This window comes from Amblyomma americanum, chromosome 2, assembly GCF_052857255.1.
Source record: "Amblyomma americanum isolate KBUSLIRL-KWMA chromosome 2, ASM5285725v1, whole genome shotgun sequence".
Taxonomy (NCBI): Eukaryota; Metazoa; Arthropoda; class Arachnida; order Ixodida; family Ixodidae; genus Amblyomma; species Amblyomma americanum.
Genome location: NC_135498.1, coordinates 91,514,411 through 91,586,499, shown reverse-complemented (window position 1 = coordinate 91,586,499; position 72,089 = coordinate 91,514,411). Strand labels below are relative to the sequence as shown.

Here is a 72,089-nt window from a genome sequence, read left to right as displayed (position 1 = left end):
GCGGCGCGCGGCGCATCGCAAGTCTTTTGCGCAGCTTCACGGCCCTACACCACAATGGCGCTCTTGCAGGTGTCGTTCGCGGCAGAGGATTTCAAGGTAGTGGGCATCTCCTAGCACGCACTCTGCATCCCTCAGCGCTTCCGACGACTGTGGCGTGTTGTTGGTGGCAGCGTGGCCGTCCACTGCGGTCATAGGCGGGATAGATCTTCGGAAGCCCACCAGACTCTTACTGCGAGTGCCCATGGATTAACCTGCTCTACCTACATTGCCGTCCTGTCGCAGCGGTATAGTTTGTGTTGTGTTCGCGTCGCTGACTCCCAACCTACCCCCACCGGATTACTTGTACCTTGATCACCTTGATGTCGCCTCCCACGCCGTATTGTGCCGCACGCGTTGTCTGCTGTACCTTGGGTGCGGCGAGCCAGGGCTCCTACCTCAAGACGTCCCTCCTTTCCATCCGGCTCCAAGCCGTCTTATCTCCACACTTAGTCACAAAAAAATAAAACGGGGGTGTAACGAGGATGTAAGGCGTATGTTTGAGCGTTCACTGTGCCGTGAGAAGGCGCAGGACAGAAGGCTGCGTTGAATTCATGTATATAGTTGCAGCATTTTATTTCATCCCCGGGTTTCCGTTGGCAACGTCGTCAAGGTGTGTTGGTTTATGCTCGTTTTTTATTTTAGCCTCGTAGAAGTAATTTCTTTCCTATTTTGACAATACGCTCAAGCTTACTCCGAAGCTCGTGCGAGACGCAAAGCGAGAGGGAGGTTTCACCCTGCAGAATATCAGTGATCTGAAACCGCGTATCTGTATCGTACGCCCATATCGTCTTTTTTTTTGCCACCTAGGTTGCTCTTTACATGCGTTTGCTTTTGCGTGTACATATATGCTTTTGTACCCTTCAGAATGTTTGCTTGAGGTGCATCAACTTTCAGCCTGTATTATGTATTTATTGCTTTATTTTTCAGATTTCTCAGAGTTAGAGAAAAATTTGGCCATTATTATATGATGTTGCCGTAGTGCTCCGCACATTGTGTGTTAAATGGTGCATACATATGCGTCTCCTGTTTGTATTCATTTAAATGCAAAGAGCACATCTAATAAATTGAAATTACGTCTGTATTGCGCTGCTATTTCCTGTTATATGGGCGGGATTGGGCGACTTTTTGAATTCATATTTCCTTTGTGTGTAAAATTTTGGCACATTTAATGTTCTTGTGGCGGGAGCAGCGCAGCACGAAACAAAGAATAGAGAGGTGGGAATCAACGCTGACTAACAACCAGATTTTTAATCCACGTTCGATCGAATATATACATCTTGCTCGTGCAATAAGAAAAGAACAGAAGCATGACAAACGCATAAGATGTACACGTGGTAAAAGATTAGGACAACGCACCCAGATAATCAATTTCGCTGTCACAAAACGCTATCGAAAGTATGCTGACGCATATATGTCGCTCTTTTGTCAATTGTTGAAGGCTTCTTCAATCTCCATGGTCCGTTGATCAAAATATGACGTGATGGCCATTGTGTTGCTAAGCTGCAGGACACATTCATGCTTCCTGCAATGTTTTGCTCATTCACTGCTGATGGCGCCCTTTAGGAATCTTTTGTGCTCTCGAAACCGTCCATTCAAACAGCGCCCTGTTTGACTAATGTAGGTGCGTCCGCTTGACAGAGGTATTATACAAACCCTCTTTTCACACATTTCACATGTTTTTTTTGGTGCTTTTTTCTTTCATTGATTTTTCTTTGCTCCCTGTTGACTTTGGCCCACATTTCTTAATTGGTTGGGTGCTGACATGAGCACTTTTACACCAGCTCTTGCGCCTACCTTTTTGAGACTGAGGGAAATGTCATTAATGTAAGGAATGTCCGCGTGCTGCTTCCTTTCTTCTGATGTGGTTGTGAAATATTTTCTGACTCGAAGTTCTTGCAGAATCCCTTCTGCGACACTGGATAGCAGTCTCGTCGGGTAACCTGCTGCTTTCAGCCGACTGTTCTGGGCGTCAAAACTGCCTTGAACTTCATGATGAGAGGTTCTCGTCAATGCGGCTCTCATTGCTACTTTTGCTAAGGACTAGAAGAACTAGGACTAGAAATAACAAGTGAACGCCCAGAAAACAACGTTATGCAATTTCTTGACTTAACGCTAGCCTTTCTAGGCGCTCACATATGCTGGCGGTACGGACCATGGAACTAGAAGGAACTGCTCCCCTACACATCTGCGCACTCCAAGATCACCAAGCGGAGGTAGAAAAAACAGCAGTGAGAGCCGCATTGACGACATCCTGTCATCATGAAGTTCAAGGCAGTTTTGACACCCAGAACCGTCGGCTGAAAGCAGCAGGTTGCCCGACGAGACTTCTATCCAGTGTCGCAGAAGGGAGTCTGCAAGAACCTAGAGGCAGAAAATATGTCACAACCACATCAGAATAAAGAAAGCCGTACGCGGTCATTCCTTGCATTAATGGCGTTTCTCACAGGCTCAAATGGGTAGGAGCAAGAGCTGGTGTAAATGTGCTTATATCAGCACCCAACAAGTTTAGAAGCCTGTGCGCCAGTCAACAGCGAGCAAAGGAAAAAATCAATGCAAGAAAAAACACCGGAAAAAAATATGTGAAATGTGTGAAAAGCGGGGTTTATGAAATACCTCTGTCATGCGGACGCACCTACTTTGGTCATACAGGGCGCTGTTTGAATAAACGGCTTCGAGAGCACAAAATATCCGTAAAGGGCGCCATCAGCAGTGAATTAGCAAAACATTGTATAGAGCATGAATGCGCTCCGCAGCTTATCAACACAATGGTCATCCCTTCATATTTTGATCAATGAATCAGGGAGATTGAAGAAGCCTTCAACATCCGACCAAAGAGCGACATATGCGTCTGCATACCTTCAATAGCGCTTCGTGACAGATAAATTGATTAACTGCATGCGATGTCTTAATATTTCACCACGTGTACATCTTGTGCTTTTTTCATGCTTTTTTCTTTTCCTTCTTATACGAGCGAGATGTATATATTCGACGAACGTGCATTAAAAATATGGTTGTTATTCAGCGTCGTGTCCCGCCTCTTTCTTTTTTGTTTCGTGCTGCGCTACTCCCGTCACAAGATCATGTACCAACCAGCCCAAATTTTCACCTTGTCAAAGCACATTTCATGTATACAGGTAAGTCTGACTGGCCTAGCCATCAAAGATTCACGCGAGTGGACAGATGTATTACACCACCTGTAACGTAACCATGTGCCTGAAATTTGGCACATATGTGCGCTTAGATGCCTGAAGTCTGCATGAAAAATAAGAAATAATTTTATTGAGCCAGAGCCGAGAAATTTAGCATTAACATTTTGGGGCCGTCCTTGGGACGCACAACTTTTTGGACACGGCTAGTTATGGAGACGTTTTTGGCTGTCTTCGGGAAAGTTGAGGACCCCCTCGGGACATTTCAAATGTCCTGATGGGGTATTTCTGGGAGATTTTGAGGAGGTTTTGTGTTTGTTGGGCTTCCTTTACTCCGTGGTTCAGGTGTCCACTGAGATATGTGAGACTGGCGCAATTTCCTTTCATTAAAACTAATTTTCATTTCATTTTCCTTCTAGTACGGACGCCGTTCGGGTGTCACCGAGATATGTGAGACCGGCGTCATATCCTTGTTTGACCTCTAGCTACATTCAAGGTCAAAATTGCGGCCCCGCTGATGGCTCGAAAAGCTGGCGTAGAGAAGCTTTTCTTTTCAAAAGAGCAGTTAGTTTTGTTCACAATAGGTATGAACGTACATCAGTGACTAATCTTTTGCATAAGGCTGGTTTGATACCATTACTGAAAGGAATCGCGTCTGTCGTCTCAAATTTTTGTACCAACATGTAAACGGTCATTTCAAGCCTAACCTTGGTGAAATAATATCTTTCTCTTCAGGTTACAACACCAGACAGCGGCACAATCTCACAATTACCTCTTTTAGTCCTCGTAACAACTGCTTCAAATATTTTTTTCCAAAGAACAGTGCCGGACTGGAATCGGCTTACCAACTACGAAATTTTACAGCAATCTGTAGCATCATTTACTAGATCTAAGTATTCCCCTATTTTATGCTATGTTGTTGCATTTCGTAGTACTTCCTCATTAGGGTGAAATATTTTGGTTACTGACTGGTTGTAATAGTTACACTACGCATTATTTTCTCTTTTTACTGCCGATGAGCGGTTTTTTAATACTGTTACTTTTATGCCTGAGATTTTTGCCTGAATTTTTGACACTTGCAATTTTCCTTTCTTGTATCATGTATCCACCCTGCTAAAATTCGTTGTGGGATTGCAGTATTCGGTACAGCGAGAGATCGTCGGCATCGCGGGAAAGTGGAGCACATCCCTCTGTGCTGTGCAGCAGCTGGCCAGAGCCGTCATACACGAGTAGCTCCAGGACCATCTTGCGTACACCGACTGTTCAGTGGACCCCGACAGCAGCTCCCTTGCAGCGGCGGCTACCATCCCCGCCTTGCGACTGCAGAGCCAGCAATACGGAACCTTCCTGGGCTCCTCTACCACGGAGGAGTTTATGGGGATCCGGCTCGCGAGCTGGACCTGCTGCTCATCTTCTGCCCTCCGCCGCCTAAGAGTGCTCAGCTGTGCGACTCCCGCGCCGCCCTCAGCCGCCTGCAATCCAACGGCCGCGGCACCCCACTAGTCGCGGAAATTCGCTCGCGCTTCGAGCTCCTCGCGCAGAGAGGATGTGCCGTGCGTGCACAGTGGGTGCCCGGTCACTGCGGCATCACCGGCAACGAAGGAGCTGACGACCTCGAGACCGCCGCACATCAAGTATCTGCCAACGGTCTGTCCCTTGCGCTGGAGGACGTGCGTGTGGTCATCCACGACCATCTCCGAAAGCAGCACCCCGACTCACGCATCGCAGGAGGTGAGCGCATCGACAGCATCACCGGCGGTCGCGCACTTACGCGGCCACAACGTGCAATGATCCTCCGCGTGCGCATTGGCTGCGTGTGACCCGGCGAACGACGGGAGCGTCACGGAATCGCGATGAGGGACGTGTGTGACGGATGCAGTGCAGTAAAACGATAGAACACCTGCTTCTTCACTGTGACGCGTTCGCCGATGCTCGTCGCGATATGCTTGCGGCCTATAGGGTGCTGGGCATAGTACCAGACTCCCTCAAGACACTATTGTGGCCGCAGGGCAGTGCGCGCACTCGTGAGCGAACCTTGGTGAGTCTCTGTGCATTCCTCGAATACACGGGCTTGACGTCCCGTCTGTTCTCCGACAGGTAGTTACACGCCGTGACCGAACGCTCCGCGAGTTCTACCTTGGACGATTAACAACTGTACGCCCTACTCCAGTTGTAGTCGACATAGTGCTGTGTGCGTGTTTTTATTGCTCCATCATGAACTAATCACGCGCACAACCTGGGCACATTTCTTTTTGTGTAAATAGTTCCTTTATATTAACTCTCCTCCTATGCTCTCTTCCTGCCCCCTCACCTCTTTCATTTCATTTCTCCATTTTACCTGCTATCCTTTATTTCCGCTGCTCCAGGTGAGGTGCTTCAGTATCGATGGTAGATGCTGGAGCAAGCAAAAATCTTTTCCTGCCTTGTTATTATTATTTTATTTAAAAACTTACCTTGCAGTATTCATAAATAAAACTAAATGAATTGTCTTGTGTGCATAACAAAAAATATGGCTGTGGTTTAGCTCTGAATAACGCTAGTTTAATTGCTAAAGCTTCGTTTCCTCGGCACGTCGTCTACGCAGCGTCTCATTCTGACGCTGTCGAGAACTCAAACCGGTCCCTTCCGCACTTGAAGAGTCACTCCGGGACGTGGCACGACTTCTAGCGGCATCTTCGTTGCGACGCTTCTCGAGTCGAGCGGCGCGTTCTTCTGGCGTCTCTTGAGCGCGTTGTCTCTTCCTCGCTTCGTTCTGTCGTTGTTGCGTCTCTTTCGCGCTCTCCATAACGACTACAATGCAGTGAGGATAACGTTTTTAGATAAGGACAGTTGGAAAACTTGCTCTCGGGAATCGGCCCCACTTCCGTTGGCGCTTTCATCTCAGTGACGCGAGCGCCAGCTCTAAGGTTTTGACAGTACCATGTTAGTTTTCTCTTCGCCGCCGCTACAGCCATTGGCTGCTTTTGATTACGTGGACGTTTGCTGCGTAACTGGTCTACGCAGGCTCGCGCCTCGCCTCGTTTGCGTCGGACGCGGCTGCTTTACGTGCTCGTCTATGTACTGCAAAGTTCGCGTGCGTTCTACGTCTGCGCTACTAGAGGCCACGATGCTCGGGGTTGAGGTTTTGTCTGTAGATACCGGCCGAAATTTAAAGCCCTTCGTTCCGCGGTCCCACGCGGCAAGATCAGAGAAACACGACATGCCGCTTACCCCCTCGTAGTTTGGGTTCCTCGCGTGTGTAACATGCGGCTGTGCAAAGTAGACTGTAAACTTTCCTCTATTGATTAGATCACCAAAAGTTGAGTGTCTGCAAATAAAACCTCGCCCAAGCTTACAAATTAATACACTAAATGCTTTCTATTTCTTTTTTTGCGGCATAGGCACATTTAATTTTTTCTTCAGCCACTTTGTTTTAATGCGTCGACATGAAAATATATTCGTCATGGTGGCTCAGGCATTTTCTATAAGTTATCGATATTGGGAGCACGGTAGCTTTACTTCTTGAATGCGTGTCTAATACGCATGTGATAAGCTGTTCGTCAACGCGTCTTCAACGCACCCGGCTATGGTTATGGCTATAATGCTACTAAGCCGTCTTGTTTCATTGATACAAAAGAGACGAAGGCGCAACTTATCAATACTTTTGTATACACACGCGAGCCACCGTCTGCTGACGCTCCTCAAGCTGGAAGTATCAGACGACGCGCCCATCCCAAAGCGACCGCAGCGCCACTGACTAGGCGGCAACCGTTTTCGGTCCGCTCTGCCCTTATCTGAAAACGTTGAGCAACGTTTTTAGAAAACGTTGGATAAAACAAAGAAAACATACATGGCACTGTCAAAACCCTAGAGATGGCGCTCGCATCTCCATGAGAAGAAAGCGGCAATGGAAGTGGGGCCGATTCCCGGGGGCAAGTTATAGGGAACTTTTCCAACTGTCCTTATCTAAAAAAGATAGCTGCGGTTCAAGTACTGCTGAATCTAGTTATACAGCAAAAGCTGCAGTGTATCGGGTAAGTAGACGCGGCTTGGCCTCTAACGGTGAGGGCGTTCCGCACACTGGATAGGCAACGCGCCTACACTGGCAGGGTGCGGTTAAATTATGGTATTTCGCGAGAGGTTGGTTACCCAATGAACGCTGCGTCTTAGTGGCTTAGCTCGACTATGCCAGGATATATGTAGCGAAAGCTAATGCATAGCATGGTTAGCCTTTGTTAATCTTGATTGCAAATCCAGCTTAGTCTGGCTGTTAGCTATGTTGTCGCATTAAAGACGACACAACTATGGTTGCGGCCCACGCGAGCTCTCCTTTTCAATCCTCCGACATGTTATCTGGCATGCGACGCAGCTGGAGAAGCGAGCAGAGGCTAGGGCAACGACGAGGAAAACGTGGTGTGACGTCATACCAAACAGCGGCAGCGGCGAGCCGCGCGCTGTGACGTCATGCCAGATGGCGCGGCGAGCGCACAAAGCACAGCAACCGTCTCACATATCTAGGTGGACACTCGAACCGCTCCGTAAAGGAAGGGAGGGAAGGAAAAACTGAAAATTGAAAATTGCATTTTGAGGAAATGTGTGGCGCTGCGCAGCAACGGAACACCTGAGGCTCGATGCTACTAGTGGCGCATGCGCAGTTGTGACTAGAGAGTGAGAGAGGGACATGCGCCGTGTGTCGTCACTGCTCGTCGCGCATGCGCAGCACGGCTCTCCAGGCGTCACGCGAAACTGCTCAACCTGTGGCCACCAAAGCTTTCGCTTTGAAACGTACACTGACTGCTGTTGCTGATATGAAGAAGGCGAAGCGCATCTATATATATATATATATATATATATATATATATATATATATATATATATATATATATATATATATATATATATATATGCCCCCGCGAGGCGACACCTTCGCTCCCTCTACTCCAGCATAGCATACCTGGTGGAGCGAGCGTCGACGGCGGCGCCATCTGTTGGAGCGCGGCGGCGGCGGCGTTGCTAGGCAACCGCGGCTCAAGGTCGTTCGTCGGCCACGGCATACGGCATAGGGCTGAATTCCGCGACGAGCCGAAATCGCTCGCTGGGAGGCGTAGCAAAGCTTTGGCTTTAAAAAAATGGCAGTGGCTTAGCTCCGCTATGCCAGGATATACTTAGCTGGAGGTAAGTTTCCCTAGCTGAGCTTGTTGGCACTGTATGTTTGTTGTTGGTGCTGTATGTCCGCTTGAAATGTCCGGGTCGCAGATGCACTTTCGGAAACTCGAATGGTGTGATCAGTCACACGACGGGCCTTCACACCCTCTTCGGTTGGTTGCCGTTGACTGACGCCTTCCATAAGCTCCATCTCTGCGGTTATGCGGCGCCTCTTACCCTCGGCAGTCTGGCGTCTCCGTTTGGCAAGAAGTACTTCTCTCTGTTGGGGCGTCTCCGCTGCTCCCTTCACCGTTGACGCTCATTCTCTTTCTTGAGCAGCAAACTGCAAGGCGACAACCTAAGGATCAGAAGAGTCAATGTTCTCTAGTCTATGCCACCGTTTAGCGGCGGCTGTAATCTAGTTCTGTGCATCCATATCAAGCGTTGCGATTAAGCCGCCGGTTCGATCTCCGCATTTTATGCGCAATGCTGCGCATGCGACGACGCGCGGTTCGGATACAGTGGTTCGGATGATGAACGCGGTGTGACGTCGTACCAACCAGCGGCGGCGACGAGCCGTGCGGTGTGACGTCATGCCAGATGGCGCCGCGAGCGCGCGAAGCCCAGTACCCGGCTCAGATATCTTGGTGGACACCCGAACCGCGGCGTAAACGAAAGGATAAAGGAGGGAGGGAAACGACGAAGCGCGCGGCGCACCGATTCCTCCTCCCCGGTTACCATGGTGACGGCGCATGCGCAAAACTGGCCTCCCGCATGTACCATGGTAGCGCATGCCCATAACTGGCGTCTTGCCTGTACCGCGAAATGCTCGACTGGTAGCCTAGTGTAGCTCCCGCTACAAAAGATGACAAAGTGGGATTCGAACCGACGCCCGGAAGGCCGGACTGCGACCTGAACGCAGCACCGCCTTGGACAGCTCGACCATCCTGACAGAATAAAAGGAAAATTAGTTTTTAGGGAAAGGAAATGGCGCAGTATCTGTCTCGCATTTCGGCGGACACCTGAACCGCTCCGTAAAGGAAGGGATAAAGGAGGGAGTGAAAGAAGAAAGAAGTACCGTAGTGGAGGTATCCGGAATAATTTCGACCACCTGGAGATTTTTAACCTGCAGTGACATCGCACACACACAAACGCATTTGCGTTTCGCCTCCATCGAAACGCTGCTGCCGCGGTCGGGTTCGTACCCGGGTACTCCGGATCGGTATCCGAGCGCCCTAACAACTGAGGCACCGCGGCGGGTGTACAAAACATTCCTTTCTGTTCTTGTGCGCATAAAGTTCCAAAGTTTATTTCAAGCAGCACTTTGGTTACTGAGGGGGCTGCATAAAGGCGAACAAAGTTGCTTGATGAAGTGTCACCGCCTTTTCACTCTTCCACTCAATAATAATTGATTTTGGGGGAAAAGAAATGGCGCAGTATCTGTCTCATATATCGGCGGACACCTGAACCGCGCCGTAAGAGAAGGGATTAAAAAGAGAGGTAAAGAAGAAAGGAAGACAGAGGTGCCGTAGTGCAGGGCTCCGGAATAATTTCGACCGCCAGGGGATCTTTGACGTTCACTGACATCGCACAGCACACGGGCGCCTTAGCGTTTTGCCTTCATAAAAACGCAGCCGCCGCGGTTGGGTTCGAACTCGACTGCGGCGGCTGCAATTTTTACACAAGTCATAATACTCATTCATCCATAAGAATAGTACACAGAAAGCAAAATACATTCATAAGCACATATTCACATAACAAAGGTGAGTGAAAAAAACAACTGAAAATTTAAGAATCTAACATGAAGAACCGATATGGATGAAAGGAATTCTACATATATGCACAATATTTAGGACAATATGATGAGAAAAAAACAGCATCCGTATGCTTAACCGAAGAGATAAACGAAAAAGTGCATTTCTATTACAAAAAGGCAGCAAGATGAAAAATATGGGAGAGGTTTTGTTTGTAGGAAACGGCCTCTTCTAGGCCAACGAAAACAACCCGAAAATCCTTTTCTAAACGCCCGCATGAAAGCACTATCCTCAATTGTTCCCTAATATGAGAGTATTTATTGAGCAGACCAGCTATTCGATGGTTCAGTGTTTGTGTTGAAGAGTGGATTTGCTGATTAATCACGGAGACCAACGCTGGCAGCATTCTGATAGCAGCTGGACAAGAGAGCCGGAGTCAGCAGCTTCAGACCGAGACTCGCGCTCTAGCCTCCAGCGATGACGACGAAGTGCGGTAATAATGAGTCGTCCTCGTCTTCTTCTAACAGCGTTTTTTTTTCTGTTGGAGCTTTCGAACCGTGTCACTCTGCAAAAAAAATGAGACCATTTTTGTTTATAAGTTGACTTTCAACTCAGCAAGGGTTCCCTTTTCGCTTAATTTTTGTCTCAAATTTCCTGGAAAAGGAAAATTACCTGAATGGCTCATCGTTGTAATGCGGCGTACTCGGCAGAGTAGACGGGCTCGCAGTGATTGTTCTACCCATGCAAGGCGATCAGTCGGTGATGGGGGGAATGGCAGCTCTTAGGGACAAACGCTGTCAGCGCGATGAGGCACATGTGATGTCATGCAGACACACTTCATTCCTTAATTCCGTCACGTCATGCTTGGAGTTTCAGCGCTTTGAAAAGCTCCAGAAAGCCGTCCTCGCGAGTAAAGGCAACCTGACACGCCCTAAATCACCGAGGGAAAAGGCACTTTAGAGCAGGGGGACCCTATCGGTTAGGGGGGTAGGGAATAGTGGGGAGCCAGTGCTCATGCGCAGGACAAGAACTGCAGGGTTGTTATTGCTCTGAGCATGCGCACTGGCACTCCGCTACTCCCATATCCTCCTAATCAGTAGGGTCCTCCTATTCCAAAGCTCCCCAAAGTCGCGCTGCGGAGAATTCGAGCGGGCGCTGTTCTGGCTCCTGCGGTCAGGGCGTCCAGGTCATTCAGGTCGCATATCCCTTCGCTGAAAAGTCTCTTCTGCCCCACTCCCGCCGAGGAGGCAACGCTGAATCACTTTTCGGGTACTTGCCCCTGACTTAGAGCTGCGAGCGAACATCTGCGCAGCCAGGGCCACCATCCAAGACACCCACCAGCCAGACACGCGCATGTGGACACGAACTGGCCTCAGCATCGAGCCCTGTTGACATTCAACAACGAATTCAGCCTTTACCATTTCATTTAACCTATGTCAAAGGGCAAATTTGCACAATAAGAAGAAAAATAGCAGCGAGCAAATGAATTGACGCCGTGGAAATGCGATTCTCTTCCAGTTCCGATTCCTTATCTTTCACCCACCAATCTATTCCAGTTCTGGTTCTTTTCTATTTGCCATTCTATTCTGCTTCTATTTTTACATTTTTGTTCCTAATCACTGTTTTTATTCGTCTTTGCTGAGTCACTCTTAGTCATTTTCATTCCTGGTGAGTCATTCTTACTCCGGCCTCTCCCTACTCTCCTCTACAAGTGGCGTGGAGGGGGACTCCCTTCTCTCCACCTGCCACTGTTTTCACGTGCAGGCTTCACACAGACGGCGGTGCCGAGAAGTTTTCGCCTTTATGGCCCTCCTTACGCTGTAGTATTAAAGCCGTACTCAGTGTTGCCAGGCAGAGTCACTGTGAAAGTGGACTGAAATTTCTAGAGCGAAAGTTCTACTCGATGCAAAACTTGGATCTCCGATTTCGTGTCTCCTGATGACATTGAAATAACTTTGTGATGCCTACTACAGCAACAGCGTTGCTGTAAACTACATAAGGTGTGCTATCTCTGCAAAGTTCACCATGACCAGACTGGTCCACCATAGTGGCATGTCCTTTGACCTCGGGCCACCCCCCCCCCCCCCTAAAGAATGATCTTGTCAGATTTCGACCTACCTATATGAGAGATTATTACCACGCCATTCCCGATCCAACAAAAAAAAACAATTTTTCATTTAGAAGAAAATTGATATTTAGCCATAATTGATCGCACCCAACACGATGGTGATATCAGAACCGGATTTCCTGCCGGACAACCCGATCTCACATATTGCTTGGACGCAGGGCCACATCACCGCTCCCTCCACGTCTTAATAATATACGCCCACTTTTTCTCTTTCATTTAACACCCACCCACTCTTTTCTTTCTCTTTCTACCTTCCCAACTCCCATTATGCCCTGAGGCAGCAAATGACGTTATAAAAAATATTAATATTTGGCCCAGGATAGCCCCAGAATATTACCTACCCGCCCCCCCCCCCCCCGAAAACTGACATTGGCAGATATGGACCAAACGATAATTGAGCGTGTCCGACACGGGGGCGAACTCTAGATTTGGCCCTGGCCATTGCCGAAATTCGGCCTTGGAAATGATTTCAAACTATAATAGGTCTAACCAAGTTTAAACGCTGGCATTTTTTTTCTGCGCGTGGGAAGGAGCGGTGCGGGGCGGTCCACCCTTTGACACGTGTATAGCTCTATTCACGCACTCAGCGGACAACGCGAATCATTTGCGGACATGTAATGCTTCTCATCGGGTGACTCTTGATCTGAGCACTGGAAGCGTCGTCAAGCGTCGGTTACACAATCGTGGTTCAGCACAGTTCCGACCAAGGCGGCGCAGAAGTTGCCATATCGACATCAAGATTTAGCGCAGAGAAATGGTCGGGAAGATTCGAGGGCAAATGTCGCAGAACTGCGGAGCGAAGGGAACCTTAGCCGAAGCCTGAAGGGAGTTACGTCAGATGACAAAAGGAACTCTGCTGGCCTTGCGTAGGCATAGCTGACGCGGCTTAACTGATTAGAATTTGTGAAGCAGGTCCTCGGTATGTAGTGGACGTGGCCAGGAACGATGATGATTTTTATGATTACTGCTGTGACCTGCAACCAATTTGTCCTATGCGATTGCGCAACACCTCGAAATTGGCATGCAAAAAGGCAGCTAACTTGTTCTCACCGAGAACTACCGTGACATTGGCTTTCAAAACGGAAATTAGAGGACGCTTAAGGTTCGCCTTTATGAGCAGGACGCGACAGCGTGTTCCAGCATTGACAAGGAATCCACGGAACGCCATCGTCTTTCGGTGCGGTGCTTTGCCCGGACAATTTAAGGAAACGAGACATATCTCGGTGGACACCCGAGCAGGGTCGTAAGGGAAGGAAATGGAAATAGGTTTTAAGGAAAGGAAATGACGCCTGTCTCACAATTCTCGCTGGACACACCGCGCCGTAAGGGAAGGAAAATCCTTTTCCTTACGGCGCTGTTCAAGTGTCCACCGAGATGCGCCATTCTTCGCTCACGGCCAAAGACGCCGACGATACCGGCTTTTCTGCGACACAAGCTCCTTAACGCTGTCGCATTAAGAAATACGGCATGCGTTGAACCATCCACCACTCCGTGGCGGCCAGGATGTTCACACCCTCACCCTCGGAGTCCATCCACGAGCAGCCATCAAGTGAAAGATCGTGCGCTGAGAATTCTGAGAGCAGGCCACTCTTAGAGGAGAGTAGAGAGGGCAACAAAAGTTTCCAATTCTCTCCACAGTGTAGACAACGCCGCTGCCTCCTAGTTACAAACGTCTCAGAGGGGAAGTGGTAGCCCCGGATCCTCGGCCCGTCCGCCCATGCAGCCACGTCCGACAAGCCGAGAAGGCGTATACCAGCGCCTTCCCGATTGCAGTCTTTCGGCTGGTGGAGCACCACACGCACCACACGGATGATGCACCACACGCGAACCGGACTCATTGTGCGCCATGGTGGGCAGAACTCACTTCATTCCCCCTCATCCCTTTCCTCCGCAGTGTGAGGAAGGAGAGCCCGAACTCTCACAACACAACGACCAATCTGGGTCGCAATGATGCCATGAAAGAACAGCACGCGGTAAATCTGTACATTTTCTTTATTTGCAACGTCATTATAGGTGCTCTGCGCTTTCTTTTTCTAAAAAAGGGGCGGAGGGTGCGCGCTCGCTTGCGTCCTAACTCATCGGCCTGCATAACACTTCAAGCTGGCCTCGCTCCCTGAGTCTTTTGTGACGGCGAGGTATCGCGGTCGAGCTCTCTTGACCTCCGGCAAAAAGATCTCTGAGAAATATCTGACCCACTGCGATTTTCTTGTGGGCTTCCGTTAGTGTTACCTTGCGCCCGATGAAAGTCAAGCGGCCTGCCTAGGCGGCTGGAAAGCCGATGCCTGAGGTCCTCGCAGGATGCTCGTTCATCCGGAAACACTGGCGGCGTAGGCGGTGGGGGCCAGCATAAACGAACACCCGGTGATGGCGTTGGCGAACTGCGTCCCGGCCGCGGAGACCGGCCAGATGCCCTCCAAGTGCGTCCGTCACGGACAAGTGGCTCGCCGCGTTCAGAGCTCATTCTTGGAGAAGGCGATCCCGTGGATACCTCAAAGAGCGTCTGCGGCGGTCCCCAGCTGAAGGATGCGGGAGTGCTGCGGTCGAAGCTGAGGCCCGGGTTGCCGCGGTCGCTGTCGATGCCGGTGTGGGGGTGCAGCTCACGCTGCAGACAAAAGGTGTATACTCCAGGAAGCTGGCGACCTTCGCAGACCGATTGAACCGATATGTTGAGGTCCAGTCCAGTGTTATCCATCTTCGGCATCCTACAGCTCGCTTCTTCTTCTTCTTCTTCTTCACCCCAGGTATATGGCACATACCCACGCGGGGGGATTGGCCAAGGTGTAGTTGAATAAACAAAAGTTTCCATGGAAGATGATGACAAAAATGTAGCACCAATCGTGAATTTTGAAAAATCAATGAATAAAAACAAGAGAACAATATTGACAGTTAAATAACAGACAGCATTTTGGTGAAAAAGAAGAGCTCGTAGAACTTTAAAAGAATTAGCACATCAACCTACCAGTTACAATTATGTAATCGTGAAGAAACCCACAAATAGAACCCATTGCAAATCCCTTGGCGTTCGCACCAAACGATAATAATACTGGCAAAGATAAAGGAAGCCCTAACCTGGAGAGAGGGACCTCCGGGTAAATCTTTCTCTGAAGTGCGAACTTTGGGCAGTAGAGGAGAAAATGGTCTTAAGATTCAACTTTCCCACATGCGTCACATAGGTTCGTCGGTGTCAACCCACACCTGCATAGGTATAAATTCAAACTTGGAATCCTGCACCGCAACCGCGTCATTGTTACCTCACACAGCCTGGATATACACGAATGGACGTTCCAATTATATGCTAAGTGCTGATAGTCAGTGGTATTTAGTAAGGAATCTCGTAACCTGGCTGATATATGTAGGAACCGCTGAAACCTGGAAATCGCCAGCAGGCTGAAATTCGGGACGGGATGTGTCGCTGACCCGTCAAGAGCCGACCTTGCTAAGTAATCAGCCACCTCATTTGAATGAATACCTGCATGGCCAGGGACCTAGACAAAACGGACCACCTTCAAAGTGCATGGGACAAAAAATCGCAGGATACGGCTCAAAAAGTCTTCCTGTGAAGTGTCAAGGGAGACTAACACTGACAAACAATCAGCGCGAATAATAACATGACACATGGCATAGAATTTTGTGAATGGCCATTCCAAGAGCCAAAAATTCCGCAAAGAATATAGGAATATAATCTGGGATGCGGACGGAATAGCTCCATGCCAAATCCTGCGAAAAGATGCCAACTGCAGCTTTTTGGCAGTTGACGGAGGCATCGGTAGCAAGCACCGTATGATGGGGGTATTTCTCTATGTGATCCGAGAGAATACCGTTTAAAATGTTCGCTGGCATGTGTTTCGCATGAGATGGGAAGATGTGGTCAAAATGGAATTCCACTGCTGCCGGCGTGTCATCAACCCACTGCAAAGAACTGAGATCAACACCAAGCGGTGTTAAAAGGTTCTGCGTTAACATAATTTGTGGCATTTGATACCGTGGCCAATGATGAGAAAAGAATAAGACCAGCTGAGACACAAAAATAGGAGTACTGACATCAGTCACTGGGTCCATCGACCTGAGGAAAGTTCGCACCGTGAGTATTTGAAAACGGGAAGTTAGATCAGGGATACGGGCTTCCAGATAAAGCAGGGCGTTTGAAACTGATTTTGGGAGACCAAGGCAGAGGCGGAGAGCGCGCCTTTCCAGTAAGATTAAGGGTTGAATCTTGTAGCTTGCGCTACCAGAGAACAGAATGCAACCAAATTCAAGTATAGGTCTTACGTAGGCTTTGTATAGTAACAATAACGTGTCGCGGCGCATCCCAAACTTTTTATTGGCGATTGTTGTCAGCCGGCCTAGAGCGCGTTCTCCTTGAAACGCATTGTTCTTTATATGAAGGCTCCAATCTAATGCTGGGTGATAAGTAACACCCAGATATTTTACGGATTCCACTTGTGGAATCTGGAGAGAGCGATGGACTAATGAAATGTGCAAAGGCCTGTCTGGAGGAAATACCAAAATTCCGCATTTGTCTACATTCACGGATAAATTATTACCCTGCAACCATACTCCAAGAGCATCCAAATATCCCTGCAGAATGTGGTAAAGGGAGTGGATATCCCTGGCCGAGGCGAAAAAAGCTATGTCATCTGCATACACACAAACTGTTATATCAGGACGAATGGCGATGCCACTGACCACAATATTAAAAAGCAGAGGGGATAGCACCGATCCTTGCGGCACACCTCTTGATTGATAACATGTATTTGAACATAGGGTTCCCTCAGCGCAGTAAAAGAATCTGTCCTTCAGAAATTCAGATATCCACGCATAAATGTAGGTTGGAGGATGTAACTGAGCAAGTCTGTTAAGTAAAATAGTATGCTCTACACTGTCATAGGCCTTTGCTACATCAAGAGTGACCAAAGCTGAAACTTCTCTTCTGCGTAGCGAGAGCCGGATTCTGCTCTCTAGATCCACATGCGCGGACCATATAGATCATCCACGACGAAAGCCAATCTGGGCGGAGCTGAGACCGTTGATGTCATGAACATGTTTTGTGAGGCGACTGTGCACTATTCTTTCTATTAATTTGACTAAATTTGAAGTCAGCGCAATTGGCCAAATATTATCTAAGACGTATCCTTTTCCTACGTCTTTCATTAAAAAAATAATTTTCGCCGTCTTCCAAATGCTTGGAATCCATGCATTTCCCAGAGAAGCATTCACCATATCTAAGAGGGCGCTTGTAAACTCCTGGGCTAAAATTTTAATCTTACCAACAGTGACACCATCTGGTCCAGGAGCTGCAGGATGCAACATTGCCAGGACTGAGAGGAGCTCTGATGCGTCAACCTCGGTATAATCTGAAGAGGGTGAAATTGTGCTCAAAGGGACGTTGCTCTGCGTCTGGAAGCGTAACGCCAATCCCTGAGCAATACACTCCAGGCTCTCTTGAGCCTTTTGTGGTGATAACACTGTTGAACTAGTGAGAAGAGGTACGACAGAACTCTTGTTACGTTCCATGAATCTATACAGGGCTTTCCGATGACGCGGATTTGAAAGATTTGTGTTTAAATTTTGGTTGTACTCCTCCTTGGCTTTTGCAACTGTTCTTTTGAAAGATGCAGAGACGAATATGTAATTTAACCAATTAGCCGGACTCTGGTTGCAGGACAGCCTCTTCCAGGCCGCTTTTCTGCAACGATAGGCTTTCTCACATTCTGTCCACCAAGGAGACGGCTGTTTAGTAGAGGCTGCTGCGGGCACAGCGAATATTGAGTGGTCTATTGCATTTTGCAAAAATGAAACCGTCTGCTGAGCTCTGTCATCCCGGCTTGTATTAACTATAGAGGCAAGTGAGGCGGACATCAGATTTTTATGAATTTTGTGGTTGACAAAATTATGGGTTACACAACTAGCTTTAAGAGGAGATAACCGGATACTGAAAGTTATAGGAAAGTGATCACTAGACGTGATCACTCGCTTCTGAACGAACGCTTTCTTCTTCTTCTTCTTTGCCTCAGTAAATATGGCACATGCCCACACGGGGGGATTGGCCGAACGAACGCTCTCTCCTGTTCTATTCGTTTTCTTTCTCTTCACCTTACCTTGGTCTTCTTCGTCTTCTAGCGCCGAATTGGAAGGAGTACACGGACACGGTTATTCTGTGAATATTTTTTAATGATATGCGCAAGACATTAGTAAACATGAATCGTCACGAGTAATTAGCTTTCGCTCGGTAAATAATTTATAATTGAATATCGTCCCTCAGGTTTCTGCTTCGGTTTAAGCCATTGAAGGGCAGCTATGCCATCGTGAGCGAGGTTGAAGTCAGGTGAGGTGCGGGCAAAATGAAATATGACCGCTGATTGATTGTTTTAATTACAGAGAAACGCTCTTATGGTATGTAGATCCTGGTTAGCGTTTCGTCACGCTTCCGAGGGCCTACTGAGCACCTAACAGTCTACTGGGCGGCTATTATCTAGCTGTCTCGGTAAGATAAGATTCTCATTACTGCTGTGACCTGCAACAAATTTGTCCCACGAGATTTCGCAGCACCATGAAATTGGCATGCAAAAGGGCAGCCAATTTGTTCTCGCCGAGCACTACCGTGACATTGGCTATCAAAAACAAAAAATACGGCATGCGTCGAACCATCCACCAATCCGTGGCGGCCAGGATGTTCTCACCCTCACACTCGCAGTCCATCCGTGAGCAGCCGTCAAGGGAGAGATCGTGCGCTGAGAATTCTGAGATCAGGCCACTCTTAGAGGAGAGTAGAGAGGACAACAGTAGTTTACAATTATCTCCACAAAGGTGACAGCGCCGCTGCCTCCTAGTTACAAACGTCACAGAGGCGGAGTGGCAGCCCCAGATCCTCTGCCCGTCCGCACAGGCAGCCCCGTCGGAGAGGTGGAGAAGGCCACTACCAGCGCCTTCCCGATTGCAGTCTTTCGGCTGGTGGAGCACCACACACACCACACGCATGATGCACCGCACGCGAACCGGACGCATCGTGCGGTCCGGTTCGACTTTCTCCAGCGAGTTCGGCTTCGCCGTTGAGGACACCTTTCAGTCCTGCCGCTACATTTCCAGATCACGCCCTGCTGCGTTCTTTGTCAGTTTGCTTTTCACCTTTCTTAAGGCGGATAAGCTCTGGCGAGTGGAAACATTGCGTTCCCGATTTCGGTCAATTAGTTACAGTTTACAGCACGGTCCAAGCGTAGCGGGTCGATTTAAACCTGCCGCACGACTTCCGCGACTCGCGAGTGCGAATCGACTGATACTGGCCATATCATTTACTGGCTCTGTTATTGCTCCTGCGCACCTCGTCATGTTTCACTCATCGGAAATATGCACCTGGTTGATTTCTCCCTCTCTTAAATTTCGGTGTCTGGTTGGTGTTATCATTCAGACACTTCTGCCCTGTTCCAAGGCTTGCTCTGACCACTACCCCTTTTCGGAGATTTACATCCTCCCCTTTATCTCTATCACTTCCTGACTTCCTAGCTACCACATGGAAATAACTGTTGCAGTTCAAGTGTTCATGAGCTACTTCCATGTCTTCGCTCCCCATGTCAGTCGAGCTCTCATCTGTGTAACCTGCGCTCGTACGTCCATCATTGTCGTCTACAATGGCTGTGGTAACCATTTATCCCTCCATTTCTGCCAACCTTTCCGGAGTTTCCGATTTCCTGCAGTAACTCCACCTCGATCTTTCCTTCCGGGTCATTTACTCGTGACGCTGCTGCGTGGCGTTTTCTCTGTAAACCATGTCCAGTCGTGCACTTATACACATCAGCTGCACATAAAATCATCACCTTCCGCCGCCGCTACTGACTCAAATTGCGTTTCCTTTATATTTATTAACCAGCTCATAATCCCAGTGTCTAATACTAGTTTCCTTGACCGTCATATGTCACCACTTTATTCTTAACACGGCCAAAATAATCAAAATGTGAACAGGCTCAAACACCGCGTGCAAACACGTCTCAGAAGAATTCAGTTTACGGCAAAAGCCGGCCACCAGGAAAAAGAATCTTTCAGTAACGATATTCATTTCTTTTCCAATTGAACGGCACACGAATAAGGGCTCAAAATAATAACTGTCTGTTCGAATACCCTGGATGCTAGATCCATAAACTAAATCATTTTCCCTATAGCATTCACCTAACCTAATTAGCCTACAACTAGTACACCTAAAAAAAAACATCGGAGAAAAAGAACTCATCTCTTGTCTTCAGTCTGTCTGGTCCCGCTCACTACTTGCAATGCTAAGAGCGCCTAAACTTGCTTCTGCACTGCGCGGCTGTCAGCTGTTGTGCACAGAACAAACAAAGCATATAATAAAAAAACTAAAAGGCATAAAAGTAAGCAGCAGCACAAAAATAAATTCAACACAGAATCACGGCACTTAAGCCAGGAAATGCGGTAGTGGTGACTACTCGTTAAATAAAAAAAAATTATTGCTATTTTGCCGTGTTAAAAGTTTCCAGGACATGCCGTCAATGAAATCCATGTGTATTAGGATAAGGGTGGTAATTAAGTCAGTTGAATATTTTTCATCTGAATGAAAATTTATACGTGATGAAAAAATGTGTCCACAGAAAGCAATGAGCCTCAAGTTTAAAAGATACCGCGCATTATTTTTATTCATATATTACAATACAAGGAAAACGTCTCTGTGCTTCCGAAAAATTGCAAGTTTGGATACGCGAACAGACAAAGCGTGTAATTTTGTGGGTTCAAAATCTTCTCCTGGCAATTATATCGACATTCTTCTGTTTGAAGCAGATCGAAATGACTTTTTGCCTCCTGTAATTTCGCACAAAAGAAACAGTAAATCGCAAACGTTGCTGAAAAATTTACGCAATCGAAAGGCAAGTTACACTGTCAATAATCGAACACGAAGTAACATGCACTTGACGGCAAAACTTCTATCTAGTATTTGTCGCTTCCTTCTACGACTGCGAGGAAACATTTTTACATATGGTATGGCTAAGCCTTCTTTAGTTGCTTGTTGAAGCTTGATGAAATTTGCAAAATAGTCAGAAGTGTTCGTCATTTTTTTCAGATAAAAAAAACAGTCGACGTCAATTAAAATTTCCCTGAAAGATCTTTAGCTACTCTTAAATCTAGCGTCACGATAAAGTGTTAAATTTTTATTTCAGCTGTATAAAAATAAAGGCCTGAAGTCAGATGCAAGTCAACAATGAAGTGTATATGCCCCTCAATGGACGCACTCATGTAACTGGCGTTGACCGGTTCTCATGACATCACGGCTGATGCCATGACCTTGCATCCGTAAAATGAAATTAAGCGCGACATCATAATAATCGGTAGACGCCATTCTGTTTTTTGGCGAGTATTTGCAGCTGTGCTGTGAGTTGTATTCGACTATAAAGCAGATGATATTTCGTTTAATACCAGTTGCAATTACTGTTAACAGCAACGGTCACTAAATCGACTTCGAAGCAAGCGGCTGAAGATGAAAGAGCTGCAGTGGCCAAAAGGACGCGCCATCCAAACCGCAATACGACAGCAAGACTAAGACAGCAGAAAGCTATAGCAAAGCATGCAATGCATTGCTGCAGCTTTGCCTAAAATTCAGAAATGCAGAGAAATTCATGGAACGAAGGTTGCAAGAAGACTGGGGGAATCGGGGCACAACAGTTTTCTACAAATGGCAGCTACAGGTCCGGTTCGGGTGAAAGGAGGAGATAAGATAACTGGGAATGCTTCAGAGTTCAAAGGGAGGTGCGTTTCATCTCCTATCCCATTCTTGTCGCTGATTGGCTGCGAAGGTCACGTGGGAACCCTTGCTCTACGTGCACACCAAGTCCGGCGGCTCATACTTCTGTCGTCTCTGTGAAGGTGTGTTCGTGTCGTCGCGGGCGCTGCAGCTGCTGTCTTGCCTTCGTGGCTTCGTCATGGTGCTGAACGTCAACGAGGCTGAGGCGTTGGCCGTCCTCAGGATCCAGGAGCTGCGTCATCGAGGGGACCTCCGCAAGTGGCTGTTGCTCGTGAAGCTGCTCAGGTTCACCAGCACCGGCACAACTGGCAAGTGGACTGACTCTTTCCTGCTTTCCATATAGTCAGCAAGGAGACTTAGAATAAGGGGACCTATCGGTTATAGGGCGATACGGGAATAGCGAGCAGCATGTGCAGAATAGAAACACGATGTGCGGTATTGTCCTGCACATCCTCACTGGCGCCCCATTATTTGCCTATAGCCGATCGTGACCCCCTATACTGAATCTCTCCTATTTACCTATAGGTTTACCGATCGACGTGCGTATTGTAGTCATGTAAAGCAAGAGCTACACTGTAGCTCTTACCTCGCAGCAAGAAATATGCTTAGTTATTTCAGTATCAACGAAAAAGTTTAAATTTTGTGACCTAAATGTTCAGGCCCACTGATGGGTATTTCAATTTTATGTAGATTATACTTTATTTCACGCTTCATTCTCTGGTGTGGGGGTGATGGACGCTCAAATTAGAAAATTTTTCTTGAGAATGAAAGGAGTCACTACCTTGATATTAGTTTTATCAAGCATGGATTTGTTGGTTACGTGCAAACATGAGCCCGTGGTTCCGGGTTTCTGTTGCATTGTTGATATTTAGTTCAGTTTGTGGGATTTAACATGCAAAATAGGCTCAGGCTATGAGTGCCGCCGCAGAGGAGGGCAATACTACCATACGCTTAAACAACTTGCCAGGCAAAGGCAGTTCCTTACATTAGAAGGGGGTGGCAGTTTAACGTCCACATTGGCCAGGGCCAAATCTCACTGTCTCAGAGGTTTCAGGAATTTCGCATTCATTTTGTTCCCGCGCACCACCGATTTAATAATTACGCAATGCATTTCCTGCACTGATCATGTGTTCTTCGATCTCATCGCCTTTCCGCCAATACCCGCTGGATAGTCGGATAACGCTGAACCCTTAAAATCAGGCTTTGGTTCACGCCACATAGCCTTGGCTCGTGAAATTTCACTTTTGTCCGAATTTTAGCCACCAATCAGATAACCTTCGCTTGGTTACTTCTGCCAACTTAAAATCCATTTTACCTTCATTGCGCGTAAACCCCAATGCTTTGAATCAGCCCTGCTTCTTTGAACTGTAGCGTGAAACCATTTACAAAAAGTATCAAGTGTTCAGCCGTTTCCTCCTATTCGAGTACGCGCTGTTGACGTGGATGCGTTTGGATATCGAGTAGCAACGCGGGAGTCCGCTGGGTCCGAATGCCATTCGACCGAGGTGTCATTCGGACATGCCCCTGTAGCACAGATATCAGTGACCAGTGACAGAGGACCAAATGAATGGGAAATGGACAGCTTATAGAATGCGTACGGCCCCTCGTTTCATCTGTCGATGCGACTATCTCGCTTTTTTTTTGAAACAGTGCTGAGTGTACTCGACTTTGTCAAGCCTTTACAGGATTGCTGAAAGCAGAATTTTTTTTTTTGCCTTTCACAGTGTAAGACGTTCCTATGGCGCATTGCAGTCGGCGATTCGGAGCATCTCTCCGAATTGCCGACTGGAATACGCCATAAGATCAAACCATCCCGAATCCGCAAAGGAGCAAGATGTCTATGGGGCCTAGGGACTATACCGTCGCAGTCCAATCAGAACTGAGAATCTGAATCCAAATTGCCCATCGAAACACACTCTTTATTTGTTACCGAGGAGCAAGAAAACTTGCTCTGAATCGCCATTTGGAATACGCCATTAGCTCTTCTTCCGGTCTTGCGGCGACGTCGCGGGCGTCCGCAAGACAGGCGCGGCTCCGCCGGCGATTTTGGCAGCGCACCAAGTTTGTGCCGCGCCAATGGCGTCATGGCGTGTTTTTTTGCTTAGTGCTCGGAAGTGTTGGTTCGCTGGGCGAACTTGGCAGCGCGCCAAGACGCTGCGGTACTACGCAAAATAAGGAAAACCTTTTGCTTTGATTTCGAACTGCAGCCAACTCTGAAACACAAACACTTTCGTAACTGTTCTCTGAGTTTTGTCTTCGCTGATAACGACTTCGCAGCGCCGCATTTTCGAGGGAAAAGTGGTACCCGTACAATTGGGGATAGCTCTTCTTTTAATACCGGCTATGGTTATATACAGCAAAACGCACTTCTGTCTATGAGCTAAACTGTCTCGCTGTTTTAGTTCATCCTGAAATGCAACATAATTAGGAAAAACATTTCGCTCTCTGGCTCGAACGAAGAGATCGATTTCCACTAATGTGTGCTCAGTGCGACACTGCCGTCAACTGTGCACATTTTTCGTTGTCTTTAAAATTGATTTAGTGACATTTGCTGCTTGCCCAGCACCAGAATGCGCATCCATTGTTGAGAACATTATATTTCAAAAGACGCCGCGGTGGCTCTGTTTTTATGGTGCTCGGCTGCTGACCCGAAAGACGCGGGTTCGATACGGGCCGCGGCGATCGCAATTCGATGGAGGCGAAATGCTAGAGGCTGGTGTACTGTGCGATGTCAGTGCACGTTAAAGAACCCCATCGGATCGAAATTTCCAGAGCCCTTCACTACGGCGTCCTCATAGCCTGAGTCGCTTTGGGAAGTTAAATGCCCACAAAACCATTATATTTCAAAATTTTCCCGTCATCTGAAATAATCCTGGGAGGTCAAGATTGAAAAGCTTCACGACCACCCTTTTCAAGTGTATGGTGGTGTAGCTTAGCTTCGGCAATATTTAAATAAACTGTCACGATATCACCACATTTTCTCTGCGGAAATGGCTGGGGCTGGTAACACCTGTATTTCATTTTATCACCTTTTCTAATATATAAAAGCTCAATTTTCAGCGAAAGTGACCTTTTAATGATTAAGACGGGGTAACCCAACGATACAGGCCAACTTCGAATTGTTGTCAGTGTCGCTTTAATTATGGTGTTAGTCATCATCAGCCTGACTACGTCCACTGCAGGAGAAAGTATTCTCTCATATCTCGCTAATCAACCATGTCCTGTGCCAGCTGCGGCCACCCTATGCCCGCAAACATGTTCATTTCTTCCGCCAACCCAACTTTCTGCCCCCCCCCCCCTCCCCCTGCTATGCTTGCCTTCTCTTGGAATTCATTCCGTTCGATTATCTTTCCTTCGCATTACATGCCCTGCCCAAACCCATTTTTTCCCCTTGATTTCGACTAAGACGGCTGGTAACCGATAAAGCCAATCGATAAACCAGTAATGTTCGTTATTATGTGGTAGCATAAGGTCATGAGGCCGATATGGCCGATATGGTAAAGGAGGGCAATACAACGTGCGCGGGGATAAGGATGTGGGAAGAAGTTCCGAACCAGCCCGTTATAACGGTGACAGGCATGAAATTCGACCGCGCATGGTTCATTGCGGCCACTTGAACGGGTGCTGAAAAGTTATCAAAGAAATTTGAGTTAAAACTGACATTCGAGGTATTTATTTACCTTCGAAAAAGAATAGGGTACAGAACCACGCCAAAACTGAGCCCAAACACCTTTAATTATCGAAAAAAGCGCACCCACAGCCCCGAACCAAACAGTGGCTCCGGCTGCCGCCTGTGATTAGCCACAACAGACGTGACGTTAGAACTGGTGCCTGCTGCAGCCCTGCTGCGACTATCAACGGCATGCGCTCTGCTGCGTTGTAGTCGCAGCCCAACAAACTCTGTGGTTATGGACCACTTCTGACGCCCCGAGGCCACCGTTTTCAAGTGAATGATGGGGTAGCTTAGCTTCAGGATTATTGGATTAAATCTCACGATATCACCACATTTTCCCTGCGGAAACGGCTGGGGCTGGTAATACCTGTATTTCATTTTATCAGCTTTTCTAATCTATCAAAGCTCACTTTTCATTGAAAGAGTCCTTTTAATGATTGGGACGGGGTAACCGATCGATACAGGCCGACTTCAGATCGTTTTCAGTGTCGCTTTATTTAAGGTGTTGATCATCATCAGGCTGACTACGCCTACTGCAGGCGAAATTATTCTCTCATATCTCTTTAATGAACCCTGTCCAGTGCCAGCTGCGGCCACCCTATCCCCGCAATTTCTTAATCTTATCTGCCCATGCACCTAACTTTCTGTAGCCCCCTGCTATGCTTGCCTTCTCTAGAAATCCATTCTGTTCGGTTATCTCGCCTTCGCACTGCATGACCCACCCACACCTATTTTTTTCTTTTTATTTCGACTATGATGGCAGGTAACCGATAAGGACAAGCGATAACCGATAAGCCTGTCCTGTTCTTTATTATGTGACAGCATTAGCTCGTCCACTCGTTTGGCGGCGTCTGCTGTCACACTTGGGCATCGGATGCTATACGCTGTATGCCTGTGTCGGAGTGAATATTGTCACATGACCAGCCATATAACACGGTGATGCGGAGTCACGGTCATGACCCAGCAAAATGATTGTGTGAGCATGACGCGACATACATCGTGACATCCCAAACCGCAAGGGGCTACGGGAAGTGGCGTTATCAAACGGGAATTGATGTGACCGAACCGAAGTATTCCGATGTGTCATTGCGGCTGGCCGGATGTCTACGCAACGCAATGTAAACAGAAAGTAGGGCTAACCGGGCTCGGCATCGCCTAAGCCTCCGCTATGTTTTTTTTTTTTACTTAAGGTGACGGTTCAAGCAGGGTTGCCAAAAGGAAAATCTGAAATTACGCCTTTTTGCGACTGCGCGCCCTTCTTTTTTCAATTAGTTTTGAGGAAAGGAACAGCCGCAGTAACTATTTCACATATTTCGGTGGACACCCGAACCGCGCCGCGAGGGAAGGAAGGAAAATGGGAGTGAAAGAAGGAAGAAAGAAAGAAGGCCTTAGTGGAGGGCTCCGGAATAATTTTGACCACCTGGGGTCTTCAACGTGCACTGACATCGTGCAGCACACGGGCGCGTTAGCGTTTCGCCTCCATCGAAACACGGCCGCCGCGGTCGGGTTTGAACCCGGGTACTCCGGATAAGTAGCCGAGCACCCTAACCACTGAGCATCCTCATTTGATTTGCGCTACGACGTGTACTGTTAGCGGAAACAATCAGTTTTCGGGAACTGTGCAACATTCGTTAAAACCTGGACAATTATCAACTCTAGAAAATTCATTCTACCCTATGGTCAGTAGTCATATAATGCGCCCGTTTAGAAAAGTCTTTGCCGAGCATCTCAATCGGCTGACGCAAATATCACGATACAAGGTATATATAGAGTGCTTACATTTCCCCGATTTCGACTACTGTCTCTTGTCTAAAAATAAAAAATAAAAGCTCATAGTGTGCTTCAAAGGGACAAAGAACAAAACTCCATCCAGGCATTGTTTTCAGAAAAACAATAATTACCTCTTTCTGAGGATGATGCAATTCGTCCAGTAGCAAAAGTCAAATTTATAGCAAAAAAAATCGAAGCTTTTTCCGCCACTCGATCCAAACTGTTGAAGTCTACACCGCGGAGGTCTCAGTGATCACTGTTTTGAAGTGAACGATGGCGTTACCTAGGCTCAGGGATCCGCGAGTAATGGCCCTCGACGCATGCAGAAATAGATCCATATGGCGACGTCTGTGTTTTGTACCAGGGCTTAAAAAACCTCCGCGCTCTACCCTTTTGACACTGGCCAACGATCTTTGACTTCTTAGAGGTTAGACTTCGCTCTAGTTCTTAGGCATTAGTAAAAGGCACCCAGCAGAACGGCGACAGCTTTCGTCGAGTTTAGCACATTACGCAGGACAGCCTAAGCACTACGCAATTTTTTTCTTAAACCGGAAACACGGCGAACCATGTTTATGTTCAAGCTGAAAAATGTATCAGTTCAAATTTCATTCGATAAAAAATTGTTTTGAACCCACCCTCGTGGTTTTCAGTGTAGTTGTTTTGAGAAAAAGATATCTTAGGATTTCACGAGTATGGTAAAATACTGTAAAACCCCAAGGCACTATTAGCCAGCAGGCACACTGTCGCAATTAACAAAAAAGATATATTCCTTTCCCATTTCATTGTCATGTGGCGCATTCACCTCGCAAGTGACGTTGTAAACTTCGTGCAGTTTAGATAAGATGTAGCAGTTAAGTTTCAACCACTCAGCGACTAGTCTCTAAATAAATCTAAGATTGTTGCCTTGCAAAACGCACCAATTAGGGACCACATTTAGGCAAGAAGCACTTCTTAACATTCGGTAATGCTGTAAGGATGTTCTGCTTTACTGGAGGATCTACAGCCTACTTATTACTGAAAATCACAGAAACACACAACCGCCAGTAGCTTACAAGTCTTACCATTTCGTTTTAGTACCTTTCAATGAACTGAATGTGTATTTATGTAATGCCATGCAATTGAAGATATTCTGCGTCAGGTTGCTTACTTATCAAGGGACATTCGTGGGTATTAAGCAATAAAATGTACGTTCTCAAGTGACAGCTGTTGCGGGGCTAGTCGGTGCGTAGTTCTAGGTGCAAACGTTAGCGCAAAATATGAAGGGTTAATTGTCGGGAAAAATCTCTTAGCGATAAATGTTCAGTGCGTGGTTTTCTAAGGTTTTTTAGGGACGGCATCGTAGTACATGCTTAGAAAGCCGGCAAGATAATTTCATCTCTCAGATGGAGCGTCATACTCATACCAAAATGATTTGGTTGGTTATTCAGACGACTAAACGTGTCGAATAATTTAAAAGCTTCCGCGAGGGTACGTGGACTGTACTCGTTCCATCCCGCGGTTCGCGCCATACGACTTCGCTGAAACTTGTGCGAATACAAAGACTGTTACATCGACGTACATCAGCGACAAAATCAGTACACGCCCAACGTCCACAGTTTTTCGCCCTCTGCAAAAATTCATGCGATGGGCTATTACACTAACCTGAGGAGAAGGATCTTCATATATTTACTACCACAGTGTTTGACACCACGACTCATCACAACAAAAAAAATGCTTCCCACTGCTAGGTCGTCGGCGTCAACAGCATTCGCGTGTCCGATGTCATTTTCGAGGTGCCATTTGTCACATTATTGGCGCAAGGGTACCGCAGGTCCACTACAGGTCAATTCCATCTGTGGAGAACCATGACACCAACCGCATCATTTTTTCCTCATGTGGCTCTTCCTTCCGAAGGGCCAAAACGCGGACGTCCTGTTGCGGCCGGTCAGGTCAAGGTGTATCCTAACTTCGTCACCCTCGACTACCGTCACGTTTGTCGGGCGCTGTTCGCCGATAGACGGTGCGGAACTAATGCCCGACATGGTCAAGTCCGTTGAAAGAGGTCGGGCAAAAGGCGTGGTCGTCGGCCCAACACTCGCCGCAGTCGTTGTCAGGGACTGTGCGGCAGTGGCTTCTGCAGGCACGGGTTGAGTGGCGAAGACGTCGGGCTTTTCGGTGCCCTGCGGTAATCCTGTCGCAGCGGAGTCTTCTACCTGCATTTCCGAGACTTCCCCGTCGCTAACCGCTGAAACCAAATCCACAGCGTGTCTCGCCTTCCTGCGAGTCTTATTGAACTTCCCGCCGTGTTTCTTGGTTCTGGAGCGCCTCACTATGTGGCGATGAGCAACAGCTTCGTCCACGATTTTCTCTCCGCCCTCGGCGGCTGATGAGGGAAGAATGTCGTGATGAAATATTCCGGACGCGACTAGCGGTGGAGGGGCATTCTCAGCCACAGCAGGAGGTTTGGATCTGCGCTCCCTTGGGTGCTTCTTGTGTCGCTCGCTCGCATGGCGGCTAGACGATGAAGAGCGGTTTGTTGTGAAGGCCATGCTGTGTGTTTTCTCAGCAGGAGCAACCACCGCCGAGGGCTTCATTACAGCGCGGTGTTTGGCTTCTTTGCTGCTTCCTGAGGACACCTGGCCAGAAGAAGACCTCTCAGCTATGTGGAGGTTCAGCTCACCCATGGACTCAGCACCCTGCAATGAACTTCTGTCCGGCAAAGTTGATGTTTCGGCCCCTCCAGCGGCTGCATCTTCCATGTCTTCCACACAACGCTGCCTGACGCCTATTTTTGTGTGAACCATTGGCGTTTCAGTGGTTGGAAGAGTGCGGATCATAACGGGACCTTCTTGCAACCACTTGATGTCCGTGTGGAAAGCCTGGACGGCTATCACTCCTGTTGGTCTCATGGAATCATGTCGAGGAAGAGTGGTTGGGTTTGCCGCAATATCTGTTAATTTTGCTTCTGGAAGCTCTGCGGACGTGGTCGCGGTAGCCGCCGGAGAATCCTTGCAGGCGGAACTTAGCTGAACTGAGCTAGCCAATTGATAAGCCTTGTCCTGCGAAGGATCCCAGGTTTCGGGTTTGCGCCAAAGTTTTGTTTCAGGGTCGGCGCCACGTTCTTGTTTGGCACCTTTACGGGAGGAGCTCTGCAAGGCTTCGGCCGACTGTTCTTTAGAACGCGTGACTTTCAGCTTGTCTTTGGACCTCTTCTTGTGACTTCCCTTCTTATGATTCCTTTTTTTAGTCTTTTCTTTCTTGGCAGCAGCTCCCGTCGGTACAGTTGGAGCAGCGATGTCGTCCCCTGCCACGGACATCCGTTCAAATTGCATGGTGGTTGTTGCCATGGCGTCAACGCCAGGTAGGCTGACTATTCCGGGTGTTCTGCGCGACTCAGGTGCAGTTGCAGACGGGGGCATCGGAGCTTGTCCTTCGGTATTTTTGTAAGCGTTCTGTGACATCTTGGACTCTGTCTTCTCAGCCGCGTGACCACGCAAAATTGATTTTTTGGGTGACAATAGGCCCTCTTTTTTGTTGTCTGCCAGCAAATCCTTAAAGTTCTTCCCCTTCTCCGGTGGAGGTGATAGCTTCTGACCCCTCTTTGTCGCCTCACCTTCTTCTCGTTGAACAAAACTGCGCTTGGACTGCTCTGAAGAGGTGATCGTGAAAGATTCATCGGGATGCCCACTGTCGATGTCGGCTTCCGTTGCCTTCACACTACACACGGACGTCGTCTCGGACTGCAGATCAGACTGGCCATGGACTTCGGGCGGAGGTGATGCACCGGGCCGTTTTTTACGACCTGAAATCGCTCTGAACGCCCTCAGGCTGTCATTGTCCGAAAGAAGCTCTTCTGCGCGGATCATATGGGCGCTCCTGGCCCCCGCGACCCTACCAACATCATCGATGTCCGAGATTTCCCTGGAGTCCGACAAGCCAGTCACATCTATGACAACGCCACGAACCGGGGACACACATTCCATGTCCGCCAGCGGCGTGCCTGAACCGCGCACTGTCTTTCCAACACCCTTCCCTTTCTTCGGGGATAGGATAGAGCCACGGCGGCCCAGTAAACCACGCCGCTTTGTCCCAGAAACACGGCCGCCGTCCACAAACTTCTGCCGGTTCTCTCGTATCTTCTCGATGCGTTCCTGCTGCTTGCGGTTGCGCCTCATCTGAGTGTACAGGTCTCCCTGGAAGGCAAGCTCGTTCTGCTGGGACGTACTGGGCTCGGGCGATGTGTCCCCCGGTTCGCGGTTCACCCTCATCCAGGCCTCATCGTCGGTGGCCACGCTCTCGTCCGTGATGTGCAGCTCAGATGTCTCTTCTTCAGGTTGGGCTACAGTGGCAGGCGGGGCTCGCGAAGTGAAGCCGGAGGTGATGGCATCCCCGATGGTCTCGGACAGCCGCCGCACGGGTCGGAAGAGGTTACTCAGGGCACCCGAATCCCAGAGCTGAATCAGCACAGGGCCATACTTGTCGTATAGGAGGGCCGGGTGAAGAGTCCATGCCATACCCGCCATGGCTCGGTAAGTCGTTCTTTTCCGCTCCGTGCAGACCTTTTAGGGCGGTGGCTGCGGTGCGAGCTTCGGGGCAATGCAATTAGCATGGCAGCCGTGCGAGCAAAGGCCGCGAGCCACGTCGGGTTTCTTCTTTTCTCTCGAGGCCGCCACTGATAGCGATGATTAAATCGAATATGGAGATATATGGAAAAAGAAGATGTGAATGTGAGGCTCAAAATATAAAGGCACGGAAAAAGAATAAATAAACAAGTACGCCCCTGTGGACTAGCCTTGCAAAATGGAGGCAGAATTCGGTAAAATCATTTCCGCAGTCTCTTAGATACTGTTACACCTCCGACGCTTAGGAGCCGCTTGAAGGGCCCCAGAAACGGTTAGCACGGAAGCTAAGAACAACGATAAAGTGATAGATGCTAAATCGTCCATGATCCTTTCTAAAAAAATTATACATAAAGCACTGATTGCACCAGACATATCCAAAACATCTCTTTCTTTTCGCTCTCACCTTGTGTACCGGAGCGAACCAAGATTAGAAAACGAGAGCCAAGACTCTATGTTACCCCGCTCCAGCATGAATACGTCACCCGGCTCGGTTAATTTTTTTAAAGCAACGGCTTTACTGGCCGCGAACTTGCGATTTCGCTGTGGAGGTGCTCCGAGGATGCACATGACGTCAGAACGCACGCCTCGCCGCGGACCCGAACCGGTCTGGCCGGGCCAGCGGCGGCTGGCGCACTCGGCCAACACCTCCTATTTACTCGGCGCGAAATAGACACATGCTCCTAGTCTCCACCAGTGTGGTCAGAGTGCGCCGAAGCCGCTGTTAGAGATGGGGCTTCTTTCCGCATAGCATGCAACAAGTGTTGGGGGAGTGCGCTTCGATCCCACCGCTGCCACCAGTTGTTAGGTGTGTGACTTATATCTCGTAGCAGGCCACCGGTGTTGGGGGATTGCGCTTCGATCCCACCGCTGCCACCAGTTGTTAGATGTGGGCCCTTGGTTCGCCTGGGCCGTCTCGCGCCAAGGTCGATGTCCACGGGTTTCGGACCGGGAGACTGCTGTTATGGGGTGACGAAGAGACGAGATGGGCTTCGAGGTGGAGAAGAGACTGAAAGGGTTTATTTACATTTTTACTAAGTTCGAAACAGTGAATCGGGAGCTGCCTGATCACATGCCAGATCGCTGCTTAAATAGGGTTCCCGGTCCCCAGGTCCCTAGTTGGAGAATTTATTTCATTAAAAATGCGTCGAATCACTGTGATGTCGACCACGTGTGCAGTCTTTAGGATCCGCCTTCCCGGACGTCCCCAACAACACACTCTCGCCACTTCTGGCAAGTTATGGTCTGTGCTGTCCAGGCAGCAGTGATGGATAGCCCGAAGGGGGCCCCAAGCGGCGTCGAAGGTCAGTCACCTGCACTTCACAGCGCTTCGTGGGAACGAAAGGCTGCCGCTGCATTTTTCAGACGGTTCCGTGTAAGGGAAGGCACTCAGGGTGAGACGAGGTCGTTTACGAAGCGCGAGCAATCCGGCGTCGTTGGCTTTGTCAAACACGGCCGCGTTTGCCACGGCTCATTTTCAGCCCCTTGCCGCTTGCCCCTTGCCGCCTCCCCCGCCGTCCCTTCCGGGAGAAGCACGTCGTTATGTCCCGGGTCCGGCGTTGAGAACAAACGGCAACCAGGTTCCCGAAAAACGTTCCCAGGCGCCGGTTGGCCATTTCACCCCGTAAACAGGATGGAGTGGGGGGGAGAGGAGGTCGCTAGAGAGCCTACATGTTGTACGCCTCCGCCTTCTTTTAGGGTGGTGTCGCCTTTTGACCTGGCTCGTGCCGCCGCCCGCCGTTGACCAGTGTTGCCAGCAGATGTTGCCGCGCCATTTTGGTCCCCAGTCGGCATGCCGTCGCCGTGCGCATAAGGCTGTCGTCTTGCTGCTGCAGAGTGTCTGTGATTTTCGCTCTCGACGGGAAGTCTTTAATGATGCTAGCACTGTGAGCACGTTCAGAGTTGTGTGAACACCGAAAATGCCCGAAAGGGCGCTTGACGCTATGCCGACTCGGCAGTTGTCATAAATGTGCTATTGTGTGTCGCAACAGCAACTTCTATAATATTTCTCAATAAATGCATGGCTACGCATTAAATCGATACATTGGGCACGTTCAGTTCGCGAGTTTCTGTACGATGCTTCAGGGAATTGACTCGGAGGGTAGTGCAATAGTGGCCTAGTTTGCGTGCAGCATTTTTCTTAATGCTCCGGCAATGTGTGAGCATTGTTTGCGATGTACCCTAGGAAAATCTCTCCTTAACACCTTGTATCTGCACATTAATGCGTAATTGGCGATGTTACACATTTGATTGTTATAACAGCGTAAATGTAGAATACTGGTAGTTTTACAATCTGTTAGGAACAATTTACATATACATAAAGTAAGAAAACCTGAAAATGAAAATAACGAAATCATTAAGGTCTATTTAATCCAGCGCCTTCACGCGATTGACAAAAAAAAGAAAGTCGTTTTCTGGATTAAAAATTACATCGAAGAAAAGCGTGATAAAAGCCAGATGCGTTACTTCAGTGCCACCAAGGAAATGTAATTCTGGCAAAAGGAAGCGGCATAAGAGTGCTTCCACATTAGTAGCTAATGCTCAGATGCTTTCCTGTCTGTCGCACGATTTCACCTGGGAAGAGTTAATTACGCCTTAGCAACATTCTGAATATGAGAAACGAGATGACAACGGATATGCGAAACGCGTACTCGCACGCTTCTACGAATAGCCTTTACCAAAGACGTGAATGCCGCAGTAAACGATCGATCCTGCAATCTCGATCGTGTTCAGCAGGAGGACGCTCTTGAAAAGCTGCTTTGTCAATATTCCTCAAGCAATTAGGGCGCTTCTCCAAGCAAGCAGGGCGCTTCTCAAAGCAGGCAGGGCGCTTCTCAAAGCAGGGAGGGCATACGCTGGGGACCAAGATGGCGGCCCGTCAAGTTTGGCAGCCGCCACACCCGCCGTTAGGCAACCTTGGACCCTGCTGTCACCACCCTAAAAGAAGGCGGAGGCGCACAACATGTAGGCTCTCTAGAGGTCGCTTGTAGGCGCCGCCACCTGCATTCGTGGCGCCGCAACCACGCCGACGGCCCTTTGAAGCCTCTGTCGATTGATGACTCCCAGTGGCTTGAATATTCTTGGCATTTTGGCGTCTCCAAACGTAAAGCCTGTTTCACATGCAAGCGAACCGCTCGCGAACTCCGCCGCCGCGGCGCATACAACCCAACACCAACTAGACCTTTAAGGCCTCTCCACGATTTCTCCTCCGACGCGTGACGTCACCACACTACGACGCGGGAGCTAAAAACGTTGGCGGGAGCAGCCACCGCCGACCGCTGCGGCAGCACCTCCTGGCGGCCGCTGCCGCCGTTCTCCTCCCGCGCTGTTTCAAATTGTTGAAGTGCGGAGTACTCCGAGGCGTATTTTCGTATAGCAAATTGAAGATAATGAATTTCACCGTTTTAAAAGACATGAAAGATATCTGGTTCAATGTAACAATCTTCGTTCGCATTTCTGGAAACTGTTCAATCTTTTAAAATCTTACTTTGTGCAGTTTTTCTAGTAAATTGTTGAAAGCAATCATTTGAAAGGAGACATCGCGATTGCTGTAAACATCACTACCGTCGTGTTTTAACATGTGCTGCACGTGTCGTGTGTTATACCCCTGTCACACGGGCACTCTAAAGGCACTTTGAACTAATGCTCCTTTACGCTCCCAAAGGAGCACTACTTCAAGGGAGTTCGTCCGTGCTACACGGTCGCGGAACGACCTTCGCAAGAACTTTTTAGCGGCCTCATCGGCGAAAAGAGTTATTTAAATTGCAGACCTCACTGCACATGTAAATGCATAAATGTCACAAGTTTTTTAGTAAATTAGCTTTATAACCGTATTATGTTAAAGCAACGCAATTTTAACTGCAATAAACGAGAGTATGGCGTGGTGAGACTGCCACAAAACAAATGGTCTTATATTTTAAAACACCACTAATCTTATGAAGTGAATTTATAAAACGAAAATTGAACGTTTCTTTTCTCAATTTATTTATGCTGTTAACTCGCTGGGAGAGAGAGTACTCCCTTGAAGCCTCAAAGGACGAACTCGAGCTGCCTTGTTTCGAAGCTCCTTTGAGCTAGGTGTCCTTTGGCGCGTCCGTGTGGCAGCGCGCGTTCGTCCTTAGAGTAATAGAGCATTAGTTCAAAGTACCTTTACAGTGTCCGTGTGACAGGGGTATTATATGCTGTTCCTCCGCCGTCCTTTCTTTCTGTGTCATTTGCTGAAGCTTCCTTGCGGGCTGTGAATACTCGAAGTGCAATCCTGGGAAACGTCTGTGAAAGTGCTGTACGCGTGTGACAGTTCCTGAGCCATTTGTTAAAATGCCAGGACACTGTTGTGTTCCCGGCTGCCGCGGGAATTACGATGCCCGTCTTGTGCACGTCTTCACTTTCCCAGCTGATGCTGACAGAAGGAGGCAATGGTTGAAAGCCATTCCACGTGCTGATTTCGAACCTGGAAAGCGCTCAGTGGTAAGTCGAAAAAGCGTGATATTTATTCCGCGACGTAGCTGTGTGTACATAATGCGCTACAACATGGCCTAGTGGGCGAGCTGGAAATATTCTAAATTTGAAATATTTCTCTGCGCTAATCGCTATTGCACCCATGGAATTAATCATCCTAAATATGCTAACCTTATCTGCACTGGACTTTGCAGGTCTGCGAGCGGCACTTTAAAGAATCAGACATTCGGACTTCTTGTAAGTATGTGGACTCAAAAACGGGCAAAGTCGTGGAGGCAAAATTGAAGATCGCTCGTCTCAGCTCCGACGCCATTCCCAGTGTATTCCCGAACTGTCCCGCGTACCTTTCTGCGCCCGCCACTACGTCCCGAGAAGCACCGACTGAAAAGAGAATGCGTCTTGAAGCAGCTTCTTTACGAGATGCCATCGCCATGTCACTCCAGACACACTAGGAGGAAGAAGCAAAGAACAAGATTGACACTTTCCAAGTTGTACTGGAGTGCCTTCCTCAAATCAAGCTTTCTGAATTTTGGAATGTTATTTCTCGACCTGCCTGCGTCTTTTTTCTCAATCTTGCTGTTGATGACGTCCCTCGTGTTTTGTCGTCAGTCACGGTCTTAGAGAAGCTCATGGTGAAAGTTCATTACCGAAATGTGCAGCTGACTACAATTGATGGCATAGATACCATCCCTCACACAGTACATGATATCCGTTGCTTGATAGGTCTGCTGGATGCTGTAAAGTCGTTTCACGGAAAATTTTTGTCTAAACATGAAGAAAAAAATGATGGTTTGCTTAAGTTGGCACTTTCCCTGCTTGAAGACGCCTTAAATTGTGAACTGGCAGATGTTGAACAACCCAATGCAGTTAGTTTTTTGAAAGAGCAAGTTTCTCTTCTTCTTGTCAAGCATAGCAGGTCATCCCGGTATTCTGCAGAGTTGCTGGTATTCTCAAGCATTTTATTTACAGTTTCTCCGCATGCTTATAGGTTCCTTCACAGTTCCGGAAACCTTAGATTACCCCATCAATCTACAATACGTCGTATATGTAACTCCAACAGCGTAAGCACGGTAGCTGAACAGCAAGGCACTTCTTTCCTATCGTATGCAAAGAAGCTTGTCGCAGCAATGACGGATCATGAAAAAATTGTTGTACTCATGATGGACGAAATTCACCTGCAGCCGTATTTTGATTATAAGGGAGGAGTAATTGTTGGTGCAGCTACAAATAGCCCTAATGCAGCAAAAACAGGCCATGTTTTTATGATGCAAAGCTTGCTTTCGCGTCAGAAGAATGTTGTGCACATATTTCCAGTAGAGCGCATCCACGCACAGCAGCTTCACACTATTCTGAATAGCATCATTACTCAGCTAGAGCATGTTGGGTTGCGTATAATCGCAGTCATAGCTGACAATAACTCAATCAACCGGAAAACAATGTCACTTTTTGGGGCCCCCTGCAAACTTCAGTGTGTGTATCCACACCCTGCAGACTCTAAACGTCCTCTCTTTTTTCTGATTGATCCTGTACACTTAATAAAATGCGTCAGGAATAACTGGATCAATCAGCGAAATGCTGGAGCATGCATGTTCTTTCCTAGCCCCACAGGACCTAATATAAAGCCACCTATACTTACAGCTTCATTTAAAACACTTCGAGAACTTCACTCGAAAGAACAGGGTCAGCTGATTGAATCAGCACTAAAACTTTCGTCTAAATCTCTGAACCCATCGAATATTGAGCGACAGAATGTCAAGCTTGCGCTAAGGATTTTCAGCCCGTCTACAGCAGCAGCTCTGCGAGCATGTGGGCCCAGACTTGAGCTAGATCATGTGTCTGGTACTGCACAGTTCCTTGAAACAATAACAAAGTGGTGGAACATTGTAAATGTAAAGACATGCAACAAGGGTACTCGACGTCGTGATGAGCTGCAGTCACCGATTACATCAGCGTCAAGTCCACAGATCCAGTTTCTGTTAAGTATAGTGGAGTGGCTAGATCTGTGGCAGTCTCTCAAATTTGACATAGGCATACTTACAAGAGAGACTCACAGTACGCTCCGACTCACGACAGACACCTTGGTAAAGGTGACTATGTATTGCCTAGATGAAATGAACTTCGGGTATGTACTTTTAGGAAAGTTTCAGACTGATTGCTTGGAAGAGAGGTTTGGCAAATACCGCCAACTCTCCGGTGCTTAATACCACATTTCCATAAGACAAGTCTATTAGTCGGAGCGAAAGCTTCGTCTGCAGAACATTCTGGAGCTCCCAGTGTTGGAGGCTGCAACAGATGCGGTGGCAGTAAGCGATGCAGTACTTGAAGTGTTTGACATTTAGGTAACGGACGACGATTATGCGAAGGCGCCAAATCTCCCAGCAACCACTTACGTTGCTGGCTATTGTGCCCACGCTGCGTTCAAAAAGCTGTCATGCATGACTTGCAAAGAAAATTTAATGCTAGAAGATGAAATTGAAGTAGAAAGTGGGGAGTTAGTCAAGGCCATGACTCGTGGTAGTCTCAAGTTTCCACAGCCTGCCAAAGTAAATGCTGTTCTTACTGCTGAGATAGTTCTTGACAAACTGAGAACCGAACAGCATGCGACACAGTTTCATGCACTACCAAATCAAAAGGAGGCTCTCTTGGCACTCACACATGATGTGTTAAACGACGGCATTGACTTTGATGTGTGTGAGAATGGGCACACTCCACAGTTGGTAATGCACTATGTCCTAAGGGCAGCAGCAAACATGCTTCTAAATAACTTTTGTAAAAAAAAAATGATCAACTTATAGTTGAAAAGGCTGCAAAAGAAAGAGAAAATTGAAGACATTGAAGAATTGACTAATCTGTGTGCTTGTGACTGTTTTTGTTCGTTTTTTTTAGTTTCGAGACTAGTTTTTGCGTTGTATTATTATATATTCTGCATATTTTCTTTTGTTTGCTTTCTGTTTACAGCTTTTCTGTTGTTGGCTTCATTTACTGCATTTTATGATTCAGTAATGTAACAGTTTCCTTACCTCCTACTCCTACTGATCGTGTTTCTCATCTGAAAATAAAATACGACGTGTGAAAGTCCTCTGCGTTGTTCATTTTCAATAAAGAAAATATTACGAACGTATCTTCACACATGCGCGCTTTGATATAAAGTCTGTAAAAGTCTGCTAAAATGTAACTGCTTATACTTTCAAAGAAACAAGAACAAAAAAAAACATTCGGTTTGGGTGTGGACAAGCAAAACACGATTTAAAAAAAAGTAATTTTCTTTTCGAGAGACATAATCAGCACTTTGAAATGCGCGAAATGCGTGCGAGCGCGGAAGCCGAACCTACTGGGCCGTCGCAGTGCGGTGACGTCACGCAAACGTGGAGAGGCCTTAAAAAGTCTAGGTGGTGTTGTAGAACCTCTCTCAAGCGGCGGAGGAAGCCCCAGCGGCTGGAGCGGCGAGGTTCGGGAAAGTTGGAAATGTCCGCGGCGGCGACGCGGCAGCACCGCATCTCAACCAATGACGGCCCGGCGTTGCCAAGCGAGTTTGTGCGCCGCACGTACAAACTTTTGTTGAGTAAATAAATTGTATAAGGTGCTGTTTAATGCTTAAAACGCAATAATTATATTTATTTAAATAAATTGTGAAAAGAAATGACAAAATAATGCTCATATAGCACGCTTTTATTGTGTTTGCAGGCCACCAAAACCGGTTGAAGGCGCATATCTTTTGCCAGCAACATTGGTTTCCGCAGCGGTGGGAAACGCGGAGCGGCGATCCATGTGAAACGAAAGCTCGCGAACTAGGGTGCCTCGATGCCCGCGCTTCATCGCGAACCGCTTCGCAGCGCCGCGCCGCTGTTCGCTCTGTTCGCCAGATCGCTTGCATGTGAACCGCCCTTAAAGCCCCAACTCGATGTACACATCCTAGGCGTACGGCGGAGAGCCTACGCGCCCAGCGCATCGCCGCGACGGGCGTCGAAAAAAGGCATCCACCTCCATGCTCCCTGTGCTGGCGCGTTCCCCCTCTCGAGCCGACAGAAGGAATTTCAAGCGTGAAGAAAGGAGATTTTGGGGGCGCTGAAAGGACAACTTAAACCGCGAAGAAAAGTTACAGGAACCTGAAAGAGCTTCAAGCCATGAAGAAAAGAGCCCGAGAGCCCCGCGGTCCTCCTATTGTTGCAAACCGGACCCCGCTACCGACGCGCGCGCTCAGGCGCGGATATCTGGCATGTCCAGATATCAGCGCACTGCTCGCGCCTGCGCGCGCGTCACGCTTGGCGCATGCGCAGACAGAATCCAGTGTACGCCCGTGCGCGTAGGCGCTCCGCCGGTACGCGTAGGATGTGTCCATCGAGTTGGTGCTTAAGGGCTCATTCACACTTGAGAGTCGCAGAGGTCGCGCGACCAGCAGTCGCCTTCGACTACACCGCAGTTCGACAACACCGATGTTCAAACTTGCAAAGGCGACCTGCGGGTCGCCTTCTGGTTCGATTCTCGTTTGAAACGAGAAGTCTTGGGAATGACGCCGTTCGCGCGCTTTCGAGAGTTTCGTCTACTTTGGCCGCGTCTCCTGCGCTCGCGCTTGGTCCTCGAAAGTGCTCTGGTCCCTCGATATTAGCAATGTGCTGCGACGACCTGAGCGAAGCGGAAGATATAGCGGCAATGTGCACCACGGCCGTACAAGCGGCCTGCCAGCCAGCCTGGATGCCTGCCGCTAGCGTCAGAAAAATGCGCTAGTATGTTGTTTGTTCGCGTTCATACCATGCTCTGGGAAGTCGAAATTCAAAAATGAACCAGTTTTGAGGGTCGTTGGCCAATACCGAGCTGCTGGATACAAGCAAATTTCTTCTCATAGCTGCTTTGCTGCTGTTGCCCAAAGCGGCTCGATCGCCTGGCGTCTGTTTCACCGCTGCTGAAGGCGTCGCGGAAATCGAGCATATTTTTATGTTATCATGAGACGGGGTTCACAATAAAGCCATAACGAAAGTAGCATCTTAGTTACAGCGCTGGTCAGTTCCGAAATGCCCTCAGCTGCTGCATCGATGTGAAACCGACTAGGCTTAGTGACGGCTACGGCAGCTCGGCGCACCCGCGAGCGGCGTCGTTGCCGAAAGCTCGGCTCGCTCGCTGATTGGCTCAGCGGTTTGCGACTCGCAGTCGAGAGGCTGCAAAATCGAGCAGCGAGCGACTGGCCCGCCACTTTCGCTTTTCGACCAACGCGACCGTTTGCGACGGTCGCTTTTCGACCAAAACAGTCACGCGACTTCTGCGACTCTGAAGTGTGAATGGGCCCTAACACCGCCGAACGCGTCGGCGGTTAAGCGCAGTCGGAGTATAGAGGGTTTCGCTTTGGCCGACGTGACGTCGCCGTGCAGCGCGCGCGCGTTACGCTGGAATATAAACGCGCCTTAACAGAATCTGCGCTTAACCGCTAAGCAACGTATTCAGTGGCGGCATCTATGGGAGCCACTGAAACCCCCCGCACACTCACTGAATAATAAAAAGAATATCCTGTGCTGAGGCTCTGAATTGAACCAGGTCCTTTGGCGTTTGAGGCGGAGACGCTACCACTCGGCCACAACGGCTCTTTTTTTTTCTTTATTGCATGGAAATAGTGCGAAAAGAAGTCTAAGCATGCTTACGCCACAAAACACGAGGCCACCTTACCCCTGCATGAACCCTCCTTCCAAAACATCAAAAGTCTGGGAGGTACACACATGCATCCAGATAGGGGAACCAGCTATGCGGCGCTTGCAAGGCAGCATATTCTCCCCGCCCCAAAGTGCATTGTTCACGAAACAAAGATTTCGACGACCGTGGTGATTCAGCGTGGCGGTTCATCATGCGGCTCTTCCAGACACTTAATAGTCCCATCACCATAAATAGATCATATGGCACAGCACAGTTTTTCTCCACGGGCAAAAAACCAATACTGTAGGGTGTGATGTCAATGTCCTTCTTAATTGGTCGCTTTAAAATGTCCCAGAAGAAGGTAGCATCAATGCACAGAACAAAACAGTGGTCAATTGTCTCTGGCGTATTGCACAGGCGGCAATTCACCGTCCATGGCGCATCTCCTTAGCATGAAGCCATGCCATCACAGGCAGCGTTCACGTGTGCAGCTTAAAAAAGAATGTTTTCGCGGCAGAAGAAATGCACATTCGCCTAATACGTTTCAAACACTGGCGTCAAGGAACTCCAGAAAAGGTTGCCGATAAAACGGTACAGGGAACAAATACTCTGTAAGAGTCTGAGTCATCTGCCTTCTGGAGAGGCTATACAGGTAGTCTAAAGAAAACCGCACAGTGAGGAAATTGAAGGTGTCATCAACTTCCTTAAAGGGACACTGAGGAGAAATTGAAGTTGGCTTGTATCCATACAATAGCAGCTCCTGATCGCAAAAACGCCACTCTTCCTGAAAACAAAGCTATTGTAATGTAGAAAATAGCAAGAACCAAAATACAGGTATCGCCGCCACAGGCCAATCTCGCAAGTACAAGCGTGATGACTTCCTAGGACAAGAGGCGCCACCTTGGAGGAATCTTCTTTATTTCATGTACGTCACGAATCTCTGAGGCTTGCAAAGGAAGGTTGCACACCGCTCCGCTAGCCGTCAGAAATCACGGAGTCTGCGTTTACGTCACGAATCACGTCACTCCGTTCTGTGACGTCATAGAGTTGCCGTGGCGGCATAAGAGTTCCCTGAATTTGAATCAGAGGGGCGGGAAAAAACTTTTTCAACTTCGAATCCAAATTTCTTTGAAATAAATGCATCTTTCGCGCCCGGACAAGCGGCAACAAAACCATGAAATGCCAAACTATCAGATTTTGCTGACAAAAAAAATTGATAGAGTTCTCCTCAGTGTCCCTTTAAGGAATCCCCATAAAGGCCCCTCACGAGTGTGTCCCGTCGGTGCAAATAGGAAAGGCGAATGAGCACTGAGACGCCTAATAAACACGGCAACAAAAAAGAGTGGTTTGAAGATTTGAAAAAGAAAAAAAACGCGAGACAAGCTGATGCCCGAATAAGCGAATAAGGCCGATTCAAACAGACTCTAGAGAAAGAAATAGGTTATCGCGACGCATGGGTTGCCATTGGGAATGCCATACGAATATAGCACATATTCTGTGCATCACCTGCACTTTCTTCCTCGCACAGTGGAGAACCTGCAGCACACAGGCAAGTTTTTCAAAAAAAAAAATGTTGCAGACTTGAGCCCGAAAAAACAGTGATAGTTCCCTTACCATGCAAACCTGGGTTTGTCGTCTCATTGAGACTATCTGAGAATCCCAGTAGGCGCCACTGTTGCGAATTTGGTGAAGAGGAACCCCCAAGTAGTGAAGGGGCCTGCAGTCCCAGCTTATGCTACCATAATGACTTGGCGTTGTACCCCAATGGACCAACCAAAACCCTTTGTATTTATTTAGATTAAGAGCCGCACCTGATACCTCGGAAAACTGCTCAGTCAAATGCAATGCCTGAAGCACACTCTTTTTGTCAGAACAAATGAGGGCGACATCATCTGCATAGGCTAAAATCTTAATTTCACACTGCGCCGAGGAGAAACCACGGAGAGATGTGCAGGTAATAATACTGAGGCAAAGGGGTTCAAGATACAGGGTAAACAACAAAGGCGATAAGGGACAGCCTTGGCCAACAGATAATTTCAAGGAATAGGTTTTGTTAGCTCTTGGCTAACAATTAGCCTTGTATAGGACTCCTTATAGCACAGTCTAATGCCCCTAAGCAAAACATCCCCAATAATTGCATGCTCTAAGGCCGCAAACAAGAAATCGTGAAGAACTTTATCAAATGCCTTGGCAAGGTCAATCTTAATTAGAGCTACTTGTCCGATCTCATCCGATACTGTCTCCACTACTGAACGTGCAATATGAATATGGGTTTGGATGCTGCGGCCTCTGATACCGCAGACCTGATGCGCGCCTATTAAGTGAGCGACAACTAGCTGCAGACGATTGCAAAGAACCTTTGCAAAAAGCTTGTAATCTAGATTACAGAGAGAAATTGGACGATATCCATCAACTGCTTTCAACCGATTTGAATCTGTGCTTTTTGGAATTAATATGGTGTGCCCAGAATAGAAAGTGAGGGGGGGGGGGGGCGAAAAACCAACGACGGCTCCGCCACGACGGCTCAAGCTTTCTCCATGAATAAAGGCGCATCTAGTGAATCCACTCTTCCGATGCAGAAGTCGCCGCACTTACACTACGTATATCCTGGCCTGCCAGAGCTCGGCCATCAGCAATTTTTTTCTTCTTTTCGCCGCTCTTTCTTTTGCTACGTTAGTACAGAGGAGATGGAAGGAATCGACACACCGCTGTCTCCAGCAGGTTGCGCCTTGAGCCTCCTTCGCTTGCTTTGTCTGGGAAAGTCGTTTCGGTTTTTCACGAGCCAATTAGAGCCCCTGATGTCTGACGTCGCATGATAGGCTTCGCTGAAGACACCGGCAACAATAGTCGCAGCGAGGCGGGGTAATGAAACAATCAAAGCGTTATTCGTAAATTATTAGCTTTTTTTTACTGGTGCGCGGCATGAACGCTCATTGGCCTTTACTTTGATAACCGCTTTGCGATTTAAAGCACTTAACTTCACAGGGGTGTTTGTTTGCCGTGACACGCTGGTATCTGCCTCTAATCGCGCATAGCGTTCGCAACATGGATGTTATAATGAGTAATTGCTGTGATATCTGTGGTCAGCTGTAATGAGCCGTACTGTTGCAATGAGAAGTTTGGCACGTTCTCAAACATTGGCTGAAATGATGAGGTTGCACATCTTGAAAAATATTTCGCTTTGTGCTCTTAAATGTCACCGTGGTGGCATTTCTAACCTGCGGCTTTCGAAGCATGTTCCAAAAGTAAGCACCATGTTCAGTCACGAAAACCGTACTTTTATAGCACCCACAGCGGAAGCTCCATTAGCAATTTTGAGTTTTCCCATTCTGTCACGCATATAGTATGCATAATCTACGTCATCTTGGACGGCATCATTAAGGAAATACTTGCTATTCTGATATTCGGAGTGCGTTATTTCCCCAACATGCCTCATAATGTATTGTAAACTTGAAGCATGTCGTTTTAGAGGCGCCGCAGGCTCTTACATATATTTATCAGCACTCTCAGCTTACTTCTGTACATGGCGTTGCAACGGTCCCAATCAAATGCATAGCTCCCTCAAAACCCGATATTGGGGCTACTAAGCCGGAGCTCCCGGGTTCGAACCCGACCGCGGTGGCCGCGTTTCGATGGAGGTGAAACGCAAAAACGCCCGTGTGCTCAGCGATGGCAGTGCACGTTAAAAATCTCCAGGAGGCCGAAATAATTCCGGAGCCCTCCATTACGGCACCTCTTTCTTCTCTAAGTCCCTCCTGTTTCCCTTCCCTTACGGCGCGGTTCAGGTGCCCGCCGAGATGAGAGACAGATACTGCGCAATCTCCTTTCCCCGAAAAAGTAAAAACCAAATCTCTGTTTTAAAGCGGTAGCAGTGTTAAAAAATCAAAAATGAACCCGACCGCGGCGGCTGCGTTTTTATGGAGGAAAAACGCTAAGGCGCCCGTGTGCTGTGCGATGTCAGTGCACGTTAAAGAGCCCCAGGTGGTCGAAATTATTCCGAAGCCCTCCACTACGGCACCTATTCTTCCTTTCTTCTTTCACTCCCTCCTTTATCCCTTCCCTTACGGCGCGGTTCAGGTGTCCAAAGATATATGAGACAGATACTGCGCCATTTCCTTTCCCCAAAAACCAATTATTATTATTATTAAAATTGGTTTTTGAGGAAAGAAAGGGACGCCGAACCGTGCCGTAAGAGAAGAAATAAAGGAGAGAGTGAAAGCAGAAAGAGGTACCATAGTGGTCATCTCCGGAATAATTTCGACCTCTGACATCGCACAGCACACGGGCGCCTCTTGAATTTCGTCTCCATCGAAACGCGGCCGCCGCGGTCGGGTTCGAACCCGGGAACTCCCGATCAGTAGCCGAGCGCCCTAACCACTGAGCCATGCTTTGCGGCGGGTAGCACTACTGGGTGCATTTTATAATTTCTGGCATATGTACGTACGTACGTCCCTGAAGCCTGATTTATGGTAGGCGGCCCACCTGCCCACCGGTTTGTGGGCAGCACCTGGCAGGCCTTCGCCTATAGGTGAAGTTTACTCCTGGACGAAGACCTTCCAAATAAATGCCTTCAGTGTAAAGGCAATTAGGGTAAGTACCTTATGGTAAAGGTATTCAAGGTGAAGGCCTTCATGCTAAATTCTTTCAGGATAAAGGCGTTAAGCTAGAAAGCCTTTATGGTCAATGCCTTTATGGTCAAGGCCTTAAGGTAAAATGCCTTTCTCACGTAAGGACATTAAAGGGGCCATGACAGGCTATTTTCACGCATACACTGCTTATCGCGTTGAATTCTCACCATGTTAGATTAAAATTCCCCCAAGTTTCAGTTGATTCTGTATGGTAAACATTTATAAAACGAGTTTTTTCCGTTTCTTCGCCAAACTGCTTGCTGATCTGGCAACCTCTGATCACTGACGTCACAGGGGCACACCCGCCCCGCGTCGTCTGCTTGGCGCTGTTGAGGTGCTTGCATGCACAACGTAAAGGGCGGTCGCTCGAAAAGTTTTCTTTTTTTAGCTTATCGAAATAAAATGTATTTTCCGTGTTTTATTTGGGAAGCCTTCAGCTTAGTACGCGAGCTGAGTGATCGTTGGGAAAGCGGACTTGCTCGTGGCGCCCGTTTTGTGATTGTCGAGGAAACAGAAATCGATGGACCCCTGCTTTATTATTTACGCTCAAAAACATGCTATGTTTATGTTATGAGTTTGCTCTCTTTTGAGCAGTCAAGTGCTCCCGTATGTAAAAAGCGGCACGTGCCGTGCATGCCTTCGCTGATGTGCGCCGTGAAAGCCGCGGCGTTTTGTAGCTGGCTACCAATTTCTTGTCCGCTATTCATCGGCTCGATGATTAAACTCAAATTATCACAAGGTGGCACTAAAGTAACTTTGAAGCACGAAAAGAGAAGGGAAAAATGCCGAATGAGACGACTTCCCCGCTGCATGTGTGCTTTTGTAAGTCGAACATAAATTCCCTTCGGCTCGTAGAACCCTTTTGCAGGAACCAAGCCGCTTGCAAAACCCGACGCGACTCGAATGCTTTCACTGCCCGCACCGATGAATAGTCGCCGCCGTCTAAATGAGTGCTTGAAATTAATAGTACATCATTTAGAGTTTACTGTGCATGCGCACTGTGGCCCAGGAATGCGCCGATTACGACAACTGCAGCCCCGCGCTGGGGTTGTTTACATAGCTGTGCGCAACTAGTTCTGCTCGGTTGCGTGGCATCAAACGCAAGGTGGGCTCTCCTTATCTTAAATATTACGTAGTATTGCTCACAACTTGTAGTTTTACTCATTTACGCAATAATTAAGCGCCGCTTATGCTATATCGCCTGCTTGGGAAACGCTTCGCGTAGGACCGGCGCTTCCCGCCTAATTGTATCTGCTTCCTCTTATGACAACAATATTTGATTTTAAATCGCTTTAGCTAAAAATACGTTTGGACATTACTTGAATTAATAAAAACAACCAGATTTGTTGGCCACAGTCGAAGGCGACGGCTGCTACCGGCTGCCTCCAGCACATGCTATGCAGACCGTGTCACATATCGACACTTTCCCCTTATTGTACTCGAGCCCTGCGATGTAGGCAGTCGTCGCTTTGAGGGCACTGTAGCCAAAACTACGCTCGACCGCTATTTGCAGGCGCTAAAACTTGCGAATTCGCTCTACACAATCACCGAAATCGCACACACGATTCGTGCGTACTCGCTAGGCCTCGTCACGAAAGGGGCCGGCGGTCCAGCGTCGACCGATATTCGGGAATCTGGCAAGAGTTCCCTGCTGATTAGTAAGAAAGTTTGAAGATATGAAATGCAGCCGCTCGTTTCGCTTTTTTCGATACAGATAAGGTACACGAACGCAGTTTTTCGTGCCGTCTATTCACCGGGCGTGAAGCTTACGCTCGGCCGCACAAGCCCAGGCGACGGCGACGAGCGGCACCGTTGTGCGGCGTTTTCTGCCCGTGTCGCTTTTCTCGCCGATAGGTTCTATGCGCAGGCACCGAATGAAAGCACATCTGCGCTGGTGCACACACATCGCCTATGTCGCCGTGGCTAGTATGATTAGGTTCAATAAGTTTTTAAGTTTATAGAATCCCAGTCAAAACGCACTACAGGATTCTAAGACAGAAAATTTCTGTAGTCTGTAGTCTTGTCGTATTTTGGGCATGTCTTGTGTAGTCTGCCTTGTCTTCTGTAGTCTGTCTTGTCTTTTGTAGTCTTGTCTTCTGTAGTCCTGTCTTCTGTAGTCTGTCATGTCTTTTATAGTCTGTCTTCTGTAGTTTGTCCTCTCTTTTGTAGTCTGTCTTGACTTCTGTAGTCTGTCTTGTCTTCTGTAGTTTGCCTTGTCTTCTGTAGTGTGTCTTGTGTAGTGCTCGTACACTGTGTAACAGTCGTTACTGTGTCACCTGTCAATTAACACAGAATTTGTGTTCTGGAGTAGGCAATGCACAAAAATGCACAGCTTGTTAATGGTCGCCTGTCAATTAACGCAAGCTTTGTGCATTCAAGAGTAATTCGTGCACAAAACCACTAGAATTGAAATGAAAATGATCAATATTTATTTACTGTTTCGTGCTTTTTTTTCGAGCTTGCTGATGCATGCTGTCCAGCGTTGTCCTGGTCGCAGGTTCCTAGATACATCGCCCTTGAGTCAAGAAGAGTGGTTTTTGTCTTGGCTGAAAAAAAGAAAAATAGAGATCACCGCTGCTACCTGCGCAAAAAGAATGTGAAAGCGTTGACGCCTCCTCGACACTGGTCGCCTTTCAAATTTGTCGCCATGGTTGTTTTCTCGTTGACTTGATTGGTTATCAATTAACTCTTATTTTACCCTCATTTCATCCCAGCAACGATTTCGAGTTTTCAAATTTTCCTCCATGGATCGTTCCTGCCCACTCACTGAATACCCGCCCAGTCTAATCACCCGTTCATTGCCTTTCGCTTCTCAATAATTACCTAATTGCCTCTAATTTATCATTCTTTTTCCTATCTCCTGGTTAAGTATAGGACGCTTATCACAGGTCACGTGATTGCTCATTCCGAGTTTTCAAACTTGGCGCCAAGCTTTGGCCTTGTCCACACTTCCAGTTTTTCAAACTTGGCACTACGCTGTAGCTCCACCTACTTTCAGCGTTTTCAAATTTCGCGGCACTTTTTCTCTGGCCCAGCCACTTTTTGGACATTTTTGGCTGTAAATTATTATCCGATTATGAAATTTTCTTTTCGAGCAGCATCCTCACATCATCCTCTGCCAATTACACAACCAATCGTATGACGCTATCTCTTCTGAGTTGCCCACAACTGCTGCGGACACGATCCCTGGCAACATAGCCTAGTAAACTTCACTTTATTCAAAATGTTGTAATACTGAACAAGGCTTATGACTGGCCGAGTTGGTACTGACTTACCTTAAAACCAGCCAGAACACGCAAGACATGAGCTCAAGAGGCGGGACTAACAAAACTTTAATTGAAGATTTTGATTATTTGATATGTGAGGGTTTAACGTCCCAAAGCGACTCAGGCTATGAGGGACGCCGTAGTGGAGGGCTCCAGAAATTTCGACCACCTGGGGTTCTTTAGCGTGCACTGACAACGCACAGTACACGGGCCTCTAAAATTTCGCATTCATTGAAATCTGACTGGTGCGGCCAGGATCGAACCTGCGTCTTTTGGGACAGCAGCCGAGCGCCATAACCACTGAGCCACCGCGGCGGCGTCATTGAAGAAAAGCCGCAAAAGAAGACCCGCGAAGAGATAAAGGGCACAATAACCCAAAGCAGTGAAAGGGCGAAGTGCAATCAAAGGTCACTGGCATACTAATGAATCATCTAAAAAAGCAAATTCCTTACGGTAAAGGTTTACCGATGGCTTAGCCACACGTGTCCTTAGCCTTACCGATGTATTAAGCCTCAACTATCTACCGACAGATTTATCCCTTCCTTAAACCACTGATGTGTCGTGGAAATTAGGCGTGCAAAGAGACAGGCCATCCTCAGATTTGCATTCACAAGATTGAGCATGCAGTGCCAGATTAGAATTTGCCTTCCCCCGATAGAGCGAAAGTGCTCAGTCAGGTGCAAATTCAGATATCTGCCTGTCTGCCCATATTAGTTGCAGCCATAAGGCAGTGGAACGCAATAAACTCCATTACTTTTGCTAGTGGTGAACCTTTTTTTGTGACACTTTCCATTGGGGACAAGTACCCAGTTTTATCAAGCCTATTTAATGGCGGCGCAAAGGCCTCCGGTCTTGCACATCGCTGTTAAGACAACAGCAGCATTACGCTTTCCCGCGACTTTCTTGAGACTGTGAAATACTGTGGAGGTAAGGTGTGCCAGCATCATCGGAGTATGTGCTGCTTACCCTCGAGCGAGTGAAAACATACTATGACAGGTTGTTGAGATGGGCAAGTGGGAACCCAGCTGCTTGGAAACCTGCTACAAGAACGCATCCTGAGCAGTGATGGCATGACTTATGTAAAGCTCATGTCATGCATAGATTGCACACCCATCAATTGTTTCCATCTTTACTGACCTTCATCATCATCATCATCAGTCTTACTACACCCACTGCAGGGCAAAGGCCTCTCCCATGTCTCTCCAATTAACCCTATCTTTTGCCAGCTGTATCCACCCTTTGCCTGCAAACTTCTTAATCTCATCCGCCTATCTAACCTTCTGCCGCCCCCTGCTACGCTTACTTTCTCTTGGAACCCACTCCGTTACACTTAAAGACCAGCGGTTATCTTGCCTTCGCAGTACATGCCCTGCCCAAGCCCATTTCTTTCTCTTGATTTCGACTACGATGTCATTAACCCGTGTTTGTTCCCTCACCCACTCTGCCCGCTTCCGATCTTTTAACGTTACACCTATCATTTTTCTTTCCATGGCTCGCTGTGTTGTCCTTAACTTAAGCTGAACTCTTTTCGTTAGCCTCCACATTTCTGCCCCGTAGGTGAGTACCGGTAAGATTATGCTGTTGTACACTTTCCTCTTGAGGGAAATTGGTAAACTGCCACTCATGATCTGCGAGAATTCGCCATATGCCCTCCACCCTATTCTTATCCTTCTAGTTATCTCCCTCTCATGATCCGGATCAGCTGTCACTACCTGCCCTAAGTAGACGTATTCCGGCACAATTTCTAGGCTCTCGCTGCCAATTGTGAACTGTTGTTCCCTTGCTAGGCTGTTGAACATTACCTTGGTTTTCTGCATGTTAATTTTTAGACCCATCGATCTGCTCTGCCTGTCTAACTCGTTGATCTTGATTTGCTGTTCACCTCCTGAGTGACTCAGCAAGGCAATGTCATCAGCAAATCTCAGATTATTTAGGTATTCTCCATTTATTCTTATTCCCAACCGTTCCCAATTCAGGCCTCGAAGTACCTCCTGCAAACATGCGGTGAACAGCATTGGCGAGATCGTGTCTCCTTGCCTGACGCCCTTCCTTATTGGAATTTTATTGCTGACTTTATGGAGGACTATAGTAGCTGTGCAGTTGCTATATATATCTTCCAGTATTTTGACATAAGGCTCTTCTACCCCCTGATTACGCAATGCCTGTATGACTGCTGAGGTTTCCACTGAGTCGAATGCTTTCTCGTAATCAATGAAAGCTATATATAGAGGTTGGTTATATTGTGCGCATTTCTCTATCACCTTATTGATAGTGTGAATATGATCTACTATGGAATATCCTTTACGAAAGCCTGCCTGATCATTTGGTTGATTAAAGTCTAACGTCGCCCTGACTCTATTAGCGATTACCTTAGTAAATATTCTGCTTCAGTACCTTAGTAAATACTTTGTAGGCAATAGATAGTAAGCTGATCGGCCTGTAATGTTTCAAGTCCTTGGCGTCTCCCTTCTTATGAATTAAGATAATGTTTGCATTCTTCCAAGCTTCTGGTAGAGTCGAGGTCATAAGGCATTGCGTATACAGGGTGGCTAGTTTTTCTAGCACGATGTCCCCTCCATCCTTCAACAGATCTGGAGGGGACATCGTGCTGACCTTAACCAGCGACAAATACACCTCTTCACCATCCTTCCCCAGCAACGAGTGGTCCGTCTCTTAGCTAAAAAGAGCCTTCCCCGATCTTTAGCTGTCGCCCCGACAAACACATTCGTCCACAAAGCGCAGGTCTGCATCAAGAAACTGCTAACGGTTCTGCTTAGACAATTCTGATGTAAAAGACAGGCCTTGACCGCATGCCTTAAAGACTCCTAAAACATCTTGTGCCAACTTATCTGACCCTTCTATGTCCAGAAAAATTAGATAGTCATGAACATAACAAAATGCTACTATGCCAAGGTCTTCCAAACACGGCTCTAATGCTTTATCGACTTTAGACAAAAAAAATGTTGCTGAGCAAAGGTACGACCTGCGTGTAAATACCGCCTTGCCAACTGACAAATGCGGATATGCAGTAAAAGGACAACAGCTCTATGAAGCCAGCAACCGAAATCACGCAATCTTCTGTAAAAGCATGTTCATTGTTCACCCTGATACATTTTTGCACACGCCTCAGATGTCTATCATGTGACAATGAATAGTACAGGCCCTCCATGTCGATGCTCACTGCAGAGCATCTGACCAGATTGCTGTCCACAAGAAACTAGAACTCCACAGAACTCCACTTTTGTGAGTTGGCAAGGCGGTATTTACATCAGAAATCAGGCATATGCAGAGGGTCCCAGGTTGCACTGTTCCTCCGCGACATTCTTCTGTCCAGAGTCGATACCGCATCAAAGCCCTGTTTGGAAGACCTCGGCATAGTAGCATTTTGTTATGTTGATAGCTACCTAATTTTTTTGCACAAGGAGGGCTCAGATAAGTTGGCACAAGAAGTTTTAGAAACCTTTAGGCATGTGGTCAAAGCCTATCTTTTGTCTGAATTTCACTAAGCATAACCGTTTGTAGCTTCTTGACTTAGACCTGCGCTTTACGGATGACCACACATGTCGGCGCCACAGCCCAAGATCAGGAAGCCTCTTAGCTACGAGTTGAACCACTCGAGGCTGGTGAAGGACAGGTTGGCAATCGCATGCATCACGACCGCTTTATGGAAGTCATGCCATCACAGTGTTTAGAATGCATTCTCGGAGCAGGTTTCCAAGCCAATGGCACCTGGGTTCCCACTTGCACATCTCGCGCACCTGTCAGAGTGTGTTTTTACTCTCTCGAGGGAACGGAACACCATTCACATGATGCTGACGTAGTTTAGCAGCACAAAAAGACGGGTTCTATACCTTACCTCCACGCCATTTCTCACCGTCCCAAGAAAGTTGCACCAAAGTATGATGTTGCTGTTGTCTTGACCACTAAATGTAAGCTGGAGCCCTTTGCTTCTTCGTTCAAACTAGGCTTGATACAACTACGGGTAATCGTCCGCTAAGCACAGTGGCAGATAAAAAATGTTCACCACTTGCAAAAGTAAACGGGTTTTTTGCATTCCACTGCCTCGTAGCTGAAACTACTATGGGCAGACAAGCAGATATCTGAATGTGCGCCTGGCTGAGAGCACTTTCACTGTATAGAGCGGAATACGAATTTTCACCTGTCACTGCACATTCAATCTCGTAAATGCAATCGGAGGACGACCTTTCTCTTTGCACGCCTGATTTCTGCGGCACATTAGTGGTTTAGGGAAGTGATAAATCTGTCCTGATATAGTCGAGGCTTACTACATCAGTAAGGCTAAAAACAAGTGCCTGGCTAAACCGTCGGTGAACCTTCACTGTAAGGAATTAGTTTTTTAGATGGTTTACTAGTACGTCAGTGCCTTTCGATTGTTTTTTGCCCTCTCACTGCTTTGGGGTTTTGCGTGCTTGAATCTCTTTGCAGGTCTTCTTTTGCCACTTTCCTTCAATAAAATTTCAGTTGTTAGACCAGCCTCATCTTGTGCTCATCTCTTCTCCTGCTTTGTGTCTTCCGGCTGGTTTTGAGATGTAATACTGAATGCCGGAAGACAGCCATTTTAGAGTCAAGTGCACTTATAATGGCCACAGCTATAATGAATGTTCATTTATTACAAAAAATAGTGCTTACTTCATTAATTTATGCATCAAGTATATGACACTGCATCAAAATAAAGAAAGGACTAAACCTCTAACCCTCATGGCCAAACTGCAGTTACAGCAAACAAAAGGACACCATAAACCTGCCCCACATGCAAAAGCTTGCACTTCAGGCCAATGCAGAAATAAGATCAGATTACTTCCCGAACTGCATGACACTGCCATGCAAAGTAAAGATTGTGACAGGCAATAAAGGAGTAACAAAAAAGCGAACTGTAGGTAGGAGCCAATCTCATGCAGACAAGCTACAAGGTCAGGCCAACATAGACGTGGAAGAAATTTGAAAAAAAAAAGCCACTACAAGCACATAATTATTATGGTTTTCACAGCCCTTTAAATGGCAAATACTTTCCTGAAAAAACATAACAGAAGCAGCAATTTTTTTTTGGCAATCAATTTTTTTCATGTACTTCATTATTCTTGAAGCATCGACGGGCATAGAGTAGTCAGATTAGTGCATGCGTTCCTAAGCAATGCCATGCCAAAAACTGTTCTTACAGAAAAAGCTTGCCTTACTGAGTGAATACCACTGGCCATCCACTAATTTCCCAGCCTGCTCCAGGTCCCTGGCAAAAATCACACGCAACTTGGTGGCTTGCACAACTTCCTTGCAACTCTTTGTCTTTAGCTGGAAAAAAATTGAGGGATCAGTGAGATATCAAATTTTACATGCATTGCTTTGTTTCAATGACCGACTAAGAAAAAACAGCGGTTTCTGTGAGCGCAACTAGTTTTTCACACTAGCTTTCTACAGTAAACCACGTTTATCCCGACCTATTTCACACTGACTTGCTGCACGGCCCCTGCACTACTACTCTTTGGTTTCAAATGCTTGTTAGCTCTGAGCCCTTGGGCTTGCACTCGTTAATGCAGAAAACCTCGGAAAGGGCAACCAGAGCTTCGAGCTTTAAGCCATAGGTATTCAGAAGCTCAGTGGTCTGTGGGAGAACTTTTGGCTGGGTGACACAGTAGCAAATGCTGCTCCAGCTACTTTCACTCCATTGCAAAAAACTTGCACAGCAGAGGCCTGTCCTCCATTTTGCATTGCAGAAACAATCACTGAAATTCAAAGCACGCATACTAAATGCACACCTACCTTCCAACACAGCTTCATAATATTGGGTATATTTATTGGAATGAAATACCAGTCAGTACATGTAGTATTCAGTTTATCCAAAAATTATAAGCAACCGACAAACAATAAACATTAAAAGGAAAATAAAATAACCAAAATTGTTTAAAAAATCTGTCAGAAGAAATATGTGACATCTGCTACACTCCAGCAGTTCTTCGGCTTTGTGCACCTTCAAACCTCACTTTCTTACAGGCACATTTGCACAGAGATTGCATTGAACCTAATCTTTAAGAATCTTTATTGGTGAAACAGTAGGGAGAAACGAGGTTTTACTCAAAACGAAGGGCCCTACACATTGCATCACAAGCCCAGATGGTGCACTTGAGTCGCCTCTTATGCTTATGCAAGAAACAGGAACAGAGATATCTTGACTAAATCAAAAAAGAGGAAGTGCAATGCATGTGTAATGCAGAGAAGATATAAGCAATACCACACTAAAACACTGGGAGGATTCCAAGAGTAGGTGAATGCATGAATGGGTGGCAATCAGATGGCTAAATGAGATTAGGAAATTTGAGGAAAAAGGGTGGTAGCATGTGGCACAGGACACAGTTACCTAAAATGAACTAGAGAACCATTGTTCTGCACTAATTTTAACAGCACATTCACACGACAGACAAAATCACTAACTCCAGGAACGAACTGCGCATCATGCAACTCAATGTCAATCACCATTGGAAATGGCACCAGCATCGCAGACTGCACATGAGGAAAATTAGACATATTTTTGCTCTCAACTTTTAGCAGCAGTCAGCTGCGCTTTTAAGAGCAAAGCTCTAAAGTACGGCAACATTGGCACTTTGTTTTACTGACATGAGGGTGCTTGTGAGCGTGCAAGCCCCATGTTTGTTTTGCACCAAATGTGTTAATTGCGAGGTATGTTTAACTAAAGAGGGGCATCTAACATGGGCATCAGATCTTCATTACTCCCCTTCAATATCCCTCCCTTATATCACGGTTCAAGTGTCCACCAAAATGTGAGACAGTTACTGTTACATTTGCTTGAATTTTCCTTCAACTAATTTTAAATTTTTGAAGTATACAGCTTTAAGAAAGTAGAGGTACAAACTGTGCAGTATAACCATATGCTATGGCAATAAACCAGCAATAAATCTGTGCTGATACCAGCTTGCCCAGTGCATTGCAAGGATGCTATGCCATACAAGGATTGGTGTCATCGTGCAATGTTACATTACTGACTGACAATTTGGTCTCTGTATCAGAAATACTGGTAAACCATCATTGTAGAGCACAATGTTTTTAAACGGATAAATGAACATATAGGTCCTTTTCTAGGACACATATGCATACCAGGCAACAGGTGTGCAATGTCAAAGCACATTTATGTTAACAGCAGCTGCGTCAAGAGCTACATCAGTGACTATATTTTGTACAAGTCTACAGTTCCGGTAAGCTGAGGTACTGCTGTGAAGTGCATGTAGAGTTTCATGCATTTCTAAACCTAGCTGCAAGCCTATATTGAAAATATTTTTCTAAATAGGCAGCTAAGATATGCATCACTGAAAAAGAATACCTACCATGAACGGATCGGGAGGGATGACACAGCCGAAGGCAGGAAGCACGCATGGCCCAATAGATGCTGGCCGCTGGCAACTGCAAATAAATACATCCAGAGCAACAGCTGTCAGTGGCTGTAGCCATGTCATGAATGACGAGAGAGGAAATCGTCTACTGCTTTAAAAACTAAACTTAGACGTAATATAAGTAAATAAAAAACCAATGAGCTAGCCCATGACAAAACAAATGAACAGATTTTATGTAATGCACCCATATACATTCTTTGAGAAGAGTCACAATAACTGTTGTAACCACACTGAAAGATGAGCTGGCTGAAATACCACACACAAATTTGAATATAGGATGTGCAGGTTTTCATTAATTCCTATCATGCTGCCTTGCACCAATGTCTAGGTATTAAATTGAAAGTTGCAACCAGTCTGCCTTGGTTAAATGAGAAGAGAGAATGGAAAAAAGCATGCCTTCACTAGCAAGAAGCTTGATATCTCACAGCACAGCTTGGCATCATAGAAAAATTGCTAGCGCATTTAACAAATCTGCATACAATTAAAAGCTGCACAAATTTGTCGACTGGCAATGCAAGTAAGGGCAAGAGAAACAAAAAAATACCAAAGAACACTCGTGAGTGCGGCGAAGGGAGGTCTGTGGGTAGGATCCCGTGCCTGGGAAGAGTTCCGAGCTCGGAGAATCGCCAGCACCACAGCTGATGGCACGCAACCAAGAATAAATAACAAAGCGAAAATAAGTAACAAAAAAACATCGACAATGGCGAACGACTTGAATGCGGGCCGCAAAAGCGAGGGATATAGCAAAAAGGTAGAGATCCTAAATAATTGTGCAGTTGCATCTCCGACAGCTCGCAGTGCTCAGAACGAGAGGAAGCATCAAAGTTTACAGCTCAGGAGACGCAAGATTGATCTTTGACATAAAACTGCCTCAAATCCTGTTCCACTGGGGAAGCACAGACAAGATTACAAATGACAAGGCGATGAATTTGAACTAGCCTTTCGCATGCGATCACTGTCTCAGAATTTAGTATGACGCATATTAAGGCACAAGCACTAATCCGATGAGTACTACCCTGAGCAAAATAGTGCGGTGTCTGATCGCAGCTGGCCTAGCGCGAGCGCTCCGCCGCGCGGCACTTCTCGCTCACCGTCTTCTACGCAGTGCAAATCCATGTTTTTTCACCGAGTGTCGAAGCGCTAGCAAGCGAACTCTGTTGTGATATCTGGTGCCATTTTTATTTACCACGGCACGCGAGTACTAAATGCACATAAAGACAATGAGAACAACACTTGTCATGCAGGATATAGGCCCTGCTTTTTTGACGCCGCATTATAGCTGCGGCAACCGCAGGCGGATTGCCTCCACTCACATCCCTATATAGCCGCTTACAAATAGCGCGTGTGAATACAGATCATTAGCAAAGAAACGCAGAGCGGGACTCACCGGCCATGCGATTCATCCAGGCTTAGTAAAACGGCGCAGGAGTCTTCGTTCCCTTTACAGATGACAAGGCGTCCCAGCACTGTCTTTCTTCATGGCTTACCCGTTGAAACTCGTCAATGTTGACTGGCCGAAATCCTGGTCGTTGGCTTCCAAAACACACTCCTGCTCACCTTCCTATTGAATGAGTTCTTCACATGTGTCCGCCGTACAAGTACTCAAGCAATGCCTCAAAGAGGCCAATACAAAACATGACGCGTCGGTTGCGCTGCAATGGCGCCGACGGCTGCGCTTTCGTGTCGGTACAGTGTACTAGAATAGGGGCAGTGTGTTCAGGAGCGCTTGCCGCTGAGGCGCTTCATGCAGAAAGCACGAGATGGCGCTACAGGAGCATGGGCTGTACGGAACCAACGGCGCAGCGCTGGCGCTGCGCGTTTTTAGAAGTGTTGTAATCATCCTCCGCCTCGAACAGACGTGCAAATGCTCGGAGGATGTGGAGATGCATGCTTGGAACTGACGTTCACATAAGAGAATAATTATATGTGTACTTTAGCGCATCACAACGCTCATTAGACGGATTTATTAACAAACCTGACAGCAAAGGGTTTGGAGACACCGAAATAGTGGGGTAAAGCCGTTAAATCTGTTGAGCCACGCTACAACGTAACCAGAAGTTATTCGAACGTAAAAAAAACATTGATTAATGGGTTTAATATCCGCAAGCAACACTCGCGCTTCAAGTAGCACCGTAGTAAAGGGCTTCGATTGAGTTGAAGCAACTCGGATTCCAGGTGCATTTTCTTGCGCAGTTCGCACTCATAAAAATGCAGCCGCTGTTGTAGAAAACACAAAACTGTACACGGCCCAAAGCCAAAGGCCTTCCCTGCTTGGTATTTACCTTCTTTCGCGGTAAACATGGTAAACATTTGTCCCTCGTTCTATCCTCCGGTTTCGCGAATTACCCGCAATGACTGGATTTGCACAGTTTATTCGTGACTTTTATTTACGTCATGAAGAGCTCCCCAACGTCAGGCTCATGTACGAGTCTGAGACACACCAACATCACACATTTGAATGAAAGGAATAAAACAGGAAGGAAAGAGGCCAAGTAAAAGGGATTAAACACAGAAAAAGAGCGAGTACATTCCCATCCAAACAACGGAGACCTACAGCGGAATTAATGTGCTTAAATGAATTCCTTAATTCATTTTTGAATTATATTTACAAAATTGGCTTTGGAATGCACAAAAAAAAGCCGTGTATTTAGATAAAAAAAAACGCAAAGGAGCGTCAGCATATGTGTTGCACAAGCCTGCTAAGAACAACGGCTAACTTTCAAGTGCAATTTCCTTTTTCGTCGTGCTTCTCTTGACTGATTAAGACCTTTAACGTAAAAGTGCAGCCTTGTTAAGTCATAAAAGCGCACAACTGCTGATGTGAAATCATCAGCATGCAATTTGCACCCTATGGCATAGCCAAACTTGGCTTTCACTAGAATCATGACATCGACTATGCTGTCGCTGCAGAGCTCCTCTTGGCTGAAGAAGATTGTAAATATCCCCTCAAGTTTCTTTACTGCTTCAAAAAGCAACTTGGAGGGATACAGCAAGCCTCCCCTATCACAAATTTCTGTGAATTTTGAGACTCTGCTGCTGACATTTGAGTTCTGCAAAAGAAGAGAGCGGCAGTGCTCACATTTGTTGCGAGTAAGAAATTTCCGCGCAACATACCCTGCCATGTAATGAACGAGGCGGTCATCGCTCTTTTCCTCCACGTAAGCCCGGTGCTCAGCTGGAGTACTGTTTAGCCTTTGTTCTACCACCGTCAGATTTCCAGCTTCAACTAACTCATCAAGAGATGCAACGTTCCCTTCCATATCAGATTTATCAGGTGAGTGAAGTAGCGAGACCAAATCTTCATTGGCCTCAGTGTTGCCTGTTTGCATTGCTTTTGCCAAGTTATAGAAAGACAGGCAGTTGACGACAATCAAGAATTGAGATGGCGTTGGGTGGTCGTTGGATCCACACGACTGCCTCACAATACCAAAGAAGTTCTCCAACTTATCTTGACTTAGTCGAGATGTTAATAGGTATTTAAAACCCTCTCCCCCCAAATACTCTAACAAGGCCAAAGTGCTGCACAGTGTCACACGGAGCCCATCTGCCGTCGACTGGCTCAAGAAGCCGCCAACTCCTTTTGCATGTGATTCCCAGCGAGACAAAAACTCGAGGAATTCCTTCAGAGTCTTCACATTTTCGGATCCTGGACGAAGGGCTTTGGCTGGGAACCGAGAAGTCATGATCTTGATCAGCTTGTTGATAGCCCTGAAACAGTGCGAAGTTCATAAATAGGCTAAAGTTATCATTTATCTGCAACGCTTGTAAGGGAAACTAGGAACACAGTTGATATGCACGTTCCTGAAGGCGGTAATTCTGAACAGCGCTCACCCACCACAGTGGTTCATTGGCTACGGTTTTCTGTTGCTCAACATGAAGTGGTATCCAGCGGCGGTTATATTCTTATGGGGGCACATTGCAAACATCTATGTGCTTATATTGTTGTGTGCAGTTAGGAATCTCAGGTGGACTAAATTATTCCACAATTTTCGATTACGGCGCTGTGCCACTTCGTGGTGCATAACCCCATCAATCAATCAACGACATTCACAAACACATGGGATCCTCAGTAATGGGCTGTGGTTCGACAAGCATAAGAATGTTTTGCAACGAGCACAGAATATAATTATGCATGAAGTTGAAAGGTTCTAAGATCCAATCTTTTGAGTACACATTACCCTTCGCACTTTTCTTCTTGGCAGCTGAAAAGCACTGTCGGACACAATCTTGCTGTTTCAAAGGCAGGGATGCAATCTGTTCCTGTAAAACTTCTTCAGGCTTTAGGGAGTTCTCCTCCTGCATTTGCTTCAACCGGTCTTTTAACCGCGCACAGCGAGAAAACAGTCTCCTATTTTTTTGTGCTGCTGCTCGGAGTCTAGCAGCAGTGGTCCGGGTGCGCTTTCTTATCAATCCCTTCAGCCTTGATTTTCGTGACTGAAGTGCCTTTCTGGTGTACCGGCAGGAGATGCATGCTTGTCCTGCAAAGAGCAAGTGAAACAAAACTTTATTCCGGGAATTGAAATTAGTCTGACTTTATAAAAAGTATGGCACACACCATAGTAAATGACTTTGTAAATTATGATGTGCTTGCGTGCATTTATATTCTTTACGCACAGAACACAAAAAATCATACCTTCAGATTGTTCCTTTCCTGCGCATTTTTTGCTGTAGTATGCCCCATTACGGGTGGTGACCTGCTGCTCTAGGCCTTCTGTTAAGTTGGACTTGGGCATCTGGCTCGTTGGCAAGGCACCAAGGCAAACACGATGCGAATCAGTTCTAAAAAGAACGTCCGCTGCTTGTTCACGACTCAGAATGGTTCCCTTTTCGACGATGCTGCCGTAGAGATGCGCCGTGTACTTGACTTCAGGCCCGTCGTGCTCTGTAAATATAACCGCCCTTTCACAGACAACTTCTTCGGACTTGCACATTATGAGCTTGCAGTATACAAATCCATTATGGCCCGGCACGTTGTGTGAACTCCAGTACACCGAAGGCACATCGAGAGAGCGAAGGCCTAACACAGAGGTTGCCTCAAACAGCTGCGGTTCAAGTGCGTCGCCTTGCAAATATGGCGTGTCAAGTGAAGCGAGTTCCTTTACAGCGTCATTGTGACTGTTTTGTTCAGTACAAGGCCTCTTGGGATCAGCAGAACACACCGTAGGGCTCTTCCGCTTTCTTGGCGCCCGAGGCGTCGGCGTCTTCTTCGATAAATAGCCCGGCGTGTTTGGTAGGAGCGTAGGTACGGCATCCGGCAGCAACTCTGGCTTTCCTCGCGGAATGCGTACCTCTTTCCCCTCTATAATGTGGACGTAATCCCGTAGGATACAAGAAGGATCGAAATGACGCTCGCAGACCGAGCAACTTTCATCAAGGACCTTATCTTTTCGATGCAGGTTTCGTTCCCAAACCTTTCTTTTTCCTTCATCTTTCGGCACGGCGAAGAGGGAAGGCTGCTCGCCTTGGGCCCACTTGTAGCCGGTGTCGCACCCCGGCGCAAAGCAATGACGTTGCCGTCGGCGATTAGGCATTGACTCTCACTCGCGAACACCGCAGCAAAACATCACACTGCTAGCACTGCCCGTGCGGCCGAAACACCCCGTTTCTTCACAAGCAAGGTGGAGCTCAAGAAGCACGCTGCAACCCGCCGCAACACACGGAGAACGCGTCCGTACAGCCGGTGCGACTGCAGCGCCACCACATACATCCGGGACCTGTCTACGCTGCCGGCTTCACGACGGTGCGTGGCGCGCTCCGCCGCCTGAACACACTGCCCCTATTCTAGTACACTGTAGTGTCGGTGAAAAATTGAAACCGACAAAAAAATTTGTTTTTTAAACCATGAATATTTATATTATCTTCACAACAAAGACACTGCATTTATTTTAAATTATTTTTAGATTAATTAAGAATACTAAAGCGCTTTCAGTTACTTTTTCTGGCATGTCGTTTGTAGAAGCTGCGATCCTGTGATCCCCTGAAGTGACCCGGATGCCCTAGCAGACGACGGAGCAGACGACGGTGTTGACAGAATGCAATTTCGTTTGATGCCAGATAAAATCACTAAGTTGCGACAAAAACAGCGAAGAAAAGCGCCGTATCTCAAGCTGGCGAATATAGTTGATAAGTTGAACGCAATTGGCACGATGGAGAGTAGCTGCGATGCATTAATTTGCGCGACACTGGCACGCTCCCCGGAGATCATGAAACTTAACAGCTTAATCGGTGACCAGTACAAGCGGATTGCTTTGATATCAACTGCGTTACGAAACTACGTCGATACTTGCGTCTCACTTTAGCTAATATGAAACAGCGGCTAGCACTCGCCGCATCCTGATCGCGTGTAGTTTTACAAGCAAGAGCCCACTAGCGCATCGAAGCAGCCGTGTTTTCGAGTTCGTATCGTTACGATAAATACGAGCTGTTTCGGCACGTACTGGAATTGAAGTTCTCAGCCGGTATGTCACGGACGGTGACGATGGCGTCGCGGACGATCTTAACTAAGACTCGCCGCAACGCAGCCGATAACCCAAGCATATGGGCGTTAAATGTTGTTCACCAGTACTGCAAACGTGGGCATAAAGTATCGCTCAGTCGACGCGTCAGTCGCTCGCTTCTCGATTTTCCAGCCTTTCGAGTGAAGGTCGCAAGCTGTTGAGCCAATGAGTGAGCCAGCCGGAGTGAGCGAGGCGAGCTTTCGGGAACGACGCCGCCCGCGGGTGCGCCGGGCAATGAACTACGCGCTACCCCCTGGCTGCCCTAGTCGTCGCTAAGCCTAGCCGGTTTCACATCGATGCAGCAGCTGAGTGCACTTCGAAACTGGCTAGCGCTGAGGTGCTGCTCTCGTCATCGTTTTACTGTGAACCTCGTCTCATAGTAAAACAAAGATATGCTCGGTTTCCGTGACACCTTCAGGAGCAGAGCCAGCTGAGGCCAGGAGAGCCGCGATTGAGCAGCAGCTATTAAAGGCGCCGTGGGGAGACATTTGTTTGTATTCCTGTTATCGCTTCTACCAACGACTCGATATCGGACAACGATACTCCATCCGACGGCTTAGTATGGACTTGAACAAACATTACTGTCGCATTTTTCTGACGCTGGCGGCCGGTATTCAGGCTGGCATGCCGCGCCCGTATGTTATCATGTCGCTCAACTGTATGGCCTTGGTGCACATCAAAACCCCCAGACATCCTCCTTTTCGCTCAGATTGTCATAGCACACAGTCACACTGGGACCAGAGTAGTTTAGAGGACCGAGCGCGGGTGCACAGGAGCTAGACTGTGTCAAAGCAGGCGAAACTCTTTAAAGCGCGCGGTTGACGTCAGTCCCAAGACTTTATTCTCATTTCGACCGAGAATCAAATCGGTTCAAACTCGCCGGCCGCCGCATTTCACCTTCGGCTGCATACGCTGCTGTCTATATTTAGCGACATTTTCGTTTCACCGTCATGAAATTTTCAGTGAAGGCAATGAACGACGTCGTAAAGTAATTTTTTTTGCTATTTTATGATAAGCACCACGTCACTGCCGCTAAAAAAATTCTCCGCCAACACTGCATCAGCGATGGACTTAAGAGTGTTAGCTACGAGAGCTTCAAGTGTTTAGATCGGGGTGCTCAGCAAACGTGGAGAAGACAAAATACAAACATCTGAGGGCGTTTCGTTTCGGAAACATTCGTTCTAAGATACAAGCAGCGTCATCTACTTCAAAGATTTTGCACTTCTATTGCGATTTACAGCCACCTTCGCTATATCAGGTATGTTTCCTCCTTATATATCAGTTAACGAATTTTATAAACGTGTGCATTACAACAAGACGAAGTGTTTGACCGCATCCGGAACCCTCTGCGACAAACGATTAGGCCTTATGGCTGTCTGGAAGTCCCCGGAATGCACGGCTTGGGTGCGAAAAGGTCGTCGGTGCGAATCCCACACATATTTTGGGCTTCATCTAAATATTTATTTTATCCTCAGGAACATGACAAGTCAAACGACACCACTTCAATTGTTATGCGTCAAACGGGTGGCCCCCAAATTTGATGCAAATGGGGGTCCCCGGGGTTCCACTTCGATAGCCGCTATAATGGCATATGTAAAACGGATCGAAGGTATCTGTGAAAACTGAGGCTCTACGCGCCCGCTGTTGCTTTGTGATAAAGTGTGGTAACTGTCTTGGCCAATTTGACCTTCCCTGCAGACAGACGTGTCCTTGACAAACGTAAGTAGTAAGAGCTGACGCTCTTAATACTGAAACGCGGAAAAATGATATCGGGGTTGCTTTGAACATTTATACAGAGAACTGCGTGCATGTACACACATTCTGCCTTTGTGTAGCCGGATGGTTATGGCGAGTAATTTTCCCTGATTGACGATTAACGACATTCTTTTCCGCGACACATAGAAGTGTCGTTGGCCTTTTCTGCGCATGTAGTAGTAGCGGTACATTATGTTACATGGCTTGAACATGTCACAGAAGCCAAGAGGACACTGACTTTCAGTAGCGCCATTCGACTTGCGCACACCGATTGGTGTGCAGGCGCTGTCGTGGCTGCAGCTACATGCCGCCACCGCAAGCGCGTGCGGATACGCAGGCACCACTGGCTTCGTCGCTTGTGCATTACAGCTCTTTGGGCTTTCAAATCCGCATTATACTCTTCAGCATGCACTACTTTCGTCACATTGTCAAGTGTGAACAGAAGGGAATTAGTTGAGTGCTCGAGCAGTGCTTCTCCTCTAAGCCAATTCTCGTTCGGTGAGAGCCAGGTCGCGGGAAGCGAGTTGAAAACTCGATTCGCCAATGTGAATGAGCACTTCATTTCGCTCGGTGCCCGTCACCAACAGACCAGAGCACCTCGCATCCTCTTCGCGACTCGCCACAGTGAACGCGCTTTGAAGCGTCTTTGGTCAATTTGATCCTATCGCTGTCACACGACAGCACGACAGTATTTCTAGAATTCTGCAGTAAAACAATTACCCTCACCAGGAATCTGTCGTATGACACATCCCACGATAGGTATCTATCGCGCGGCACAATCCACGACAGGTATCTGTCGCGCGACTCATCCAACGACACGTATCTGTCGCGCGGCATATCCCACGACAAGCTGTTGTGTCGCGCGACAGGCCGCACGACAGGTACTTTTGTCGCGTGAAAAGAGGCGCGATAGAAGTCTGTCGCGCGACTGAACCCACGACAGGCAACTTTGCTGAGGCACGCAATCTCTGTCGCGCGGCACGACTCCCTCTGTCGCGCGACAGTACCTGCGACAGAAACCTGTCGCGAGACAAATGCTGCGACAGGGACCTTCTTCGCACGACAAAATGCAGAAAAGATGTCTGTCGTGCGGCAGAACCTACTACAAACAACTTTGTCGCGCGAAAGAACCCACGACACAAAGCTTGTCGCACGACAGAAGGCACGACAAGACAGCTTGTCTTGCGACACAAAATTGTGTCGCGCGACAGATGCGCGACAAAAAATTCTGTCTTGCGTTTTGTTCGGGATCTCATACCAACTAGTCCCCCACCACACCCTGTCAGTTACCTCTAAGTTCGCTCTTTACACTACTGCAATACGGGGTCGTTAGTCGTGGTGGCGTCATCGTCGGTCTAGCGTGACATACCGGTGCGTCAGTGACGGCGTTTGCATACCGACCAGCCAACCGGCCGCCGATCGCCGTCGTATCGGTATCGGCCTGTAGTGTGACCGGACCCTACCTATACCGAAGAATAACTGCGTTACTATATTGAACGCTTAATTGTGTCTGCTTCTACTTACGTCAACAACATTTTATTTTAAATCGCTTTAGCTAAAAATACGTTTGGACATTACAACCAGATTTGTTGTCTCCAGTCGACGGCGACGGCTGCTTCCGGCTGCCTTCAGCACATACTGTGAATACCGGGTCACATATCGACACTTCCCCCTTATTGTACTCTAGCCCTGCGATGGGGACGACTGCTACTTCGATCGCCCGCGAAGGTACAGGGGGGAATGAGACCTCGCAGCGCACATTGCAGCAACGAGAGCAGACGACGTTGCTCCGTGCATGCCCCAGTGACGTCCCGATAGCGTTCAATATGGCGGTCGCTGCCGGTGGGAGAATTTCCCCGTTTTCAATTTCGATCGCATTTTATGGAGTATACAGCGCGTCCAGGCCACCCAAGTTTCGGAAACTGAATCACAAGCTCTTGTATTAGTTACTGAAGCACAAAACAGCAATATGAAGAACGACCATGCCATGTCCCCGTTAAGTGTTAACAATAACTTTTGTGCTACTGCACGGTATTACGCGCTTAGCCATGCTAAACCGTCGGATTTTTTTTATCATGCGTCGTCGGGTTGTTATTATGTGACACCGGCATTAAATACAGCAACAGCGATTTAAATCTTATTGGGCATTTTCAGGCGTCGAAACGAGACCCTTGAGCAGAGTAGCGCATGCAGCCACGCCTGTCAGCGGTCGGTCGGTGTTTCTGGTGGCCACCACAGGTGAGAACACTGTAGAATGCAAAACGCTGTTTTACCGTAAAAAACCTATTTTTAAAAACTGCTAACAGCCTTAAGTGAAACATCTTGTACAACCGCGTCTACGTTTCTAAAATGGGCGCTATCAAAACGACTTGCTTAATATCTACGGTCTTTCTCTCCTTAGTATTAGCACCTTGTGCACAGTCGTTGCAGAACTGAAAGTTTGGCAACACTCATGAATAAAAAAAGTGATATGTTGCAATCGGGAATTTGATTGCGATTCATGAAAACGGATAGACCACGGAGAGAAGATACCGGGATGTCCATTGTTTTACAAACGTATTTACTTTATTGAGTACCTTACAACAAATAACGTCTATTTATACCATATTTCAGTCATATTTTTATGTCTTTTGCATTTTTCGTAGATAATGTCTTTTCCCTGGTTGCTGTTTCATTATTCCTGCCATATTAAATATATTAACCCATGTGGTGAACGTCGTTCGCTCCAGTCGTCCAGCTTGAGTTCTGTCACTAGTTGCAGGAAGACATTTATTCGCGGGGCACTTCACAAACCAGGGCTCATTCGTAGCTTCCGCTTGAGGCTCGCAGAGAACGGCTAGTACATGCGTTCGCCTGTTACCTGCGAGAGAAAAAACGTAGAGGTAGCTCTCTTTCACTCCACCCCATTACAACAGACGACAACAGAATCTAATACGCAGATATGAAACAGAAGGGAAGCAAAGCTGGCGCTGGACTGGTGCTGGATTTTTCGCACTGGGCTCACCGCTTTGTACTCGTAAAACTTCACAGGTTGCGTGCAGGAGACATCCTCCATAGGAAGGGCCGTTCTAGTGAGCAGGATGCCAGCGCTGCCTCCAGATGGGTCATCGGCCCGGCGAACGAGCAGGCCGGAGGCATAGAGCTTCAAGACAACTGCTATCTTCTTGGCTGGGTTTGGTGCAATCACAGTGGCTATGGGCGTTTGGCCCTCAAGCAGCTTGATCCTGTTGGAGGAGAAAAGTTTGTCTTCGAAGTTATAAGGGGGGCATAGACGTTGTTTGGTTTGTTCTTGACAGCAAATCTACATGGCGGATGTATAACGCCGCGTTAATGGTAGTGCAAAGAATAAAATAACAATGTAAAGCAAAAAGAACGATGAAGGCGTTGCAAGACATTCAACGTCTGTCAAACGCTGTGAATCTGCGATAAAAGTTGTTCTGGCAGCCTGAAATCTATCCTCAAATGATTATGTCGAACATATTTTGCGATTCAAAGAGGTGGCACATGCATGAAAGCGCGTTGTACGAGTTCGAATAAGCTAAGGAGGGGGGTGGGGGTGCGTTGCGGGGTGAGAAGTGCCCGGTAGCGATATGCTCGTATCATTTGCGAAGCGAGCGTGCACCGTTTCGTACTAGCCTGGAATGGGTGAGAAGTAATGGCTGCAAAAGAAGGCGCAGCGAGTCCCGGCAATGTCGTATACGGCCACTAAATTCCTAGGGGAGCTGTAGGCTTGAAGGCATAATGACGCCTGAGAAGCACCTGAAGGGCTATCAGTGCTGTAGTCATTATGGCCGTCATCATCCTCATTCAATTGCCCTTATAGCAGAAAAGAGCCGCTGAGTGTGTCCACTTACTCATCACCGAGAGTGATATATCACCCGCCATCACCTCAATGAGCTGACAACTGCTCTTTTTCCATGTTGCATAATACCAACTTCCTTGTTAGTTGTTTTTCTTCTTTGACAAGATTTTCTGCACTAAAATAAGTGATGAACATACAGATATTCAGCCCTTTCACATTTCCCTGTTATCCTCACCGCTGCTTACATCCGTGTCGGAAAGTTTACGATGTGTTTCGCACTGTAAACACGAATACGCCTATGTGGGAGTAAAAAGGGGAGTGAGCTCTCCTCTAGTGCACTCCCCTTTTTATCAGAAGAGGACAGGTAGAGGACAGCTTACTCCCCTTTCACTCCTTTTTGTTTAGAGTGCAGCCAAACAAAGAAGTGCTGCTGCAGGTTCATGAGACTCTCCCGCCGTTTTCGAGATGTAGCCTAGTCCATAGTCGACCGATGTCAAATGTTTGGCTCATGTCACCCAACGGTCAGATTTCTTCCGTCAGACTGTGTAACAAACTGGGTCGGCCTTCGAAAGTCGCCACACGATTCCATCACCAGAGAAAGCTGGAGAGCAGGCAGGGAACGAAACGAGACGCAGGTCCGGCTTGTCCAATCATGTTAGCATGGAGGGAGGAAACGGGACAAGCAGTGAGAATAAATAGAGAGAGTAGGTGATGGATTCAGCCCGCACACGAAAGGATGTTCTCTTATACTCGCAACAAGTGGCTGTCATCCACACTTGGTTACAACCGAGGTTCAATGAAGCGCCTGCAGCTAAACGTTGGTTTTTGAGGAAAGAAAATTGCGTAGTAATTGTCTTAAATTTTGGCCGACACCTGAACGACGCCGTAAGGGAAGAGAGGAAGGGGGGAGTGATACAAGAGAGAGAGATGTAGATGTGCCGTAGTGGAGGGCTGCTTAATAATTTCGGCCATCTGGGGCAACGTTGCTCATGTTCTTGGCGCACTCGGACAGTTAGGAGTACACAAAACGGGCACACTTACTCGCTTCGCGCATTCCATTCACCGTAGAACAGTATGTAGCCTCCAGAACGAATTATGATGTTCTTGTGATTAAATTGGTAAGCTCGCGTTATTCCAGATGCCTGTGCAGGGAGCCATAAAAAGTCTCTTTAGAATGATTGCAATCTTCGAAGTAGTTGAACAAACCTCCCTTACATAATCTTCCCCACAGACACCTCCCCCTCCCCTTCCGACCACCTGCGGTCTCTCTCCCCTGCAATTCACGCAATTACTGTAACGAACCCTCGATTAGGTGCCCTCCACATCACGTGTCCCGCCCATGTTCATGTCCTTCAATTCAGTTCCACGTCGGTATCACAGCGCCATTCAGGCGCCTCGAATACGCACTTGAGCGTGGTAAAGCGTGGTGCTAGTGCGTGCGATGTCTTGACCGAAGCTACCGTGTCCCTGAGCAATTCCCATGCACGCTGATGCAAAGATTCTCATCTCAAGGGTCACTGGGCAAAGTACTCAGCACCAGTAAATGAGGATCCGAATGCTACTCAGGCGCATGATTTTACAATTCATAACAGCCAAAGGTACCACAACCAAGACACCTGTCAAATGCAAACCATTCGAGCGTGCGAAACATGTTGGGAATTCGGCCCCGTATTGGCTTGAGCCAGCTCTATAGCTCAGAGCCACTGGATATAGCTGTTTCATCAACGCCATCTGGTTGTGCAAAGTGAGCTTTTTTCCCTTACCGTCATGCGACGGCGCAGTCTTACCGTCATCGATGCCACAGGGTCGTCCATGCTGAAGTGAGTCTCGCGAAAGATAAATGGCGCATTTCCCTTCGGCGGTGCCCGGAAGACGGTGTGCTCTTTCGAGTACTTCTTGATGGTGTCCGATGGTGCGAGCAATTTATTGTTTATGTAGACCTGCGGAACGTTGACCCTTGTTTATGAAGAAAGTATAACTTATTAACGACGGTAGCGGTCAAGAAGAAGAGCGAAGAATATTTTCACATGACTGCTGACAATTACGTGCATTAGATGCGCTGCTCAGAGCCTCTCTCTTTAGGTTTCCGTCTGTAACCATTTCGTGATCCGGTTACTGGATTTGATACTCTTAAGCGACGCACTAAGCTAGGACGCACGCAGTGGAGCAAGGTTCTGAATAAAATTTCTATCATATGAATGTTTTCTCGTGCGTTGAAATCTCATCTACCCATAAAGTCAACAGAAATGCATCCACCGCGGACGGCAACTGAGCCCCTGTACTTAAGCTCAGCAGCCCAAAGCCTCTGCCGCTGACCAGTATTGTGGAGAGGAGAATCGATAAGCTTGAGGCATGTGTACGCGACAAGAAGATTGCTTTACGGTCCCTGCAAAGCTAAACCATCAAGCGCGGAATTTTCAGTGCAGACCCACTCAGTACTTCTTCAAAGAAAGCTCACAGAAGGACCCGTGTTCGAGGTCAATGTACATCTGCTGACCACTGCATGGCAATAGGTACGGCTTCTACGAGTCGAAACTTTTAAAGAATGGCGAATTCTTCTGTATACCTTCGATCAGAGCTCCATCACCTCGGCGTAAATGACTTCTTTTAAGATAGGGGTCTGCGCAAAAGAACTTTTGGATGTACTGTGGGCGGGGAAGAGAAAGGAACAG

General features: G+C 47.5%; 1 protein-coding gene, 1 long non-coding RNA gene and 1 pseudogene across 2 annotated transcripts in view; 1 reads left to right on the top strand and 2 right to left on the bottom strand.

The window, feature by feature from the left end:
* The first annotated feature begins 36,291 nt into the window (after positions 1 to 36,291).
* LOC144119873 (uncharacterized) lies at positions 36,292 to 39,276 on the top strand (annotated as a pseudogene).
* Positions 39,277 to 57,306: 18,030 nt separating this feature from the next.
* Positions 57,307 to 58,821, bottom strand: LOC144118802 (uncharacterized). The gene is made up of 3 exons (XR_013312147.1): positions 58,751 to 58,821; positions 57,908 to 58,001; positions 57,307 to 57,373 (listed from the first exon to the last, which is right to left on the bottom strand). It is a non-coding gene; the product is annotated as an uncharacterized LOC144118802 (long non-coding RNA).
* A 9,630-nt stretch (positions 58,822 to 68,451) lies between these two features.
* The window catches only part of LOC144119872 (uncharacterized), a 5,653-nt gene continuing 2,015 nt past the window's right edge, over positions 68,452 to 72,089 (bottom strand). The window contains exons 2-5 of the mRNA XM_077652391.1: positions 71,205 to 71,357; positions 70,459 to 70,559; positions 68,620 to 68,839; positions 68,452 to 68,475 (exon numbers count right to left, since the gene is read on the bottom strand). Of these exons, the coding sequence (XP_077508517.1) occupies positions 68,452 to 68,475; positions 68,620 to 68,839; positions 70,459 to 70,559; positions 71,205 to 71,357 (498 nt within the window). The remainder of the gene's footprint in view (positions 68,476 to 68,619; positions 68,840 to 70,458; positions 70,560 to 71,204; positions 71,358 to 72,089) is intronic.